Raw genomic sequence first — 72,089 nt, 5'->3', positions numbered from 1 at the left:
TTCTTCTTCTTCTTTCGCTCTCCAATCATTGTTGCTTATTACATGCATATAGTTTTTCCTATTGACTCCTGTTGTGCAGTTGGGAGGGAAGTCCAGAGGCCAAACGCGACTGCATCTATTATCGCTTACAATATTTTGTGACTCTAGCAGACTGTCTATTTGAGACGTGCTCATGAGACGGGTTCGATGCACCTGGGTCCTGCTCCGACTGCCTTTTTGCCCTGTCTTCATGGCTTTTATTGTACTGTTAGGGTGCATTCACACGATGTAACGCTTCGCTGATTCTTGCATGATAACTCGTGTAAGGAGCAGCGCTGAAAAATAAAATCCCATTGACTTCAAAGGGTTCTGTTTAACGTGCGTAATACATTGAAATCAATGGGTTAAAAAGCCTCCCATTGATTTCAATGTGTTACGCTGGGTTCACACTAGCGCCCGGACTCCGTTTTGATGCAGAGACAGAAACCTGTCAGACCGGGTCCGGCCGTGAGCGCCACTGAGCGTTTTATGCTCTCTGCCACTAAACTGTTTTTTTTCTTTTTTAAACCGGACACAGAGTACTGCATGTCCGACTCTGTGTCCAGTTTAAAAAAAACGGTTTTGCGGCGGAGAGCACAAAATGCTCACCGGCGCTCACGGATGGACATCTTTCAAACCCATTCAAATGAATGGGTATGAAAGATTCCTGCAGGTTTCCGTCTCCTGCCTCTGTTTTGTGCAGGAAACCTGTATGAACGGAGACCGGACGCAGATGTAAACGAGCCCTGACACGTGCTAAATGGAACCCATTGAAGTCAATTGGATTTTGTTTTGCAGCGATGATCCTTACACGAGTTATCATGCAAGAATCAGCGAGGCGTTACATCTATTGAATGCACCCCAACAGTGCAATAAAAGCCAAGAAGACAGGGCAAAAAGGCAGTCGTAGCAGGACCCAGGTGGATCAAACCAGTCTCATGAGTACATCTCAAATGGGCAGTCTGCCAGAGTACTGAAATTGAAATCTTTCACGAAAAAAACAGCATTTGGGAAATTTGTTAACCCTTTAAGCATTCACAAGAATTAAAACAATATGGAGGTGAAATTTGGACATTAATTTTTTTTTTTTCAATAATACATTTAATTAGCCCTAAAATTAACACATTCACAACAAGTTTAAGGGGAAAATGCGTCACATAGTTTGTTATGCAATTGAATACCCCACATGTGGGTGTAAACTGATGTTTGGGCACATGAGTGCCACTGGGTGTTTGAAAAGCAGATTTTGTGAGAATAGTTTTCAAGTGCCATGTCTCTTTTGCAGATGCCCTGGCGTACCAATACAATGGAAACATAAAAAGGGAAATTACACCCCTCACAAAATGTATGAATAGGTATTTTGGCCCCACAGCCATTTTACAGATTTTATTAACACTGAGATATGTAAATGAAAAATTACTAAAACATCACTTTATCCCCAAAGTCTTCATTTTCGAAAGAGGATAAAGGAGAAAATGCTCTTCAAAGTTTGTTACACAGTTACTCCTGAACATGGGAATACTCCATATGTGGTCGTAAACTGCTGTATGGGAACATGGCGGGGCTCAGATTGGAAAGAGGACTATTTGGGTTTCAGAGGGTAGATTTTACTGGAATAGTTTTCAGGGGCCATGTGTCGCCTTTGCAGAGCCCCTAAAGTACCAGTACAATGGAAATTCCCCAAGTGTAATCTCATTTTAGAAACTACACTCCTAAAGGAATTTTTCAAGGGGTGTTTTCATTTTGAGCCCAAGAGTGCTTCCCAAAAATTAATGTATATAGTCAAAATTGAAATTTTTAAAGAAATCTGCCATTTCAGTGTCCAATATGTTGTGCCCACTTTGGGCACACAGCAGGGCTCAGAAGGGAAGGAGAAATGCGATTTTTAGCTTTTGGATATAAATTAAGGTTAAGGCTCCACAGGATATCCCGCAGCAATAAAACGCTGCGGGAAAAACCCCGGCAGCAGCGCATTGCGATTCTTCCCGCAGCATTTTAAACAGAAAGTTTGTGGAGTTTTCCTCCGTGGAATTTCTGTTATAAATATACCTATGGGGAAACTGCTAGTGTTTCCGTAGGTATATGGAATGGTCCAGGTCTGGTTTGGAGTTTTAAGTTGCTAGTCCTTGAGGGATGACTTACTTGCAAGGCAGATAATGTAGTCAGGAGTAAGCCAGTGGTTGATGTACAAGATGAGTGTCAGTATTGGAGGAGAAGGCAAATACCGTAGTCAGGAGCAAGCTAGTGGTCAGTACACAAAATGAGCATCAGTGTTAGCAGAAGAGTCTAGCTAGATTACAGGCAGAGCTCAATAATTTCACAAGGCAGGAAGGGCAAGGATGGATTTATATAGGAAGTTCCATCAGAGAACAGGGTGGAGTAAACTAGAGAGGCGGAAACTGAAACTAGAGGCATCGGGAACTAGGCTTCAGATCAGCACAGGAACTGTCCAGGAAGATGAATAGCTCAGTTGGAAGAGCTGCAGCCTGGGACACTGAAGTCCCAGAGTTCATCTCATGACAGTATAATTGACATGCTGCAATTTCCAAAACTGCACCAGTTCCGGAAATTGTGGAGTGTCCGCACGGTGGGTTTTTCCCGCAATGTTGTCATGGAATTCAACAGAATCCCATCCACTTTGCCCGTACTGTAAAACGCTGCGATTTTTATCCACTGGGCTGATTTTTACCCACTGGCATTAAAGGGGCTCTATCATTGGGAAAAGTCATTTTTAACTAATCACATCCTTGCATAGGCTTTAGAAAGGCTATTCCACACCTACCTTTTGTATGTAAATCACTTCAGAATTTTTTGAATAAGTCAGTTTTTATATATGCTAATTAGCCTTCTCCGTGCATCGGAAGTCTCACCGTGCACTGTGTACAGTATACAGCACAGGCTGCTGCTACTGATGACTGCTCCTCCTTGCTCTCACACACAGCACACAGCAAGGAGAGGAGAGCTGACTGACTACTTCCATTGCACAGAGGAAGCTCATTAGCACATGAATAAAAACGGAATCATTCAAAAACTACTAAGGCAATTTACATACAAAGGGTATGTGTGGAATAGCCTTTCTAAAGGCTATGCAAGTATGCACTTAGCCAAAAATTACTTTTCCCAATGATAGAGCCCCTTTAACCACTTCCGGACCGCCCATAGACTATAAACGTCCGGGAAGTGGTTGCCTAGTTCTGACAGGACGTACCGTTACGTCCAATCAGAACACAGTAGCTGCATGGAGATCATGCAGCTAATGAAGCTGGCTGTAACTTCAGCCGGAGCTCCCAGAGAGATGGCAGGGAAGATTTATTCCCTTCCCTGCCATCTCGATCGATCGCTGTGTATACAGCGCTCAATTAGCGCTTTATATACAGCTATGGACGCTGCCATAATTCAGCTGCCCTCTGACCCGGCGGTCACGTGATCCACCGGGAGCAGCGTCTTCCAAAAGCTGTTGGGTCCTACAGGACCCCAGATCAGCTCAGTAAGCTGTATATATAGTGTGCAGAAGGCTGTATTCCTCCTGCATCTGGGGTTAAATGTAGCAGCCCCAGTTATAGGAGAAATCAGCCTCCAGTACAAAAAAAAGTGATCAGATGTCCCCAAAGGTCTCTTATCACCTTATGGGGACACAATCTGAAAAAAATAAAAATAAATAAATATAAATATATATATATATATATATATATATATATATATATATATATATATATAAAATAAAAAAAAGTTTAAGAAAAATGTAAATAAAATAATAATAAAAATTAATAATACGCTAATAAAACGCCATTATCAAAGGTTATAGCCCCACCCCAAACTATATTATAAAGTTTTTCAGTGACACTTTGTGTTATTAAATAAAAAAATAATAATAAATTGAAAACCAGACACAATTTCCCTCCTATTTTGTTTATATGTTCCCGGATATAAAAAAAATTAAAACACATTTGAAAATAAAAACAACATAAAAATAAAGCCCTATGTGTCCCCGAAAAAAGCCGCAAAAATTAGTTGACTGAGACATACGAGAAAAATGTTACAGCCCTCAAAACCGCACATACAAAATAAACCTAAAATGTATCTGGTGCTGGACCACAAATTGGCCCGGTACTGAAGTGGTTAAGCTGAATGAATGACAGCAAGCAGAGATCTAGTAGACTGTGAGGAATTGATATGTAATGTACATCCCTTATGACCAGATAAGTCAAGGGATGTGTAAAAAAAAAAATGAATAAAGTAAGATAGTGGACAAACAAAGCAGTTTTGCTAAAGCAATGTATTTAGGAAAAGTCTTACAATCACATTAAAAAGCAGTATAGATAGGATCCTTCTGATGGGACAACCCCTTTAAGAAAGGTTATTCATCCCCTACCTTTATATTTCGGCTTCATGCTACCATTCCGTTGATATACCTTTTTTTCCCAGTATGCAAATGAGTCTCCAGACAGCACAGTGGGTGTTCCCCCACGCTCAAACCACACATGGGGAGTCCCCTTGTGCTGCCTGAAGACTCTCCAGAAATGCCTCCATCTTCTACAGCCACGCTACTCCACCACTTCCTTCATGTAGTCTTCTACATTCGGAATCTAAATTCTGCACATATGCAGTCGTCTCTGCCATCGGGCAGAGCCGACTGTGTATATTTGTTCGGCCATTTTACTGTGGCCACTTACAGGTACAGTACGCTCATGCAAGCAGCCACAGTAAAATAGCCAAACAGACATGCACAGTTGGCTCTGCACAATGGCATAGCTGACTGTGCATGCGTGGAATTTAGATTCCGAACGCAGGCTTACCGGAAGAAAACTACACGAAGGACGCGGCGGAGACAGGCGGCTGTAGAAGATGGAGGCGTCACTGGAGAGCCTTCAGGGAGCGTTTCCTGTGCTGTCTGGAGACTCATTTGCATACCGGGAAAAACTGGTATATCAACGGCGCAGAACAGAAATATAAATGTAGGGGACGAATAGCCTTTCTTAAGGCTATTCCAATGTGATATTAACTGAAAAAGAGATTCTAATGACAGGGAGTCTGTCACCAGAACCCAGCATATCAACCCAAATACTGCAGTATCAGTGACAACTGACTGATGCACTCATTCACAAGGTGAAAAACATTGATTCAGGTTGATATGCTGGTTTTGGTGACAGACTCTCCTTAAGGCTAAGGTCCATTGTTGTGGAACAGCTGCTTTTTTTGTTGCAGTTTTTGTTGCGGCTTTTTTTTGAGCCAAAGCGAGAAATGGATTGCTGAGAAGGGTAAGTTCACACCTTGTTTATCCACCATATTCTGCCACGGGCTAGCTGCAATTTCTCTCAGTGTCCTGTTGTGATCTCTTTTTCCTATTGAAACAATGTAGGGCAGATTCTGGGCAGAATCTGTGGCAAATTCTTCCATGTGAACATACCCTAAGTGCTTCTTTTATATTTCCTATTCCTTCTGTAGCCACTTCTAGGTTTGGCTAAAAAAAAAAAAAAAAAAACTGCAATAAAAAAAAGCAGTGTTTCCACAATGTAGGGTCTTAGCCTAAGGGCCCGTGCACATGGAGTTAACGCGTGAGCATTTTAGCACAATACACCTGTATAGAATACACGTGTATAAATAACACTCCCATTGACTTCAATTAAATTTTTTACACATGTAAAAAACACGTCAAAATACGCACCACAAACCGTGCTGCGTATTTTGATGTGTTTTTTACACGTGTAAAAAATTTCATTTAAGTTAATGGGAGTGTTATTTTTACACGTGTATTCTATACACGTGTATTATGTGTCAGGGTCTGGGGTTGCTAGGTGGGGTGGCATAGACACACAAGTCCAGTTTCTTTAGTCCAAAACAAAGGTAGAGTTTATTTTCACTCAAAAAGGTAGTGCAGCAACAAAAGGAAACAATACAAAAATAAATACCTGCCCGGCTAGGCTCTAACTAAACAAAGAATAGATTACCTCACCTAGAATAACAGAAATTAAAAGCCAGTAGAATCATTCAGGACACAGCTCCAAAAATATGACCTCTCTGTCAGCTCTCCAGCCAAGCTCTGCCAAAGTGTTGCTGCTGGAGCTGACTTCTTAAGCCTCCTTGACGAGGAGACTCTCTGCAGCTGAGTCGCTGCCGGAACATCCTGGAGGACTGGACTGGAGGGGGGTGGAATGACAGGTCCCACTACCAATCCTACCTGTCATTCCTAAAAATCCATCCCAATACTGAACATTTACCAAAATGCTCAGCAGACGAAAGTTGTCTGCTGAGAACAAACATTCCTGGAGTTTTCTCATCTCACCCACCTGAGTAGTCTGGGTGAGATGTACACCCCCTCCATTACCTGACCTGCCATCGGCTTACATATCCCCCCCCCCCCTCTTCTCCAGACCGGAGGGCTGGGCATTTGTGGCCATCATACAATGCACCCTTGACAGGGCATCAGCGTTTCCCAATAATTTCCCTGGCCTGTGTTCTACATCAAACACAAAATTTTGCAGAGAAAGGAACCATCGGGTAACCCTAGCATTTCTGTCCTTATTGATTTTCATCCATGTAAGGGGAGCATGGTCAGTGATCAATTTAAACTTTCTCCCCAGGGGGTAATACCTCAGGGCATCCAGTGCCCACTTAATGACCAAACATTCCCTCTCTACAATGGTGTAATTTTTCTCAGTGGGGACAGCTTCCTGCTCAGGTACAATACTGGATGCTCCTCACCATTTACAACCTGGGACAGCACTGCTCCTAGACCTGCATTTGAGGCATCTGTCTACACCAGGAACTCCTTCCTAAAGTCAGGGGCTATCAGCACTGGCTGCTGGCATAGAGCTTGCTTTAACCTCTGGTGTTCAGTGAATCATCACTGACTTCCCACCTTTCATCAGGTCAGTGAGAGGAGCTGCAATAGAGGCAAAGAAAACCTCCGGTAGTAGCCAGCAATGCCAAGAAATGCCCTGACTTGCTTCTTGGTCAGTGGTCTTGGCCAGCTTTGTATTGCCTCCACCTTATTGATTTGGGGCTTTATTACCCCTTTGCCAATTACATAGCCCAGGTACTTGGCTTCCTCCAGCCCTAAAGCACATTTCTCAGGGTTGATAGTAAGGCTTGCCTCACTTATGGAGTCCAGTACTGCCCGCATCCTCCACCAATTGTCAGGGTCTGGGCTTGCTAGGTGGGGTGGCATAGACACAAAAGTCCAGATTCTTTAGTCCAAAACAAAGGTAGAGTTTATTTTCACTCAAAAAGGTAGTACAGAAACAAAGGAAACAATATAAAAATAAATACCTGCCCAGCTAGGCTCTAACTAAACATAGAATAGGTTACCTCACCTAGAATAACAGAACTCCAAAAGCCAGTAGAATCATTCAGGACACAGCTCCAAAAATATGAACTCTCTGTTGGTTCTCCAGCCAAGCTCTGCCAAAGTGTTGCTGCTGTCTCCTTTGACGAGGAGACTCTCTGCAGCTGAGTCGCTGCCGGAACATCCCCAAAGTGTGGACTGGAGGGGGGCGGAATGACAGGTCCCACTACCAATCCTACCTGTCATTCCTAAAAATCCAGCCCAGTACTGAGCATTTACCAAAATGCTCATTAGACGAAAGTTGTCTGCTGAGAACAAACATTCCTAGAGTTTTCTCATCTTACCTACTTGAGTAGTCTGGGTGAGATGTATACCCCCTCCATTACCTGACCAGCCATCGGCTTACATATGCTAAAATGCGCTCGCGTTAACTCCATGTGCACGGGCCCTAAAAGTACAGAGACTGAGCACTGGAGCCCACACAGTCATGGGGCAAACAGCTGACTCGCATCAGTCTCACCCCTGCAGAGGTGAGATTCAAATTTTTAACAACAGTTTCCATTGGAAAATAGAGTAGGATGGGGGATGCAAGGTGGTGCGTGAAGCACACTATGTCAACTCTTCAAGGGATGGAGGAGGATTGACATACCCCTTTTAGTATAATGTTACATCTGCAGGGGTCCAAGCGCCAGTAATTTTAACATACTAGGAGCCATGTTGCTCACCCACCGCATGATGTGCACTGCTGCAGTTCCTAATCCAACCACTATACATTGTATGGTGAGTGAGCAGCGCGACTTCCAGCATGTTAACATAACTGGGCTCTGTGCTGTCCGTTGAACAGCTGATATGCAGGGCCCCTAGTTGTCAGACTCCACAGATGCAATATTTATGGCCTATCCCAGTATTAGAAAGGTGGATAATTGCTTAAGCCCATGTTCATATGGTGGACACCTGCCTTAGAATCCGCTTCCCGCCATAACAGCACACGGCAGTGGAGATCTGAAGAAGAGCTTGCCTCACCTTTCCCATGGTGGTTAGGCCCAAAGGCTTTGTGGCTGAATCCGCAGCAGGATTTAACAGGAAATGTATTTTTTCAGGTTACTGCTTCAATCTATGTCTCCTATTGAAAATAATGGGAACCCGAAACAGGGTGGAGTCGCCTCGAAATAAGCACTAGATTCCTCCATGTGAACATACACTTATATTCTCCCCTAATGTTCCACATAGTTTAATGCCCCCTTCAAAGTACAATGGCCCAATCACTGACCCATATAGTATAGTATATCGGAGTGATGAAAGGAGACTAGTTATGTATTTATTATCTGTCAGCAGATGCCCATTTTTATTGTTTTACTAGCTTTTACCCGCGACTTCGTCTGCGTTGATTTGAGAATTGGGCGGACACAGACGTGTGAAACTGTAAAAGTGCTTTAAAAATTTTGGTGGGCTAGCAAATGTGATTTGATGTGTTATATTGTGTATGTTGTGATACAGACAATGTGATGTGTTATACAGCCTGTGTACAGGAGTATATATGTATCAGGCACTGTATATAGCAGTGATAGGAGATACATGTAATTATATAGTATATACAGCCTGTGTTCAGGAGTATATATGTATCAGGTACTGTATATAGCAGTGATAGGAGATACATGTAATATATAGTATATACAGCCTGTGTACAGGAGTATATATGTATCAGGTACTGTATATAGCAGTGATAGGAGATACATGTAATTATATAGTATATACAGCCTGTGTACAGGAGTATATATGTATCAGGTTCTGTATATAGCAGTGATAGGAGATACATGTAATATATAGTATATACAGCCTGTGTACAGGAGTATATATGTATCAGGTACTGTATATAGCAGTGATAGGAGATACATGTAATTATATAGTATATACAGCCTGTGTACAGGAGTATATATGCATCAGGCAATGTATATAGCAGTGATAGGAGATACATGTAATTATATAGTATATACAGCCTGTGTACAGGAGTATATATGTATCAGGTACTGTATATAGCAGTGATAGGTAATACATGTAATATATAGTATATACAGCCTGTGTACAGGAGTATATATGTCTCAGGCACTGTATATAGCAGTGATAGGAGATACATGTAATTATATAGTATATACAGCCTGTGTACAGGAGTATATATGTATCAGGTTCTGTATATAGCAGTGATAGGAGATACATGTAATATATAGTATATACAGCCTGTGTACAGGAGTATATATGTATCAGGTACTGTATATAGCAGTGATAGGAGATACATGTAATTATATAGTATATACAGCCTGTGTACAGGAGTATATATGTATCAGGTACTGTATATAGCAGTGATAGGTAATACATGTAATATATAGTATATACAGCCTGTGTACAGGAGTATATATGTATCAGGTACTGTATATAGCAGTGATAGGAGATACATGTAATTATATAGTATATACAGCCTGTGTACAGGAGTATATATGTATCAGGCAATGTATATAGCAGTGATAGGAGATACATGTAATTATATAGTATATACAGCCTGTGTACAGGAGTATATATGTATCAGGTACTGTATATAGCAGTGATAGGTAATACATGTAATATATAGTATATACAGCCTGTGTACAGGAGTATATATGTCTCAGGCACTGTATATAGCAGTGATAGGAGATACATGTAATTATATAGTATATACAGCCTGTGTACAGGAGTATATATGTATCAGGTTCTGTATATAGCAGTGATAGGAGATACATGTAATATATAGTATATACAGCCTGCGTACAGGAGTATATATGTATCAGGTACTGTATATAGCAGTGATAGGAGATACATGTAATTATATAGTATATACAGCCTGTGTACAGGAGTATATATGTATCAGGTACTGTATATAGCAGTGATAGGAGATACATGTAATTACAATGTGATGTGTTGTATTGTGGAAAGCTATATGTAAATGTGAGTGAGTAGAGTGAGGGCTACTCCTGAGGTGACAGTAAGGAGTGTGCAGGCAGGTTGAGGCAGGAAATGGCAGGCAGTGTGTGTGTGAGTCTATAGCTGGGGCTAGGAGTCCTGCTTTTGTGAGTCTCCTGCTAGGAAGCCATGTTGTTTAGTGGCACCAAAAGTAGCCTGTGACTCAAGCCTGAGGGAAAACTATGTTTGTGGAAAATTGCACGCAAATCCGTCCAGGCGTTTTAGCGTGATTGAGGAACAAACATCCAAACTCACAAACATCCAAACACACAAACTTTCACATTTATAATATTAGTAGGATGAAGTCTTGGTCAGGCATGCAAAGGGTCAGTAACAGTTGAGCAACGCAGTACAGAATTGTAATCCAAGAGAATAGTCACAAGGGAAGTCAGAGGTCAGTAATACAATAGTAGCAAAAAAAGAGGAGCTCAGTAGGGACAAAGTCTAAGGACAGGGTCACAATAGCCAACAAACCTGTGTTGCTGATGACCTGTATATAGGAAGCCCAGGAACAGCCCCAGACTTGCCTGGTAGACAGGCTGCCAATCACACAGACAAGGCTAAGATTAACTATTTGAAGAACAGAGGGAAACAAGGTAGAGGAGATGGATGTGGTGGAAATTCAATTGCAGAGAAGAAATAGGACAGTGTTCACACAGAGCAACAAAAAAAACTCTGAGCAAAGAAACTGAACACACCTCCTGCGCTGCAGCGTGCGAGCGGAGGGTGGCGCAGAAACTCAAATAGGCAGAGAAGTTACATTTTCTCCCATTACCTTTAAGGCTGTTTGTGTTTTGTTTCATTTGGTATAGTTTCTTTTATAGATAGCACTGAAACCTTTGGGTATTAAATTGTTAAATTTAAGGTTATTTTGTGTTTGCTCTATGAACCCATTAATTTTTTGAAGTGTATTTTGTGTCTGACGCATGTATATGATAGTGCGCTTTCCGCTGAGCCTGTCAGGTCAGTGGTGGTGCTTGGACTGTGTTGGTGTGCAATTCACGCTCAATTTGCAGCCTAAGTGAATGGAGTTGACAGCTGTACCCGCATCACATGCTAGGACGGCCCGTACATGACAAATTGGTGGGTGGCAAGTAGTGGGATAATTTTATTTTTTCTATTAATAGAGCATTAAGTGCAAAGATTAACCCTTTTACTTAGGGACTGATGTCACTCTTACAAGGAGTACACCAGCTCTACACAAACTACCTTAGGGCTTATTTTAAGACACACTTGCAAACAGTTTCCCAACCAGTTTTTTTTTCCTATCTTGTATTTGGCAAAGGCTGCTATCAGACATGGCAACCTTATACTGTAAGTAAACCAAGGAGCGTCTCATCCATCTCTGTGAGCAGAGAGACATCAAGACAGCTGACAAGGCCAAAGACCTGCTGATCTCTGCACTGGTAGAGCAGGACTCAGTGCAACATTCTAACGTGTTGGGGCGATATACCATTGCTACTCCAGCAGTTAACCCTGACCCAGAGGTAACTTCTCCTGGGGGGACAAGCAACCCTTGCCCTCTGGGGAAAATGGACTTTGCTTTGCATGTGACCTTGCAACAACTGGGCCCAAGTGACTCTACCATGTATCCACAGTTGATCTTGTAGCATCAACAAGCTAAGAGAGAAGTGGCAGAACGTCAGGTTGCAGCTTCAGAACACCAGGCGGAGAGAGAGTTCCAGTTAACAATGGCCCAACTGGAGAAAGGTAGCAGCTCTCACTAGTCCCAAATCCTGGAGGTTCATCCACGGAGAATTTTCCAGTTATAGGCAAGGATGGGGACTTTTTATTGCAGTGGTTTGAAAAAACCTGCTGGCAATACTATTTGCCCCATGAGCAGTGGGTACAATGTTTAACTCCAAGGTTAAAGAGGACCTTTCATGTCCTCCGGGCATATGCAATGTAATACATCGCTAGAAAGCTGACAGTGCGCTGTATTCAGCGTCATGGGTGGGTGGTAAAGAACGCCCCCTCTTACTGTACAAAGCAATAAACGCTGCTGTGAAGAAGGGCGTTTCTGACTGTCACAAACGCTCCTCTGACACTGAAGAACTACGATACTGACAATGATAGCTCTTCACCGGGGCCACAGAACGGGAAAGCCGATAGTGCGCTGAATTCAGTGCACTGCCAGCTATCTAGTGGCGTATTACACCGCATGTGCCCAGAGGACGTGAAAGGTCCTCTTTAATGGGCAAAGCCCTGGAAATATTTGCTGCTCTATTGCCTGAGTTGGACAATGAAGCCATTAAGAAGACCCTAATCAAAAAGTACAAACTCACCCCGGAGGTGTGCTGCAAAAAGTTCTGGAATATACAATGGGACCCCACAAGCAGCTATGTACACACATGGATAAAATTGTTGGTCCCCCTTGTTTAATGAAAGAAAAACCTACAATTGTCACAGAAATAACTTGAATCTGAGTTTACAAGACAAATCTAACGCAGATTCCGTGTCAAAATACGCCTGAAAAAAACTCTGTGTGAACATACCTTTATGTCATGGCGCTGAAGAACACCGGGACACTGTACATAGCGTCGTGATGTAAGTGTAGCAGCACTTGGCAGCCAGGACAGGAGCGTGGACAGGTGAGTAAAGATTATTGGCTGCTACTCTGTGTGGAGCTGGGCTAAAAAAAAAAAAAGGAGGGGGGGTTTATATACTGTCTGTGTGTGTGTGTGGGATGGGGGGGGGTATAAAAGGAGATCATGAACTGCTTTCTATAGTTCACCTCAGGAGAAAGGTTAGGTTCACCCCTGCTCAAGGGAGCAGTGAGGACTGTTCCCTTGAGCACTGCTGTGGATGTATTTGCAGATAATCTAAGTAATGATAGCAATGTTCAGAAGCTAGCTGACCCCTTTAAGGAACTGACTTTCACAACATCACATTGTTGGGCAAGTGCACAGACTCGCGAGTATCAAGGTGATGCAAGATACAATTAATTCTCTCACCACTGGAGGGCAGTGTAGATACAAGACATATAAGCACTGCGTCTCTCGAACCACCAGAGGGCAGTGTACAGACTCGGAATATACACTCACCGGCCACTTTATTATGTACACCATGCTAGTAACGGGTTGGACCCCCTTTTGCCTTCAGAACTGCCTCAATTCTTCGTGGCATAGATTCAACAAGGTGCTGGAAGCATTCCTCAGAGATTTTGGTCCATATTGACATGATGGCATCACACAGTTGCCGCAGATTTGTCAGCTGCACATCCATGATGCGAATCTCCCGTTCCACCACATCCCAAAGATGCTCTATTGGATTGAGATCTGGTGACTGTGGAGGCCATTGGAGTACAGTGAACTCATTGTCATGTTCAAGAAACCAGTCTGAGATGATTCCAGCTTTATGACATGGCGCATTATCCTGCTGAAAGTAGCCATCAGATGTTGGGTACATTGTGGCCATAAAGGGATGGACATGGTCAGCAACAATACTCAGGTAGGCTTTGGCGTTGCAACGATGCTCAATTGGTACCAAGGGGCCCAAAGAGTGCCAAGAAAATATTCCCCACACCATGACACCACCACCACCAGCCTGAACCGTTGATATAAGGCAGGATGGATCCATGCTTTCATGTTGTTGACGCCAAATTCTGACCCTACCATCCGAATGTCGCAGCAGAAATCGAGACTCATCAGACCAGGCAACGTTTTTCCAATCTTCAATTGTCCAATTTCGATGAGCTTGTGCAAATTGTAGCCTCAGTTTCCTGTTCTTAGCTGAAAGGAGTGGCACCCGGTGTGGTCTTCTGCTGCTGTAGCCCATCTGCCTCAAAGTTCGACGTACTGTGCGTTCAGAGATGCTCTACTGGCTACCTTGGTTGTAACGGGTGGCTATTTGAGTCACTGTTGCCTTTCTATCAGCTCGAACCAGTCTGGCCATTCTCCTCTGACCTCTGGCATCAACAACGCATTTCCGCCCACAGAACTGCCGCTCACTGGATGTTTTTTCTTTTTCGGACCATTCTCTGTAAACCCTAGAGATGGTTGTGCGTGAAAATCCCAGTAGATCAGCAGTTTCTGAAATACTCAGACCAGCCCTTCTGGCACCAACAACCATGCCACGTTCAAAGGCACTCAAATCACCTTTCTTCCCCATACTGATGCTCGGTTTGAACTGCAGGAGATTGTCTTGACCATGTCTACATGCCTAAATGCACTGAGTTGCCGCCATGTGATTGGCTGATTAGAAATTAAGTGTTAACGAGCAGTTGGACAGGTGTACCTAATAAAGTGGCCGTTGAGTGTATGCAGCTGTAGAAATGCTCCACTTCCCTGTGTCACCCGGAAGAAGCTATGAGCTGTCAGCTCGGGAGAAGAAGTGCCCATGTTCGGATACCTGGCAGCAGCTGCTTTGTGCCTGGCGGCAGTGCTAGTCATGCACACAGATCCCTGGTCCTTCACTGAGATCCCTGGGCTGAGCTCTCTCTTTCCAGAGAAGTGTGGGGTGAAGGCAGACAGGCTGCTTAGTAAGGACGAGCTGGCAAGCTACTATGGGGGGCAGGGAAGCCCTGGCTTGTATCTGGCTGTACTAGGGCAGGTGTTTGATGTACACAAGGGCATAAAGCACTATGGGCCTGGGGGCTCCTACAGCTTTTTTGCAGGTACAAATCTATACTAATGGTTGTTGCTGCCTTGTAAATGTCATTAGTGATAAGGGGAAGTCTACAAGGTATTACCGATACAGTATATGGGATTCTCATTATATTCCCACTTTACAATTGAGAATAGATTTCTATAAGGTTCTGTTCACATTGGTGTTGGTTCCAACAGGCTTCTTTTGTCCTGATAAGCAGAATTAGGCTCCGGTCAGTTACAGTGGGGATCTTCATTTACACATTATATGGTGTGAAGTCAGGATAGAAATCCAGACTGGTGATGCAAGAATCCCCCATACAGTTAAAGAGATCCCCCGGGTTTATTCATATAGCCTTATAGCCTCTCATGAAATATATGAGCGATAGGGGGCCAACACCCAACGCCTATCCAGTACACAATGCAGGGCCAGAAGAAGACCGCTGCTTCCGTTGTCTAGTTGCTGGGTGCCATTAAAGTCAGTGGGAGCTGAGCAGCAGTGAAGACATCTGGCGCTTTCTGCTTCTGACGTCCTATTGTGTACTGGACTGTTCCATATAGATGATTGGTTCGGGGACGGGTGTTTGCGCCCTAACGGATCCAGGCTTTGCAGGGCCCTGGGCAATTGACTGTGGCGGGGCACTACTTACAAAAACCCGACATGTAGGTTTTTTCTGTCCGCTTGAAAAGTCGGACATCTTTAGGACAGGCACGGAGTGTAAAACAATGCACCCGATGTCCATTTAAAGGGGCTCTATCAGCAAAATTATGCTAATAGAGCCCCACATATGCGTGAATAGCCTTTAAAAAGGCTATTCAGGCACCGTAAATGTTATATTAACCCCCGGTCCCATTTTTAAATAAAAGCATAAAAACATATATGCAAATCCTACCGAACGTGCACTGGGGGTGGTGATGCACGGTGCCGCGTCATCTTTGGGCACGCCTACCTCTTCTGTCTTCTTGGAGCGACGCTCTCTGGTCCCGTCTCTTCTGCCGGCTTCCTATTGGTCTTCTTCCGGCTTGAGGTCTTCAAATCTTGCGCCTGCGTAGTAGCGCTTCCCTCTGGATCGCTACTGCGCAGGCTCACTCGCCATTTTACTTAATTGCAGTTTGCGAGCATGCAGTACGATCATGTAGTTCAATGGGGACTGGCAAGTGAGCCTGCGCAGTAGTGCTCCGGAGGGGATTTGAAGACAAGAAGACAGAAGAAGACCAATAGGAAGCCGGCAGAAGACACGGAACCAGAGGGCGTAACTACAAGAAGACAGAACAGGCAGGCATGCCCGAAGATGACGTAGCAACGTGCATCCCCGCCCATGGTGCACATTCAGGTACGATTAGCATATATGTTTTAATGCTGTTATTTAAAAATGGAATGGGTTTAATATAACATTTACAGGGCCTTTGTAAAGGCTATTCATACATATGTGGGGCTGTATTAGCAGAATTTTGCTGATAGAGCCCCTTTAAATGAATGCAGAATGTCACGGACACAGCTAGTGTCCGCTGCTAATGTCCGTGCAAGATTTTGAACGACATTAGCAGCGGACACTGATGGTAGTGTGAACAACCCCTAAGATACTCCATGTGCCACATATTAATAGCAATTAACCCTATCATGTCCTTCACATTAACCCCCTGTATGCCTCACATAAGAGTTACTGATATGTGAGAGACATGGAGGCAATAATGAAGTATCTTCATGATTAGTACCCCCATTTATCTCACACATCAGTAACCCTTATGCTGAAGTACACAGGGGGTTAATGTGAGGGACATGATGGGGTTAGTTGCTATTAATATGAGGCACATGGAGTTACCAAAACTAAATGAATAACTCCAAATGCCTGACATTAATAGGTATAGTAACCCCCTCCCCCCTCCAGCCTGTACCTGCATGTTCTTTCTTTACTTTCACTTTGCTGAAGCTTCCTCTTCTCCCTCATGTGTGCAAGATGCAGGATGGCGGGGTCCATCTTCTGTATAGTGATAAGCTCCGCCTCCTGGGCTCTCCTCACCCTCTCATTGGTTGACAGAGGGCAGCCAGAGAAGGGGGGTGAGGAGGAGCTTCCTGAGAGCGCTGAGTGGAGCTTCCTCTATCAGTAGCTGCAGCTCCCTGTGCTGGCTGCTCTCTATTAGCCGATGCTGCAGGTACACAGTGTGCTTCACATATATACTAATAGGGAAAGTATATGCACACTGTGTACCTGCAGCATCGGCTAATAGAGAGCAGTCAGCGCAGAGAGCTGCAGTTACTGATAGAGGACCAACAGGGGTCCCCTGCAAGTGCTGGGGCCCTCGGCAATTGCCCTGCGGACCTACCCGACCTGCGTTTTGTTAGGTCCAGGCCCTGCCCCGGGGGCCTTGCTGGGCACGGGGCCCTGGGCGGTTGCCCGGCTCGCCCGGCCCTGGATCCGCTCCTGCTATCCCGGAAATATCGGAGTCAGTCTGACACCTGGCACCTCACCGATCAGCTGTTTGAAGAGACTGCAACATTTGGAGGAGCACTGTGGCCTCTTTACAGCACACCAAGCAGAGCTTCATAGACTGTATAGTGGCTTTGTTTGGTATTGCAGCTCAGCCCCATTCACTTGAATGGAACTGAGATGCACACAGGCAATATGATGAATTAATGTGATGTTAAGCAAAAATGGCAAACAATTGATCAGTGTGGGTTGTAGGTTTTGGACTACCACCAATTAGATATTGAAGACTGTTAAATATCTTGTATTTGCCGGTGAGACTTGTGTCCACTGTTAAATATCCGGACCTGGCCTTGTCCACGATAGGAAGAAGTCAGCTTGTTATAAATCAGTGTAGAGGTTTATTAATATCTTGAAGGAAAACACAGGAACAGGGAAAATGTCCAAATAACACAAATATCAGTCAATTGTCAATAGCTTACATCTTCAGAGAAGTTAAATCATCTGGATATCTTGTAGTTACAGCTTGGTTCATGCTTGTCATCTGGTTGGTGGACTTGGGATATTCACGACATCTTGTCCAGGATGACAGAGAGGGATGGCAGACAGACCTGCCATAGATTCCCCATGGATCCCCCTCATGGATGACGACCACGACGTGTGTGTCTGTCACTCATTTATATTCATGAGTGGGTGTTACCTTCCATGTTACAGCTATGTAGGGAGATTTCTAAAATGGTGTACTCTAACCGCACCCATGTACCCAAAATACAACAGATATGATGTCAGTAGAGTGTTAACCCCATGTCTGCTAGAGAATATTGTAAATATATAATATTTAACATTTCCCCCTTTTGAGAGTGAAATATCTGTTTGAACTCTCAAGATATACCATACAACAATATTCATACAATTAGATTATATCTTCTTTCTTCTTTGCTGGAACTTAATTTTCATTGATTGTCCATGTAACAATAATTTCATCAATTTGCAATACATTTTGACATTAGTAAACGTTATGGTATGTTATGGTAAACTGTGATCAAAGATGGAAACAATTTGATCCACTATCTAACCTACACCTGATGAAGGCTCTTCTTTCATCGTCTGGTCTTCTGGTCATCTCTTTTTCCGTCATAATAGAAGGCTTATTACCACAAATGTAGTTCTTGACTTAAAGTCCTTTAGATTTCCTCCGTGTTGTGCAGATATTATAACATTGTCCATTAAAGTTCATATTGAGAAGATATTGATATAACAACAAAGTCCATATGTTTCACTTCACCAAGACAGACTGTAGAGGAGTTTCCTTTGGTAATTCCCTTGACCTCCTGTCACTGTACAATCATGTGACACTTCTGGAGCAATACTGCAAAAGCAAGGCAAGTGTGAATTCTGACATCATCCCTGCTGCTTGTCAGTAAGGTTCAGTCCTGGAATCTCAGTCTCTTGGATACACAATATCTGTGTTCGAGTTTTATCATTCACAACCCTTTTGCTCACCAAACACCTTGAAGTCTTGAAATAGAAAGGATTCCACCAAACATTGATGAGGACGTCTTTATATCTGTCCAATCATCCGCTGATCAAAGGTTCCAACCTCCAGTAATAATTTTTAAACACAGTCCTTGGCATAAGCTTAAGCATATAGCATCATACCTTCAGATTTTGTCTTTTCCCGCATATCTTCTTCTTGTAACTGTTAAAGTCTTTTTATTAACATTTGATATCAAACTTTCTCATAATCTTGGACTTGATTGAAGATAAGTTTTCTTTCCCTAATAACTAAGCCAAATTAGGCAATTTACTAAACTATAATATCACAGTGTACCATACCATTCATTTATATATCATATTCAAACTATCAGATAATAGTACTTTGGATACAATAATCTATATAAACATCATATATCAACATATATATCTTTATATCTATATGTATGAATATATATGTGTACTTTACTTGTGATGACAAATTGCAACATAACTCTGAAATATAATGTGATTATTAATTACCATTCTATAGACAATCACTATATTTATTCTTTAGTTAGAACTTTTCACCAATTATACTAAACATATATTCCTATATGAGTGTGTTATCATACTTATCATACATTTTCTAAAGTTTAATCACTTTATTATCCTTTTTAATAAGAAATAATTTTATTTTGAGCATTCCTTTATTAATTATCATTGTGTTCCTTATCTGAGACACAATATTAACCCTTTATTCATAAAAACTTATGTGACTAAAGTTTCCTCTTAACACCTCGTCTCTTCACAGACTCCTGTGTCCTTTTTTAACCTTTCAGATACCTCCAATACCAAGAATAGAGACAACACTTGTGCCAACACACTCTTGTCTCTGTCTTAAACTTAACTGTATATATTCTTGTGTACTGGCTGTATGTGAACACCATATATATGAAATAAGTATATAAAACATAAACATTTCAAAATATGTCACATCCTATAATCAGAAGTTTGAAGAATAAACCAGAGACTATCTCTCTTGATATCCCATATCCTTTGATGATATTATACTTCTCCTTTCATGAAGATGATTAGCTTATCTCATTTGCATATAAGACATTTATGTTTACCCGATGTTGTTTTCCCAATGTTTGTGGATGTTGATGTGTGTAAGTGTATGCAAGTGTGTGCGTACATGTAAGAATACATAATCAATAATAATACAATAAATCAATACTGGCTATAGCTAACTAGATTTTCCACCATACCTAATATATTTATTATCCCATGATCCAATTACCCCAATAAACCTTTATCATTTGTCAGGTTTGAACAAATATATTGAAGATTATCTGTATCTTAGTCAAAAGCTTCTTCTTTTGCTACAAAATATTCACAAACTAAAATAACCTTCACCCTACTGCATCTGTCACCTTTCCTCAGCTCATGTGACTTAAACACTTGGTTTTCCTGTAGGTATAAACATATGAGGTTCCTTTTGATGGATTTCAAATATATTTGCTGATTTCCCAATTTAATATAGAGGATCACATAAGATAAAAAATAGAAAAAATAAACAATAGAAAAAGAAAATAGAAATAGACGTCTTTGCTGGATAGATGTCTCTTTTTCCTTGTTGGATGCATCCTGATTTTCTTAGGCCTATTTGTGATGTCACAGATCTGTTGTATACACGAGTCGACTCGACACATAACACTTAACACTTATACTGACCAGCCCATCAGGGTCACAGGTCACAGTGTGTTGCTGTCAATCAACTGACCACATGAACGAACACTTAATTCACAGTAAGAGCTCCATGCCTAGTTGCATGCCTTCATACACAATGGATTATAACTTGAAAATCCTAAAAACATGGACTTTACATGAAACTATTGAAAAACATGCTTAAGGTAAGTTATAACTTCTATCACTTATCATGCATTGTTATTAGTCACACCATGTTAATCTCTTTACTCATTAATAGTTAGACACTCCATGCATTCTTTTAGCTAGAAGAAAGAATGATGAATGAATGGACATCACTGATTGAACTGATCCATTTTTCCATATATGACATTTCTGATCTGAAAAATAGATAAACTTTAGCAAAAACCAAATTAATACAATATTGATTTTAACCAATGGAAAGTTTAATAACTTTATGGATTCCTAATACTATTTGATCATATATTGTACATATATTCATATACATGTCATATCTTCATATATTGTACATAACATGTTCCTCCTCTCTCTGCATCTAGAAAGTGGACTATGACGAAAATCTGTCACCACACATGAGACTCTCCTCCTGTGTGTATATATATATTATGATTATGATCCATAGTATTATTCACAATAGCATAATTAGGATTATTTATGAACATCATCACATAATCATGTGGATTATACCTGATCATTGGACTTCTCCTCATATAAAAGGGATTTCTCTTTATATAGCCAAATAGTACGTAAGTAAAACTCAGTAGACAGTCATTCCTTCAGAGATACTTTTAAATTCGACCCCTGACCTCCTTTCAGATATATATTTTTAAGTTAAACCCATGAACTTCCTGTCAACACGTCCATCCATAATAGCCTCGCCAGGTCATGAGAGAATGCCAAGCTTGCCCTTTTCCTAAGAATATAAGACAGCTCAAATTCCTCTTGGTTACTGGGAAGATCTGACATTTTGGAGACAACTGGTACATTCCCAGATACATTCTTTTGCAGATACTCAATAGATTTGGCTGGCTGCAATTCTTTAATTTCAGTTAATAATGGAATTTCAATTTGTGGATTTTCTTGCATGGCATATGGTTTATATGCAACATGTAATTTCCTACGTTTCTCATAGATTTTGTCACTTTCCCTCCTATAAATAGGGGACACTTTAACATGATTTGACAGATGCCTTTTAATAGGCTTTGCTTTTTGCTTTGGACATACTCGGTTTGCTTTTGCCATTTGTTTCTGATGTCTTCTGGCCATGTCCAATAAACTAGCAGCTTCAAATAAAGTCTTCTTATCTGACGCACTGGCAAGGGTGACTGCATCCAAAAATTTGAACTTTTTAACAAAACTTTTCACCATAGATGAAGAGTTCACCTTTTGAATGACAGTTTTGTATGTTCTCTCAAATTTAGACATGAATGCAAATGTACATTCTTTTCTGCCAATCTTTATCTCATTCAGTATGTCAGGTGTTGGCACGCTGTCACCTCTAGTGCACCAGATTAATTTCTTTAATCTCTCCACATCACTGTCTTTTAACCATTCATCTGACTCATTATCATAAGACATTTTTGCAGACAAACGTTCTGTAAAATCAATAGGAAGCCATAATTTAAACAGTTTATTTCTCTGTTCAATATTTAGATCAAATTTCTCTGCATGGCTTTCAAAAATTTCTGAGTTTCTACACACATGGATCTTTACATCATATGTGGGAATGGCTTTACTCAGATTGATCAAATATTCCTGAGATTTTAATTTCAATTTAGTTTCTTGTATCATTTGTTCTTCACCATCTATGGCCATTACTGCCACATGGTGCTCTTTATCAACATATTGAGATTTCTCATCTGTCTGAACAGATTTATGCATACTATTACTTAATTTCTTTTCTGTTACCATGTCATTAAAAATCTTTACCAAAGAAGCTATATTCCTAAATACCTGCTTCTCTTTTGTAGAACAAATTCTATTTTCAATCTTAGAATTTGCCTGCTCACATTGTGTATACAAATCTTGCCATATACTCGCTAAATTGTCACTAGACACAATTTTAAACTCAACGTTACATTTTTTAGACAATGACTCTAATTTTTCCATACTTTAAAAGTAAAATCTTTACTCACCACTGTAGAAAGCTTCACCTTTAGCTTGTCCTTGGAACAGTTGGTCCCTGTCATCAGAACGTCTCAGTACGTCTGGCACTTGTGGTCCTTCTGTGTTTCCTCACAGGCTTTCCTCACACAGGCTTCCGTATCATATAACACGTACAACAGTCATCTGTATCTCACCAATATAAGTTCTTTTTCGAAGTCTTCCTGAATCTTGCAATTCATACAACTTGCAAAATACTCCTCTCTTCCCCCTTAATTGCAAGTGAACGGAACAAGAAAAACAGGAAAAAAACGACCGTGCTTGGCTCGCCACTGTTATATATCTTGTATTTGCCGGTGAGACTTGTGTCCACTGTTAAATATCCGGACCTGGCCTTGTCCACGATAGGAAGAAGTCAGCTTGTTATAAATCAGTGTAGAGGTTTATTAATATCTTGAAGGAAAACACAGGAACAGGGAAAATGTCCAAATAACACAAATATCAGTCAATTGTCAATAGCTTACATCTTCAGAGAAGTTAAATCATCTGGATATCTTGTAGTTACAGCTTGGTTCATGCTTGTCATCTGGTTGGTGGACTTGGGATATTCACGACATCTTGTCCAGGATGACAGAGAGGGATGGCAGACAGACCTGCCATAGATTCCCCATGGATCCCCCTCATGGATGACGACCACGACGTGTGTGTCTGTCACTCATTTATATTCATGAGTGGGTGTTACCTTCCATGTTACAGCTATGTAGGGAGATTTCTAAAATGGTGTACTCTAACCGCACCCATGTACCCAAAATACAACAGATATGATGTCAGTAGAGTGTTAACCCCATGTCTGCTAGAGAATATTGTAAATATATAATATTTAACAAAGACCCTTTCCAAAGACAAGCCACAACGTACTTACACTTCAGAAAACTCCTTTCAGCATGTTAACATTTGGTTTGTGTATCACTTTAAAAACAAAACAAAAAAAACTTTAATTGAAATTCCCAGATAAAACTTTGGATGCCTGTTACCACCACTAGGATGTACTGTAGATTTATGTAGCTGCTATTGAATGCCCACATTGACTGCGACTAGTGGTTTGTACACCAATTTAAGTAAAATGGTGGTTTTTGCACTATGTATTGTGTTCTTTGGTTCCCACCAAAGCAAATTTTTCCTCATCCATAGAATAAGGGATAAGATATAGATCAGTAGGGGTCCAACCTCTGAGAACCTGTTCTGAATGGAGCTGTGCACACGCTCCCTGATCTTTGCCTCATTCAGTACAAGGAACTTTTCCGATTAGTGGGGGTCAGAGTGTTGGGATCTCCACTGGTTTTTAAGTTATGCCCTATCCTATAGATTTATAATGACTTGCTTTGGCTCACTGGTTAGCATGGTTGCCTTGCAGTGCTGGAGTCTCAGGTTTGCAACCAGCCAAGTACATCTGCAAGGAGTTTGTATGTTTTTCCTGTGTTTGCGTGGGTTTCCTCCTACACTACTGATAAGAAACTTTGGTTGTGAGTGCTATATGGACAGTGTCTGTAAAGCCTGCAGAATATGATAGCACTATATATGCAAAATAAATCCTAATAAAGGATTACATTGGAAAATGAATTTAAGTTGAAAACTTATTTGAGGACAAACTTTTTAATTATTGGTGGGATCTGACACTCCGGGAAACAGTCCGGGAAAACCTCTTTAACACAATTATATATTTGTTTCTTTTGTACAGCGAGAGATGCCTCCCGAGCCTATGTGACTGGTGACTTCACAAACGGTGGCCTAGTAGATGATGTGTCTGAACTGTCACCCACGCAGATGCTGCACCTCAATAACTGGCTGAGCTTTTATCAGAAGAATTATGCAGCAGTTGGTAGGTTTAGAGATGGGCAATGTCAAACTACTTGACCCTAATAAGGGATTCTGGTCCATATGGGTAGCTTTTGAAGACGGTACTGACGGGCTTTCTTTCTTTAAGGTAAACTCATTGGACACTTTTATGATGAAGATGGAAATCCTACAAAAGCTTTAGAGGATGCATTAGCTGTCATTGACATTGGGCTGAAGTTAAAAGAGCAGAGACTTGAAGAGAATAAGCAGTTCCCACCATGTAACTCAGAATTTAGCTCTGATGGCAGCAGAGTGTGGTGTTCCAAAAATAGGCAAGTGTCCGTCAATCTACATATAATCCAGGCCACTACATTAGATTTTCCCCATGTAATTCACTTGACCTCAGCCAATAAGTTATGTTTGTAGCATGGATTTTGCAAAAAAAAAAAACAACACAGAATTCATTTCAAGGTGCATTGCTTTGTTACAGGCAACATTTTGAGCTTGGCAATGTGTTCTGCTTTAGAATGACTTTTGTGATTTTGTGCTGGGAACAGGTGTAGTGCAAACTGCATGTTAGTCACCCTTAACCCACAGCGCTTTATAAATTACAGCACCGTGCATGTAAGTACCGTATTTTTCGGACTATAAGACGCACTAGGTTTTAGAGGAGGAAAATAGGGAAAAAAAAAAATTTAAGGAAAAAAAATTGGTGAAATATTTAATAACCTAATAATATAATATTTCACCAATGTAAATAGAACCGGGGGCTTTCGGACACAGGGATACCAAATGTGTATGTGTTTCACAGTAATGTTTTTGTTTTATATGTATTGTAGGGCTATGGGGGTGATTTGAACATATCTATCTAATCTATCCTATCTATCTATCTATCTATCTATCTATCTATCTGTCTGTCTGTCTGTCTGTCTATCTGTCTGTCTGTCTATCTGTCTGTCTATCTGTCTATCTATTCTATCTAATCTCATCCATGGATGGAAAGAGACACCCTGCAGTGAAGCTATGTAAGAAGAGAAAAAGGGGCGGGCCAAACGGGTGAAGGAGGTGTGGTTTTCTAAGCAAACTTGAAAACACACCTCTTTCTCCTGTCTGGCTCGTCCCTCCTTCACTGCCTCTCAGATCTTGCTTCTGCAATGAAGCCACACAGGCAGGGAAGTAGGGGCGGGCCAGACGGGTGAAGGAGGCGTGGTTTCAAGCTTGCTGAGAAAACCACGCCTCCTCCTCCCGTTTGGCCCGCCCCTCCTTCCCTGTCTGTGTGGTTTCATTGCCGGAGCCAGATCTGAGAGGCAGTGAAGGAGGGGCGGGCCAGACGGGTGAAAGAGGCGTGGTTTTCTCTGCAAGCTTGAAACCACGCTTCCTTCACCTGTCTGGCCCGCCCCTACTTCCCTGCCTCTCAGATCTCGCTCCTGCAAACACGCGACACAGACAGGGAAGGAGGGGCAGAGCAGGCAGGCACCGTGCTGCTCTTCTTTTCATTCGCACAGACGGGACACAGACGCTGCACACGCTGCATTCGGACTATAAGACGCACACACATTTTCCTCCCATATTGGGAGGAAAAAAAGGGTACTATTCCGTTATCGGGCCAGCAGCAGCGCATTTCAGCACCAGCTTTCGGGACAGCAGTTCAGTTCAGCAGCGGGAATTACAATGACATCCGAGGACTGCTGGCCCGATGCTTGTGCCCAGTAGCCAGTACATCAATGACCCCCCCTCCATCTCCTCCTCCTTCCAGTGCTGCCCCCCAGCTCTCCTTACATCTACCCCGTACCCTCTCCCCGCCACATGACTAAGCCGATGCTGGCCCGATGATAGAGGCCGTGCTTGTGTGTAGTAGGCAGTACATCGATCGATGCCCTCATCCTCCTCTTCCTTCCAGTGCTGCCCCCCAGCTCTTCTTACATCTGCCCCGTACCCTCTCCCTGTAATAGGCCTCACCGTAAATCTTGAGCAATGAATGCTACTAGATAGCCGCCGGACGCTGCAGAAAGTTTGTCCCTCCGGCTCGCTGTAGCTCACCGTTCCTATAGTCGGCGTGTTTCTTGTCAGGGCCTGGATTGAGCCCCGGTGTCTTTCCTTTCGGTCTCGGTACTAGCGCTGAGGTGAGGCCTAGTCGTGTGGCGGGGAGAGGGTACGGGGAAGATGTAAGGAGAGCTGGGGGGCAGCACTGGCAGGAGGAGAAGGATGGGGGAGGGGGGTCATCGATGTACTGGTTACTGGGCACAAGCATCGGGCCAGCAGTCCTCGGATGTCATTGTAATTCCCGCTGCTGAACTGCTGTCCCGAAAGCTGCTGCTGAACTGCGCTGCTGCTGGCCCGATAACGGAATAGTACCAAAAAAAGTGCGTCTTATAGTCCGAAAAATACGGTAAATCTCATACATATGCTAAGTAAATAAAAAAAAATCTTCAACGCAGTGACTTGTACTGAAGGCTTTAAACCCACAGCATGTCAGTCAATGCTGCAGGTTTTTCACCCAACTTTCAACCTTTGTAGTGCGGAGGTTGAAAGTCACAGGGGGACTGCAGAGAAATTTTCAGGGGACCCAGTGGAAGAAACTCATTTTGGACATTCAGTAGCATTTTCACTAAGGGGAAGTTCACACAGGGTTTTTTGGTCAGGAGTTTGAAGCCGTATCCGCCTCAAAATCCTGACCAAAAAGACGGCTCCCATTGAAATCAGTGGGAGTCGTTTGTTCCGGCTCCCGGAAAAAGCGAGATGCTCATTCTTTCAGGCGGATTCGCCTCGTGACATCCACCTGAAGACACTCCCTTCCAACTAGGCCCATTCATTTGGGCCTAATCCGGAGCAGTGTTCGCGACTTGATACCGGTGCACCAGCATCCAGTCACAGCTATCTGTATTTTGGTCCGGAACCTGAGGCGGCCTACACCTCAGGTTCTGGACCAAGAAACCCTGTGTGAACTTACCCTTAAATGGGTTTACAAGCCCCAAAACTGACTTTTTATACTACTGACTCAACCACAGGATCTGTTGGGGGTCTGACACCCATATCCCTCACGGATTATCTTATCTAGAAGCACCTTGGTGCCACAAGCTGCTTGTGGACAGGCAGTGTTTATAGCACCGTTCCTATTCAAGTCCACTGCATAGAAGTAGTTCTGGGAAATTGCAGCGCCACTCTTGTCACTTGCTGCACACTTTCCAGAAAACCTCTAACTTTCAGGGGGAAAAAAAAGTGTATTCTGGAATATATGTGTATTTGTAACAACTTTTCTAACGCCAGCTGCTATATTTGTCTTTGTAGTGGTGGAATACAGAGAGATTGGGTTGGTGTCCCCAGAAAATTGTATCTAGCTGGCTATGATGGATATCGCTGTGTGTGTGTCAGAACTACTGGGCCACCATCAGAAAATCCAGATTCTGAAGATCACAACAACCGTGGAGATCTAGAAAATCCTTCCCTAAAGGAATATAAAGACTGCAACCCTCTGTTTGACTGGTGCTTGCTCAAAGAATGAATGATACATCTAGAAGTTCCTGAAGATGGATTCTTCAGTGAAGAATTACACTACAAATTGCCTTGTCAGACTGTAAAGACCCCGGACATGTATTAACACAGTGGCAGTGTCTCTCCAGTCCAGTGTTTGCTAGGTTTATCAAGAGGATACATTTCCTCTTAAATCTGGTGGTGAAGGCCAAAATCTTAGTTCATCTACTGCAGTTTTTATTCTATTTCTATTCTATTCTCCTTTAGCCCGATTTGCTTCTTGGTTTCAGCATTTACACGACTGCTCCTTTTCATATGTTTGCCTGTAAGACCTCATGCACAGAAGCAGTTTGTAGGAAGTAGTACACTGGCATACTGTGCTACGTGCCACTGTATACATTCACCTTTCCAAAAACTAAAAGCGTACTTAATTTTATTTTTTTACACAACTTCTGATTTTCTGGCAGTTTGTGAGTCATGAAATTTGTAATATAATTTATTATGAAATGTTGGCTCTCCTGTAATTCTGAGCGGAAATCCACTTTCAGACCCTTGATGTACATGGGGCATGTTGGCGGCCTCTGCACTGCAATAACATATGCTGCATACAGGAGGAGGCTGGAAGGGGTTACTTCAAATGGCTGTATCTTGGGTTTGCTCTCAGTGTGGGACGGACTGACACAGGTACAGCTACTATGATGTGTATGGCACAGTGCCTACTATACAATGAACAGATCATTACACTCTCGAAAGTGTCGTGGCCCTTGATAAATGGGGGTACCACGAATCGAACTCCCACCGATCTGATAATCATGACCTAGACCAGTAATATCAAATTCCCATAAATTCTCTTTAAGGCCACACGTGGAAAACCTACATGTTGTTTTGTCACTCGTTTTGCAGTGTTTTTTTTTTAGCCAAGAACAGCTTCAAAAGGAATAGGAAATATAAAGGCAACAATTCTACGTCTCTCTCCACTTCTGGCTTTGGCAACGTGTGGCCTCAGTCAGTGCTTGTAGAAATAAGTGACGAGTATATAAGGAAGTATCCATGTATCACAATGATTATTTGACCCTGTTAACATGGTGGAGACTCAACATTAGTACGCAAATGCATACAATGCGCTTTCTGTCCACAAGAAAATGGCGCTCGGGCATGTGCAGTAGCGCTCAGAAAGGATCATTACTGTGCATGCCCAACATTTCAATGTACAGGAGCGATATGAGAGACACTGGAGGCGGTTACATAGAGAGAGGAGGAGGAATTTTCGGAGCTCAAGCAAAAGAGGGGGCGGTTTGAAGGAACGGCCAAGGAGCATGGACAGGCTCATTTACATGTCGGTTTTACCTGTATGTAATAAAAATGGGGGAGGGGGGCTTTGAAAAAACAATTAGCTGCACCTGAAGGCTATTCAGGCATATGAATATCTCAAATTCTAATGATAGAGCCCCTTTAAGTTAGATAAGTAAAGGTTAAGATTGTTGAGGGATTTATTGAGAAATCCCCCATCGCTGTCTATTGCCGCTCACGGTTTATTTCCATAATCTACAAATTGTTAAAAAACAAAAACAAAACATATATCATGTCCATATAGCATGGATATTTAATTTGTATAACAAATGATTAGGCTCAACATCTTTATCTTATGACATGTTAGTGTTTAAAGAATTTTAGAAGTAATACATGGGAAAACTTGCTTTTATAAGGAAATGAGAAACATTGTTTAAATGTCTGACAAATACAATTGAATTATCAGGAAAGGTAATGAGAAAATTAGAAAGGCCTTTGATTGTTGGTAGTGAGGATGTTGAAGCCAGTATTTCTTTATGATATGGGCGTACTAAATGAGGAAGGTGCTATAAAGGTTTCATTTGATAATGTTGGTTTTACAGCTTATAATTTAAGGCCACAATTTTATTGGCTTTCCTCAAAACTAAACCCTGTATTACAGAAAAAAAAATCCTCTTGTATATTCACCCACATTTTATGGGGACATACAGCACACATTTTACAGGCAGAAGATATTTTAAGATCATGTAAATGAGTGGTAGTCTGAAAAGCTCTTAAGGACCAAGAGGAAGAGACTGCGGATATGAGGCATTGATCTTCAGACCATACTATGAAGTCAGATCAGCGTTGTATCTTCCCAGACTAGTACAGATTTTCACTTGACTTAAAAAGGAATCCAGTTAGTATCTAGCAAAGCCTATACATGTACAATCAAATTGTTTATATTGGAATATATCATAATATGGTCCTTTGTCCATGATGAAGTGCAAACATCTGCAGCTCAGCCCAACAGCCTCTTATGCTGCCGTTCTTCACATAGCAAGAATATGCTGCCAAGTGTACTAAGACACTCCTCCCAGAGTCAAAACATCAAAGCATATGTTGCAAACTCGAACTGGTTTATTCAAGTCAAACTTGATAATGGGAATCTCCTTTGTTGAGCATTTATGACATAGGAGTCGTCCACAATGTCGGCTGTAGGAAGAGAGAAGAAAAATATGAACTTCACAGTAAGGCAAAAGCAGACATTAGCAATGGGAGAGTACAACCTCAATTTTTATGGTTTTGGTTAGGATTCTACTTATCTGTTCTTGGATACTATGAGAACAGTCACTGTATAATTGCTTTAAGAGAGTTTGTGTTATCATCATATATGAAAGTGATCCATCTTACCAGTGGTGCTTTCGGGTTGTAACGCCAAACTTGGCAGCACACTCATAGCAGTTAGAACCATCGCACCAGGGAGGCTCCTGAGTTAACATGTCTGGTAGAGGAAATCCATGCAAAATGTTAGACCAAATTATATATAAACTGATATTGTATTATTCATGTTAAGAATCAGGATAAGTTACCTAGAAGTCTAAAGAGAAGTTGTTTTGTAGCAACTTGATAGTTGAAGATGTTGATCCCTTGGTTGTTGTTTACTCCAAGCCTGGCACCAGCTTTCACAATGGCTCGACAGAGATTGGCATTTCCTTTCATGTAGGCCAAGAGAAGTACTAGAAAGAAAGGTCATTTCCTATTAATGGTCATAATGATAGATAAAGTGATAAACATGATGATGATGAAAAATAGACCAACCTGGAAAGGTTCACAAAAAACTATTAGCTCATGAAAATTTGCATTAGAAAATAATACAAAGACAAGCATTTTAGGAGCTTTGATGATGTCACCCCCTCCAAATGCTGAATTATCTGGAACCTGAAATTCTCCTAATTTCTGAAAGTGGTCATCCATGTAATACTACACACTACTGAGCACATCTTGTATGCTGGAAATGACTAGGGTGACAGTATAAAGAGACTAATCTGATGGTAAATATTCACCAATTGACTATAAAGTATGTGTACAAAGTGTAAACTTAGAACTCCAGGGTAGTTTTGCCACAGTTAAGCAAGCAGCCATCCCCATAAGAGTACTAAGACCCTAAGGCTCCCATCAAAGCAAAACGCACAAGTACTTTTTTGAGATTGCAGGTAGGAGCAGTAAAAATGTACTCACCTGTGTTTCCTTCTAAATCTGGTTTATCAAGTGGATATTCTGGCATACACTCCAGGAAGAGTTCAAAGATAGCAGCGGCATTTTCCTTTCCATACTGTCCCAAAATGTGCATTGGTGACTGGCCCCTGTCAAATTGGATATGTTATTTGGTAAGTATTTGGAGATATATTTTAAGACCCAATCTGGCCAAATGTATCAGCTCTTAGCCCTATAGTATAGGACATACTACTGTAAAAAGAACAATGCACTCACTAAATGCATCATTTACTTTATTCAGCCTCCAAACACCCCCCCCCCACACACCCTTTCCATCGACTGACCATGTTACGCTCTCACAGACTTACATAAAGCTCAGGTATTTTCAGTTGCTTTGGGAATTGGTAGTTCAGCCTGTTGGTGACATGACCAATTGGGACTATTCAGAGGCTGAATAAAGTAATTAATGCGTCCAATGAGTTTACATTAGCATGTCCTGTGATAAAGGATAAGACCTGATAAATTTTCCCGAATGTCATCCATTATAGCAGAAATAGCATAGATGACTCAGGAACATTATATTAATAGTCAAAATACTGCAGTATATTTTACTGCAAACACATGAGTTACAAGATGATGCACTTTCAACAAATCTTGCTATATGAAATTTAGTAATATGTTATCAGAGACAAATGCCTCTTTTTCCACTTATGGGGTTCCTTTCCTTCTTACCCTCTACCTATGAACCTACTCATTCTGAATTCTCTGCTACATCTGTCCTGGTCTCCCAAAAGGCACTCACAGAGAAAACCTATTTCTATCTTACTTGGGTAAGATCCACATCAATCCACATCAATACTGTTCATTACGTCTCTATAATCTGCTACAGTAGGTGAAATAATTGAACATGTCATCAATTTTCTAAGTAAGGGTCCCGTCCTGACAGCTCGTGTTAAACATATGAATAGTCTGGAATATCTGACTGCTACACTCAATAATACAGTAGAGGCCTTTTAGGCTATTTGGTCCTCACGGGAGGCTTACTGTTTCCTCTGTCGTCTTTGATCTCTGGTTCCTTTCTCTTCATCTTCTCCTCTTCTATCCCCCCTCTTCTTGTCCCCTGGGAATCTCCTTTGTTGAGCATTTATGACATAGGAGTCGTCCACAATGTCGGCTGTAGGAAGAGAGAAGAAAAATATGAACTTCACAGTAAGGCAAAAGCAGACATTAGCAATGGGAGAGTACAACCTCAATTTTTATGGTTTTGGTTAGGATTCTACTTATCTGTTCTTGGATACTATGAGAACGTTTGAGTCATCTCGGGTACTTTTCCCGCGACACTGCACTTGGTTCTTTGTTGATAACAGTGTCATTTAGTTTGCTATGCATGTTCTTGATTTTTTTCCTTTTGTTTATCTCTTTTGTTTGATATTTTGTATTGTATTGTATTTTAAAACTTTAAAAAAAATTACAGTTAAAAAAAAAAAAAGGCGAGTTATGTGTAATAAGGAGAAATGACAACCTGGGAAAAAGTAGCGAACACATGAAAAAAAAAAAAAGCCATGGAAAGTCATGAAACCATCTGAAATCTATAAGTATTTAGAAAGCAATCCTACCACTTAGTGACAAGTAATATCAGCTGTAGAAGAGCATTTCAAGTCTGCTCAACAACATTTGGACAAACCTGTGAAATTCTGGGATAATATAGTCTGGTCAGATGAGACCAAAAGTAAACTACAGTCCTATGAAAAAGTTTGGGCACCCCTATTAATCTTAATCATTTTTAGTTCTAAATATTTTGGTGTTTATAACAGCCATTTCAGTTTGATATATCTAATAACTGATGGACACAGTAATATTTCAGGATTGAAATGAGGTTTATTGTACTAACAGAAAATGTGCAATAAGCATTAAACCAAAATTTGAAGTATGGGCACCTCAACAGAAAAGTGACATTAATATTTAGTAGATCCTCCTTTTGCAAAGATAACAGCCTCTAGTCGCTTCCTGTAGCTTTTAATCAGTTCCTGGATCCTGGATAAAGGTATTTTGGACAAACAATTCAAGTTCAGTTAAGTTAGATGGTCACCAAGCATGGACAGCCCGCTTCAAATCATCCCACAGATGTTCAATGATATTCAGGTCTGGGGACTGGGATGGCCATTCCAGAACATTGTAATTGTTCCTCTGCATGAATGCCTGAGGATTTGGAGCGGTGTTTTGGATCATTGTCTTGCTGAAATATCCATCCCCGGCGTAACTTCAACTTCGTCACTGATTCTTGAACATTATTCTCAAGAATCTGCTGATACTGAGTGGAATCCATGCGACTCTCAACTTTAACAAGATTCCCGATGCCGGCATTGGCCACACAGCCCCAAAGCATGATGGAACCTCCACCAAATTTTACAGTGGGTAGCATGTGTTTTTCTTGGAATGCTGTTTCTTTTTGGACGCCATGCATAACGCCTTTTTTTATAAAAAAACAACTCAATTTTTGTTTCCAAAATGAAGCTGCCTTGTCCAAATGTGCTTTTTCATACCTCAGGCAACTCTATTTGTGGCGTACGTGCAGAAACGGCTTCTTTCTCATCACTCTCCCATACAGCTTCTATTTGTGCAAAGTGCGCTGTATAGTTGACCGAAGCACAGTGACACCATCTGCAGCAAGATGATGCTGCAGCTCTTTGGAGGTGGTCTGTGGATTGTCCTTGACTGTTCTCACCATTCTTCTTCTCTGCCTTTCTGATATTTTTCTTGGCCTGCCACTTCTGGGCTTAACAAGAACTGTCCCTGTGGTCTTCCATTTCCTTACTATGTTCCTCACAGTGGAAACTGACAGGTTAAATCTCTGAGACAACGTTTTGTATCCTTCCCCTGAACAACTATGTTGAACAATCTTTGTTTTCAGATCATTTGAGAGTTGTTTTGAGTAGCCCATGATGCCACTCTTCAGAGGAGATTCAAATAGGAGATCAACTTGCAATTGGCCACCTTAAATACCTTTTCTTATGATTGGATACACCTGGCTATGAAGTTCAAAGCTCACTGAGGTTACAAAACCAATTTTGTGCTTCAGTAAGTCAGTAAAAAGTAGTTAGGGGAATTCAAATCAATAAAATGATAAGGGTGCCCATACTTTTGCACTGGTCAAATTTTGGTTTAATGCATATTGCACATTTTCTGTTAGTACAATAAACCTCATTTCAATCCTGAAATATTACTGTGTCCATCAGTTATTAGATATATCAAACTGAAATGGCTGTTGCAAACACCAAAATATTTAGAACAAAAAATGATTAAGATTAATAGGGGTGCCCAAACTTTTTCATAGGACTGTATTTGGATGTTATAATAGACACCATGTTTGGAGGCCAAAGGGAATGGCATATCACGAAACGCAATAGCAGCAGTGAAGTTTGGAGTTGGGAACATCATGGTGTGGGGCTGTTTTTCAACATATGGCACTGGCAAACCTCATATAATTGAAGGAAGGATGAATGGGTAAATGTACTGAGACATTCTTGATAAAAACTTGCTGCCAACTACCAAGATGATGAAGATGAAACAAGGATGAACATTTCAGCTAGACAACGATCCCAAATGCACAGCCAAGGAAACTCTCAATTGGTTTCAGAGAAAGAAAATAAAGCTACTAGAATGGCCCAGCCAATCTCCTGACCTGAATCCAATAGAAAATCTATGGAAGGAACTAAAGCTCAGAGTTGATAGAAGGAGCTCACAGAGCCTTCAGGATATGAAGAGTTTTTGTGTGGAAGAATGGGCCAAAATTACACCTGAGCAACGTATGCCATTAGTTTCTCCATACAGGAGGCGTCTTGAATAGGGTTGAGCGATTGTGTTCAGAAAAGATCGAATTCCGGTCGGCGATCGAGAAAATTTCACGATCGCCATCGGAATTCCGAACACGATCTTTTTATGTGGGATCGAGATCGGTGATCTTTTCCCACAATGCTTTGCTTAGCCTTCACACTGAGTATACGCTGTATACTCAGTGTGAAGGCTCCGCTGCAGTTCCATAGGAATAAATGGAAGCAGCCGACACACAGCCTTAACACCCTGCGTGCCGGCTGCCTCCATTCATTGGAATGGGAGGCTAAACTAACATCTGTAGCAGCTACTTACCTCTAGAGATGGCTGCTCCAGTGCCCTCCTTCTTCTTGCTTCGGTGTCCCGCCTCCTAGGTTAGTGTTTAAAGCGCTAGGTAGGTGGGGCTTGTGACTTAGGAAAGTGTGGGCGGGTACAGGGCGGGGAGACGTGAAGTCTCCCCTCCCAGTACCCGCCCACACTCTCCTAACCTGGCAGGGAGGGGGCAGGGAGCAGCAGCGAAGCAAAGAAGAAGGCACCAGGCACGGTGATACGGTAATATACGGTAATTTACGGTAATATAAAATATGTTGATTTTTAATTTTTTGTTTTAACAAGATTACATTTAGTTACCTTATTTAAGTGAACAGACAAAAATGACCAGCAAACAGACTCCCAATAAGGATCTGATACAAAGGAACTGCGCTCCAACCGTAGATTTCAGAAGAACGGCTTTATTGTCAAGACATCAACTCAAACACAACGCGTTTCAGGCAAAACATGCCCTTCCTCAGGTGTAATGGTTCTATACCGTTGGGCCGAATGTGCATAAAATATCATTTTAACATTACGGATCACAGTCATTTTAACCAGACTTGGTCTGCCCCAATTGGGACGAAATACCCGAATATAGGGGTGAGCAGTATCTCAGTATCATTTATTTAATATGGACCCTATTGAATATCCAGTTTAATCTATCAAACCTGACCATTCATATTTTGAAAGTGTGAACAAAATAGTCGCTATTTACATCAAATAAGGCGCTGTTGCACAATTCCCCCATATATAGTCATTTGTGGTTAATGGGGACCAATGTACATCTACAGCACAAAAGTGTATGTGTATCATTAAGAATTGACCACAAAGACAAGGATATGGTCATAAATGCTCATTTATATAAACTCTTAGACAGTCCTGATATGCAACTTCCCCAGATGGTGGTAGTAGTTATTAGCAAATCAAGGAGAAACTGCTCACTATCCCTATCATGGCACACACTATAATCTGACTACCCAAAGTTAGAGACCAGTTACGGTTGCTCAGCTGTTAGTCTCTCTATATGGCAGGAACGCGTTTCAAATGGAGGACAAGCCGCCAGATTTCATCACAGGTAAGTATAGGGTGAATGGGACACTCAATTCTTTGCTAGGAGGATCAAAGTAATGATCCATCTGGCATAGTGTTCCCTGGCTGCAGACCAGGGGACACTATGAGGTTTATGTTCTCTGTCCATCACTGCACTCTGAAGACGCTCTCCACTTATTCTGCATGTCTGTGCCAACTAATGATACCGTCACCCCTGTCTACAGGAGCTAACAGTGACAACAATGCACGCAGGAAATGAACTACGAAAGCTAAATCTGTCTATATCTCATCTGTCCATTTCATAACTATTTATCTATTTTATCTCTCGGTCTGCAGGACACTGATATTGATGACCAGTCTGTAACTATCTGATCTCTGGTAGGTCCCACACCTAGCACCCCACTGATCACTTATTTGAAGACGATACAGAGATTGGATGAATGCTGTGGCCTCTTTACTACTTACCAAGCACAGCGCAGTACACTATTAAGCATCTGTGCATGGTATTGCAGCTCAGCCCCCTTCATTTAAACAAGACTGAGCTGCTAACAGACCACGTACCAGATGAATGTGAAGTCACCAGCTGCAACTAAGGAGTCAGACCCCCAACATTCTGATATTAATGACCTATCCAAATGATAAGTTACCTGTTTTCTGAAAAAAACCCTAAGGTTTTTATTTATGTACAATGCTATAGTCTTAGGGTATTGTTCACATGGATGTAATGGCTGTAGATTTTCCATCCAGTTGTGTGTAGGCGCGCAGAGGTTAATCCACAACATAATACATTTGCAGCAAAGTAGATAACATTTTAACAAATCTCACACATATGCCGCAGCAAAAAAATTAAATGCAGTACGGATGAAATATCTGCAGATTTATTTAATATTTGCCGATTTCACTACAAGTTTTCTTTAAAATGTACAACACATGGGGTCTATCAGAATATGTTAAACAACTCATATTTGTCAATATCAATGATTAATTTTCGGATATTTTGGAAATGGTTGAAGTTGATGTACATGGTATGACACTTTTTTCTGTGAAAGAACACATGCTAAACTGAAAGCCATTACAGTTTTAAGCCGATGGCTGGTCAGGTAATGGAGGGGGGTGTACATCTCACCCAGACTACTAAGGTGGGTGAGATGAGAAAACTCCAGAAAAAATGTTTCTCAGCAGATAACTATTGTCTCCTGAGGGTTATTTCAGAGTTCCGGTTACTGGACTGGATTTTTAGGAATGGCAGGTAGGTTGATAGTGGGACCTGTCATTCCACCCCCCTCCAGTCCACACTTTGGGGATGTTCCGGCAGCAACTCAGCTGCAGAGAGTCTGCTCATCAAGGGAGGCTTAAGAAGCCAGCTCCAGCAGCAGACTGGGGGCAGAGCTTGGCTGGAGAGCCAACAGAGAGAGGTCATATTTTTGGAGCTGTTTCCTGAATGATTCTACTGGCTTTTGGATTTCTGTTATTCTAGGTGAGGTAATCTATTCTATGTTTAGTTAGCGCCTAGCCGGGCAGGGATTTATTTTTGTATTGTTTCCTTTTGTTGCTGCACTACCTTTTTGAGTCAAAATAAACTCTACCTTTGTTTTGGACTAAAGAATCTGGACTTCTGTGTCTATGCCACCCCACCTAGCCACCCCAGACCCTGACAAGTATTACATGTCTACTATTGACTTCCATTGTAAAAATGGTAGACAAAATGGCCTAAGTTGTACGGCCGGGAAAATGTACATTGTAGCTGGTGTCCAAAGCAGCAGCTCATCCTGACATAGGTATAGAGATATACAGGACATATAGTGTTGCACTATACTGTAGTGTGAGGGGTTAAATAAAATATAGGAACTATTAAAGCAGAGTGGGCCCTAGTACCTCAGAATGATATGAGAGACTGATCAAGTCATACAGAAAACCATTACTTCATGCTAGTGCTGCTATTAGCAGTTCTGCAAGGTAATGTTTCATGTGGTGTACGTCGTATTTCACTCATGGCCTTTCCATTTTGGCTTCCCTTTTGTTAAATTAATAATGACGTTGCAATTTGTCTTGAGTTGTTACTTGTCTGAGGTAATATTTACCTGGGAAATGTTTTCGGGCCTGATATGTAAAGTCCTATATGCCATGACTGTGTACTATTCCTTCCTCTGCACTTATAGGTGATATCATTTGGAGCGCGGCCACAACAACAGCACTAAGACAAGCAGCTACAATCCACCTGGATACAAGTGGCATCGTGCCAGGTGACATCAAGGTTCACCTGTACGGAAATGACAATCTACAGAATGTATTAGCTCTACCAAAACTGGTTAGCATGCCAAACACAAAGGTTAAAGTACAGGGCAGGGTCCTGTACACAATTCGTGCCCACATACACTCAGTGTCATAAAATATTCATAGGAAACATTATGACTGCACACCAGTGTAAAGCTAAGTGTTCACCACTCATCTCATAGCACGACTCAGAAGCCCTGACCGACTTCTCTAAAGATGCGACCAGTCTCATAACCTCAGTTCCTTTTGTCTGTTCTCTTTCTGTAAAGTGAAATATTTTGGCAGGAAAAACCAAAATTAAATTTTCTACTTTATACCTCGATTTTGACCTATAGCCTGTAGAGGATCCCCTTTCTGACACAGCCATTTTCATTTTTCCATTACTTCCCATCCACTGAGGCCTAGTTTTTTTTTCATTTATCCAGAAGTGTAACTTTAAGTAATATTAAACACATAAGGCAGCAACATAGCTGGGAAAGTAGTTCTGTTAGTTTATAAAGTACATTTGTGGTGTAAAGGTTAGACAAATCTTAGACATACTACTTGGATTTGTCAAGCGTTTTAAATATATTTGTTAGTCATTAGGCCGTGTTCACACTTTCATTTATGACTGTTAGAGAACTACATTGCAGTAGATTCCAAAAATAGACCTGCATGTAGTACTATGATTTCCAGTAAAAGCATGGACACTGAAAGAACCTGATGGATCCTATTTTAAGTCAACGTCTGGCTGGCTCCATTGGTGTCAGTCACGTGACTGTCATGGCTTGAAATCTATTTTTCTGCTCATATGACAAAACAGAAAAAAAAATGGATTTCATTACATAGATACTGAAAATGGGAACCTCCAGGGTGATACACTACCGTACAGTTAGGAGTCATGTATTTTGTCAGGTTTCCAGCAACCTGTGAATCACACTACCCACTCATATTGTTTTTCACCATGATAAAAATATATTACACTTCATTCACAATTCCCCTAGCCTTCCACTACAATCCCCTTATCCTTCCCCACTCCTCACAAGTGCACTAGGTGAAGTTTATGTATATACCCCTGTAACCTAGCAGCAGAATATATGGTTTGTTGCTTCTCTTCAGAAGTGTTTCAGTTGTTAAAGGCCTAAAAGCAAACATAAGTATAGAGCAGACGTCTTACTAGTCAACAGACAAGGTCATGGCCACCAATGGGATCATGCGCACACTAGAACTCTATATTGTTCATACACAGGCTTCTAGTAAACTATTGGTGCAAGCCTGGATACATATGGAACCCAAGAGGATCCCATAAGATATCAGGAGTAGAACTATTACAACTCTGTACAAAACAATGCAGTAATATGGTCATGGAGATGAGCGCTAAAGCAAAATCAGCTGAATAATGTTCTTATATAAGCTACGCTAACACGTAAGATTTAGAAATCATCATATGACATATTTAGGAAATACTGAAGTGTTCAACGTACTAATTCACATATGCAAAAATTACCCTTGGGGTGCATTCAGATAAGAAAGAAAAATCCAGGTTTCCCAGCACAGGATACTCCACGCTTGTTGATTATATAAAACTTAGCTTTTATTTGTTGCCATCATACAACCGATAAAAAAAGGATTATGCCAACATGATGTTTAAACAGGAAGGGGTTTGTGCCCTTGCGCCTACGCATTTCGGAGGGTAACCTCCTTATTCATGGCATAAAAAGTATATTAAACAACATCCTTAAATAAGATAAAAACATGAGAAAAAAAAAAGACTCAACCCCTTCCGTTTTCATAATCACCGGGTTGTCAATCACTATAAATATATGCAAACAGCTGAAGAGAAGGTGGATTAACGTAAAGATATGTGAAAAACACAATAAACAACATTTGAGATTTATATAATGAATCTGTTGAGATTTTTAAGCATATTGTATTGGGTTATTATAAAAAGACAAACACACAAATATACAGTCTGAAAAATAAATTTCGTGACACAAGAAAGGATTACAGAGGCACGCGAAAAAATGTTAATATCATATCATAAAAAGTACCTTGGATCAAGACGGAGTATCAGGGTGACTCGAAATCCAAACATTTCTATTCACTCCCATTTCAACACTGTAAATATTGTTCATGAGACAGCAGTGGGAAAAATAGCAATGGGGGAGTGAGTGTGCGCAACTACGATTGTACAATTCCCTTAAGAAAGATGGCGTCTTTGGTGTTATACACATGCGCACTATAGTATTTGCGCATGCTCTCTAATACACCCAACTTTATCAGTCCCGTCATTGTGTCTTTATACTATGATTATGTTGGTTGCGCATGCTCACTTGATCGAGTGCCTATCCAAATGAAAATAGACACAGCACGTCATGAGATGCTGCATTGGCAGAGAAGAAAAAAAGAGAACTATTTAAAGGTAAGTTCTATACTTATGTTATTTAATATATATGTGACTAAGTTGGTGTTTTCCAAAATTTGTTATAGGAAAATGTCACATAATTAGATAAAGGTATACCATTTAATTATACAATAAATAAATAGTTCTCTTTTTTTTGCAATATGCTTAAAAATCTCAACAGATTCATTATATAAATCTCAAATGTTGTTTATTGTGTTTTTCACATATCTTTACGTTAATCCACCTTCTCTTCAGCTGTTTGCATATATTTATAGTGATTGACAACCCGGTGATTACGAAAACAGAAGGGGTTGAGTCTTTTTTTTTTTTTTCTCATGTTTTTATCTTATTTAAGGATGTTGTTTAATATACTTTTTATGCCATGAATAAGGAGGTTACCCTCCGAAACGCGTAGGCGCAAGGGCACAAACCCCTTCCTGTTTAAACATCATGTTGGCATAATCCTTTTTTATCGGTTGTATGATGGCAACAAATAAAAGCTAAGTTTTATATAATCAACAAGCGTGGAGTATCCTGTGCTGGGAAACCTGGATTTTTCTTTCTTAATGATTGCGTTCTTCCAACGGGGGAAGACATCCCGTGCACTTCTTAACTCCTGAGGATCCACTAAGCGATATTTCATACTGGGGCATGTAAGTGCGTTTCCTTGACTTTTTTAACTTTGCTGGTTTGGGCTGTTTTTGTGAAATATTTTGTATTGTGCATTCAGATATGCTTCAGTAGCATGCCACATAGACAAAAACATGGGTGTTTTTACCCCACACTGCTGCAATTTTTTTCAAGAGCCAATTTTGCCCAAAGTAATTACAGGTGAGACATGAACCTGTAACATTTTTAATGGGTTCCATAATACCCACTAGTTGAGAATCACTATAGATGTCCTAAAGCAAAGAGCCCTGACCAAATGTCATGTTACTGCTCATATTAAGTCGGCAAAAGCGTCACGGATTAACCAAACCAATTAAATATTTGACAGTATAACAGTAACAAAATGCAAAATTATTATTGTCCAAGCAAATATGGCAGCCCCGCGTAAACATTATACACAAACCTATCGATCCACCTACACCTAGGATACAGGTGCACAATGGGAAATAAATGACATGTATCTTACAGCGGCAGCACATGAAAGCTCTTCAGAGACAATGTTGACGGCTCCCCTTTAGTGTACAAATTGCCACAAATCTGCCGTATCAAAAGGCATCCAAAATAGAGAGGTTTTTGCAGTGGATTGTTTTAGTAATTGCTGTGGATTAGCCACAGCAGCGAATTAAAATCGTGGGGACACAGAGACACAGCCTGGTTTCGCACACTGCATTTTTTTTTTTTGCAAATCCACCACTGCCTCCATAACTAGATGCATCAAGAATACAAAGTATAGATCCTTTCTTGACATTTTCCTTTCCTTTTGAACCCCTTTCTTATGAAAAACTGTCAAAAAAAACTGTGTAGTGATATTATTATAGAGTGTGCTGATAGCAGACGCACCAGAATTATTAAGGGGTCAGCCAACATGGGAAGTCCCATGAACTAGAATATAAATGTATGCCAGTTAGGATTTGGCATAGATTCCATGTCTACCTCATGCCAGTTTTCATGCCCAATCGCTACAGTAATGACCGATAGCATTATTTCAGGTCATTACTGTAGTGATTGGGCTGTTTTGAAGCTCACTGCATCATTACAGCAATGACAGTGGCTCCTATGCACGTGGTTAAGTACGGTTACTACGTCCAACACACGGACGGGGCTCGGTTGTGTGAATGCACCTTAAACCAGATGGACTCACCTTTTTCCTTGCCCACGCTTTCCAAATTTCACAATAAAAAACCCACACACAGGAGTTAGAATTGATAAAGTGGTACATCTTTGGTGCAAATATAGGCCTTGTGCCAAAGATATTCAGCATCTATGCCAGTTTTCTAGTGTAGATGAAATTTTAAATTTGTCCCACTGTATGTAAAACCCACTCTTAAAGGGAACTTGTCACCATGAAAATGTTGTGTAACCTGCAGGCAGCATGTTAGGGGGCTTTCACACTTGTGCTCGGTCTCCGGTTTGTGCATTCCGCTGGGTTCTTGTCTTCAGCACCAGCGAAACTGGACAGCAGATGGAAACCCAGCGGTCAGTTTCAAAGCCCATTCACTTTAATGAATTTGTAAAGGTGACCGCCCATGTCCGGCTGCAGCTTGTCCGCCAGGAAACCGTTTTCTTTAGCCAGACACAAAATCTTGCATGTCCGACTTAAAAAAAATGGTTTCCCCGCGGACAGGCAGCAGGCAGATACGGGTAGTCACCTTTACAAATTCATTCAAGTGAATGGGTTTTGAAATTGACCGCCGGGTTTCCATCCCCTGTCCAGTTTCGCCGGTGCTGAAGCTGGAAACCCAACGGACTGCTCAACTGGACAAGTACGAACCACCCCTAAGTTGCCGTTTATCCATTTATAACGCTATCCTTTTATGCTTAGAAGGACAAATTGAGCACAGTGGGCGATCCTAACAGTGACAGCTGTCTGTATGTATATTCACTGCTAGGACCGCCCACTGGACTCTATTACTCCTAAGCATAAAAAGAACAAAGGAATAAATAAAAGTTGACCTGAATGTTTACCCACAAAACTACCTATCAATTTGCTTAGCACCTCCTGTTTGGTGCTCTGCTGGCATCATGTTACAGATGTGTCTGCAAATGGGGCACATACCAGCAAAGCTGAACTCAGCACACTGTCAGCTTTCCAGAGGTATATAACACCATCATTGTTAGAGGACACAAAACATACTCTTAAAACAGTACAGCTTAAATCAGAAAAATGGGAAAATGCCCCTACAGTTTTTTGACCCAAGACCATAATAGGGTATTGATTCTTGAGTCACCTGACCCTTCCGTTCTGATCTATATTCTATACTTCCCACTTCAAGGGTTGTCCAGGCTAAAATTTTATTTTTTAATTAGGCCGAGCGAGGTGAAAAAAATAAAAACAGAAACCCCACACGCACCTCTCCCCGATGCCTTTCAGCGCAGTCCAATCCTGAACTCCATTGTTTTCCTCCGGAAGAGTCCCCGCGCATAGGACCACTCTGGCCAATCAGCAGCCTCAGCAAAGGAAATGGGGTGTCATTACCTGTGACACCCCAGGTCCCTTAGTTAGGCTGCTGATTGGCCTCAGTTGTCACATGGTCGCTGAGGGCAATCAGCAGCCTTAGTGAAATGGACACAGGACATTACAGCCGGCGAGGACTTCCGTAAAAGAAGACAGCTGAACAGCAGGATCAGACCGCTCTGGGAGGACACTGGGAACAGGCTAGTATGTTTCTTTTTGTATCCCACAACCTTATTAAAAAATAAAATTTCAGCCTTGACAACCTTTTTAAGGACATTCCGCCATGAACATTAGACCACTGCAGCCAATTGTAACCTCAGTGATGTGGACAGGTCGGAGCTATAGCCAGTGATCGGTTGCAGCACATATCCATTTTGGAATGAAAGCTGCAACAGGAAGTATAGACACCAGAATCAGATCGGGAAGCGTCTTACAACATTCTATGCAGATTCTGAATCAAATTCAAATCTATGTCAGTCCCTAGCTGGTGTACATTTCCATTCTGGCGCAGGGACAGCTGACTGATTTGCCACAGCCTTTTCATAAATCTCTTGGCCCCTGCACCAGTTCAGCCCTTTATTAAGACTGTCGTATCCTGATGGCAGATACTGGATCTCAACATGCCCAATCTTTTTGTTGTGCTGGTAGATAAGTGTCATCAGAAGTGCCTGTCAATGTTTGTATGCGTTTCTGCGACGTGCATATACTTTCGGCTACATATACATGTTTATAGAGGAGACAATTGCCCACTGACAGCTCTAATGTATATAGCTAGCATAAAGGCTAGTTCACACAGTTACTTGTTCTGGATTTTGACGTGGGATGCCGCGTCAGAATCCGTACCAAAATGCGCCTGTAGCAGCTAGCCGCGACTGTCACGGATTACGACAGTCGCGGCTTTCCGCTCCGGACTAGGTCCAAATGAATGGGCCTAGTCCAGAAGGATTGTCTTAATGCAGGTGCTGCGGCGGTTTCCGTGTCAAGATAGGGCGGTTTTTTAACCTGGATTTTGACGCGGATTCCACGTCAAAATACGGACCAAATAACTAGGTGTGAACTAGCCCTAAGGCTTCATTCACCTGAATCATATGCATATAGCCTTACAGCTGAACGGCAAGTTTTGTGACTTTGCTTTTCTTCCCATAGAAGTTAAAGGGTTTTTCCAATAAACAGAATTGTCTACAAATTTAAATATAGTTAAGATTTAAATATTTTGCAAATATAAATAAAGATTTTACGGACTTTTAAAGAATTACCCGTCTCATCTTAGTGGTGACTTTTTTGGGGGCTGGATAGGCTACAACCTATGGCTACAACCTTGCACACAGGAAGTTTTCATGATCTGGCACTGTTCAGACACCCAGCCAGGACTTCCTTATTGTGGCCAGGTTGTCTTCTGCTAGAAGAGATGTCCACAATAAGGAAATCATGGCTGCGCTTCTGCCAAGTGCCAGGACATAGAAAGTTCCTGCATTATTGCATATCCAAGACATAAGGCTGTCATCACTGACATGGTTAGAGAGAATCATTAAAACTCTGCTCATTTATTTATTGGTAAAAAATATGCAAATCTAGTCTCCTGGATGGAATTAGGAGAACAGAGTGCACTCTGTACACCACCCTATAGAGGGCGGCATCCTTAACATCATGAATGACTCAGTTATAAAGTCTTTTAATCATAATGTGGATTTAATTGCTAAATCAGTATTTCTGTCCCAAAAGGAACAGATTCCCAACTATGGACAGCGCTGTTTCGGCCTATTGGGATGCAATGACTTACAAGTCATTCCTGCTCCGCTAGGGATTATGGGTAAAAAAATATGCAAATCTAGTCTCCTGGATGGAATTAGGAGAACAGAGTGCACTCTGTACACCACCCTATAGAGGGCGGCATCCTTAACATCATGAACGACTCAGTTATAAAGTCTTTTAATCATAATGTGGATTTAATTGCTAAATCAGTATTTCTGTCCCAAAAGGAACAGATTCCCAACTATGGACAGCGCTGTTTCGGCCTATTGGGATGCTTCCCGGGCCTGGTCCCGCCCCGCAGCCCGCCCAGCACTGACAGCTCAGTCCTGACACCTGTCACCAGCAGCCTGGCTATGGCTGCCACCTTTCCTACGAAGAGTAGCAGCCGGGTCAGTGGCGGCAATACCGGGGGTGCTGTGTGGTGCAGCTTCATGTAGTACATACACCGGGTACAGCAAGGAGAGGCAGCATTTACCTTATTTACATAGGCCATGCCCCAAATCCAGCTGGCCTTCTCTTATTACCTGTAGTGCTAGAACTTCTTCCCCACTGCCCTACCTGATCACACCCTCTGCCCCATATGCAGTACTGCTGTGTGTGAATTCACCCTACAGATTCTGTGTAATCGCTTATGATTATCTTAGGGCTCGTTCACACTGGGCAAGAGGGGGCGGATTCTGACGCTGAATCAACCTCAAAATTTGCCCCCTCACAATAGAGGTCTATGTAGACCGCTAGCGTCCTTTTTTCCGTGAGCGGTATGTTGCAGCTCACGGAAATCAGGACCAAAATACGTGGTCACTAGCCCCGTGTGAACTAGCCCTTAAAAGGGTTATCTGCTGCCTCTGAATTGTTGTCCTATCCATAACATTGGCAGGTGTCAATTGTTGGGTCTTCTGTAGATCAGCCATAGTTTAGTGGTTTTGACTACTTTAGCCGTGTCACCATTACTCACAAGGAGAGCTATTAACCCCTTAGTGACCAGCCTATTTTAGACCTTAATGACCAAGCCAAATTTTGGAAATTTGCCCTGTGTGACTTTATCAGTGAATAATTCTGTAACAGTATAGCGCATCCAAGTGATATTGTTTTTTCGTGACATGTTGTACTTTACTGAGAAGGTACAATTAGACTGATATAACTTGTGTAAATTTATTAAAAGAAATTTTTTCAATGTTTTCCATTTTCAGCTGCGATATCTCACATATGCACAATAATACAGGGCAAAAAAGTTAGTAGTTATATATTTCTAAATGTTCCTTTTGTGTTTCAAGCATATTTGAAATAATTTTAGCATATTTGAGTAATTTAGACAATTTAGAAGTTTATCAAGTTTATAAGCAAATTTTGGAAATTTTGAGTTTGTGATTTTTTCCTGTACCAAGCTATGTTTGCAGACAGGAATTAGTGGCATAATGATAGAGCTTCCCATTACCTGACCCAATTTGTAAAACTCGCCCCCTTCAGGTATTATTTGAGGGGTTTAGTGAGCATTTTGATCAAACAAATATTGTTTTGCAAGAATTATTACAAATGATGAAAAAAATTACATTTTTATTTTCTTCAAATATGTGTCATTTTAAAGCACAGTTTTTTTGCACACAACACATCGAAAAGAAGAAACACACCCCAAAATATATCACCCCACTTCTCCCGTGTTAAAAAATGTACACTTTGTGGCCTTAGTCCTATATACGCACGTACAGTAGGGCCTAAGAGGTAGGGAGGGCCAAATGGATTTCAGAACACAAATTTTGCTTGCAGATATTTTAGGCCCATTGCACATTCAAACAAGATTTGAGTTACCAAAGCAATTGAAACCCCCCATAAATGACCCCATTTTATAAACTAGACCCCTTAAGGTATTCATTGAGGGGTATAGTGAGTACTTTGACCCCATAAGTTTTTAGAAAATTTGTGTCAAACAAAAAAATGTCATTTTGTTACACAAAAGTGTCATTTTATAGGCAGTTTTTTTGCACTTAACACATGAAAATGAACAAAAACACTACAAAGTAGATTACTCCTCTTCTCCTGTGTTCAAAAATGTACACTTTGTGGCCTTAATTCTATGTACGGACGCCCGGTAGGGCCCAAAAAGAAGGGAGCACAAACTGGATTTCAAGACACAATTTTTGCTTCCAAATGTTTCAGGCCCATTGCGCATTCAAGCAAGATTTGAGTTACCAAAACAATTTAAAACCCCAATAAATGACACCATTTTATAAACTAGACCCCTTGAGGTATTCATTGAGGGGTATAGTGAGTATTTTGACCCCATAGGTTTTAAAAGAATTTGTGTCAAACAAAAAATTGTCATATTCTTTACACAAAAGAGTCATTTTAAAGGCAGTTTTTTGCACACAAGACATGAAAATAAAGAAAAACTCCCCAAAATAGATGACCCCATTTCTCCCGTATTCAAAAATGTACACTTTGTGGCCCTAATCCTATGTGCGGATGCACGGTAGGGCCCAAAAAGATGGGAGCACCAACTGGATTTCAAGACACAAATTTTGCTTGCAGATATTTCAGGCCCATTGCACATTCAAACAAGATTTACTTTACCAAAACAATTGAAAACCCCCATAAATGACCCCATTTTATAAACTAGACCCCTTAAGGTATTCATTGAGGGGTAATAGTGAGTAGTTTGACCCTATAGCCTTTTCACAGATTTTACTAACCTTGGGATGTGTAGGTTAAAAATTACTAAAATGTCCCTTTATCCCCAAAGTTTTCATTTTCACAAGGGGTTAAAAGAGAAAAAGCCCCCCACAGTTTGTTACACAAATTCTCTTGAACACGGCAATACCCCATATGTGGCCATAATCTGCTGTATGGGGACATGGTGGGGCTCAGAATGGAAAGCGGGCTATTTGGCTTTTGGAGGGCAGATTTTCCTGGAATAGTTTTCAGGTGCCATGTCGCATTAGCAGAGCCCCTAAAGTATCAATACAATGGAAACCCCTCAAAAGTGACCCCATTTTAAAAACTACACCCATCAAAGAATGTATCAAGGTGTATTATCACTCTGAGCCTAAAAATGCTTCCCAAAAATTAATGTATAAAATTAAAATTGAAATTTTGAAAGAAATCTGCCATTTCGGTCCCCCATACATTGCACCCACTTTGTGTTGTCAGAGACCTGCACTCCTAAAACTATTAAGGGGCCATCCCGAGGGTCAAAAAATTATATATGTGGGTGTAAACTGCTGCTTGGGAACACAGCAGGGCTCAGAAGGGAAGGAGCACTGTGCGTTTTAGCTTTTGGGGTACAGATTTAGAGGGACCCTCTGGGAACCATGATGTTTTTGCAGAGCCCTGGAGGTTCCAGTAAACTGGAATTCCCCAAGAAGTGACCCCATTTTGTAGGGGGAAATTTTAAGGTCTCTGCAAATGTGACATTGTGTCCAAACACCAACAATCTAAATCTGCACTCCAAAAGCACATATCGCTCCTTCACATTTGCGCCCTGCTGTGTACCCAAATGGCAGTGTATGCCGACATGTGACACTGGTGTACACCGGATAACGGACTTAAGGCCATATGTGGGTAGAATCGGCTGTTTGGGCACAGCCGGGCACAGAAGGGAAGGAGCGCTATTTTGTTTTTTGGCGCACAGTTTGGTTTTTGGACGTCACTTTTGCAAAGACCCTGAATTGCCAATAAAGTGGAATCTGCAGACATGTCACCCCATTTTGGACACTAGCCCACTGATGGGATTTATCAAGTGGCGTAGCGAGCGCTTTTAACCCTTGAGGGTTGCATTTATTTAGTTTCCAGAAATGAAATCGCAACTGACAATGAGAAGTTAAAAATGAAATTTTTCCAGAGATTCGCCATTTTAGTGTCCGATATGTTGTGCCCAACTTATGTCAGCAGAGATACACACTCCAAAAATTGTTAAGCGGGTATCCCGGGCACAACAGCTTTCAGAGCGTTCATCTCTGATACAAGTCGGGCACAACATATTACGCACTGAAATGACGGGTTCCTGGAAAAATTGGTATTTTCACTTCTCACAATCAGCTTCGTATTCATTTATGGATAATAAGTTATAGCAACACTTGGGGGTTAAAAATGCTCTCTGTACCCCTGGATAAATCCTTCAGGGGTGTAGTTTCCAAAATAAGGTCACATATCAGGGGATTCCACTTTACTGGCGTTTCAGCTCTGCAAAAGTGTCATGGCATCCAAAAACCAAACCGTCTGTGCTCCAAAAACCCAATAACCCTTCTTCCCTTCTGTGTCCGGCTGGGCTCTAATATCAGTTTATACCACATATGACATTACGTACATTATCCCGGGTACACCAGTGTCATACATGTGTCATACATGTGTCATAAACTGCAGTTTGGGCACACAGCAGGGCGCAGAAGGGAAGGAGCGCGATGAGGCTTTTGGAGTACAGATTCAGATGTTTGATATCTGGATGCCATGTCATGTTTATAGAGCCTGTAAGGAGTGACCCCATTTTGAAAACTGCACCCCTCAAAGAATTTATCGGGGGGTGTAGTGAGTATTAGTATCCCAGACGTGATTGCACAGCGGATGGCGAAGAAGAAATATATAAGCAGTGCGGAGGACATTGAAGACACCAAATTCCCTACTATGTCCCAGGAGCTCCTATGATTGGTTGAGTCACTTTGGGGGTCATTTCTGGTCTCTGTTCCCTCATAAGGTGTACATATGCGGTGTCCCCTGATATCCGCTTGCACATCTTATATATTCCCTTCCTGCCGCAGCCAGTTGTGTTCTAATGATTTGGCGATTTATGCGGGTTTTTGTCTTCACATTGCTGGATGCTATATTTTCTTAATTTTTCTGGTGACGTGGCCATATAAGGACTTGTTGTTTGCGGGATGAGGTGTATTTTGTAATGACACTATTTTTGGGTGCCTACAATCTATTGAGTACATTTTATTAACTCTTTTTTTGCTGGATTTAAAAAAATAAAATCAATTCTGGCATTGAGTTTTCCCTTTTAAATTTTTCGCCATGCAGCGTACAGTATAAGTAACATGTGTCCTTTATTCTGCGGGTCGGTACGGTTACGGCGATACCTCATTTATAGTATTTTTTTTATGCAATACTAATTCTGCAGAACAAAAACACATTTGGGGACATAAATCAGTGATTTTTGCATCGCCATCTTCTGAGAGGCGTAACATTTTTATTTTTCGGTTGACAGTGTTGATTGGGGGCTTATTTTTTGCAGGACAACCTGCGCTTTTTATTGGTACTATTGTGGGGTGTATATGACTTTTTGATCACTTTTTATAGCATATTTTCTAAGGTCAGATGGCGAAAAATCACTACTTCCGGCGGGTTTTTTCCTTTTTTCCCCGACGTTTACCGTATACATTAAATATTATTTCAGTTTTATTGTACAGATTGTTACGGACGCGGCGATACAAAATATGTATTGTTTTTATTAATTTTTAGGGGTTTTTTTTACATAACTCATTTTCTATAGAAAAAAGGAGATTTTGGGGCTTTATAACTTTATTCATTTTTTTCAAAAGCTTTATTTATTTATTTTTCACTTTTTTTCACTTTTTATTTCACTTTTTTATGTGTCCCTCTTAGGACACTTGATTCAGCAATGATTTCATTGCTGAATCAGTATTACAGGCTGGAGACACAGGCTGCACGTGTCTCCAGTCTGTAACAGGAAGCCAAGCGATGTAGACGCATCGCTTGGCTTCCTGAGTCTGGGGCAGGATCAACCAGGTAATGGGGGGGCTCAGGCAGTCTGGGGTCACTGGCCAGACCCCAGACTGCATGTTTTGTATATCGGCACCCCCGATCTCGCCGCGGGGGGGTGCCGATCTGACTGGCACCATCACGGAACCGCTTCAGTTCTGTGATCATGTTTGATCACGGAACTGAAGGGGTTAAAAAAAAACACATCGGAGACCCCTCCGATGGGGGGTTATGGAGAAGGGTCTTAGCTGTAAGATACAGCTAAGACTTGCTCAAATTACGTGGGCACTGACAGGGAATCCTTCCCTGACTGCCCGACGTAGTTTTCCTATAGGGCAGTCAGGAAGGACCTGTCAGTGCCGACGTAGATTCCCTATGGGCCGGTCGTTAAGGGGTTAAAGAAGTTCTATCATTAGAATTCCTTTTTCAGGTAATAGCACATCAGAATAGCCTTAAAGGGGTTGTCCCATCACAAGGATCCTATCTATACTGCTTGTTAATGTAGATGTAAGACTTTTCCTAAATACACTGCTTCAGCAAAACGGCTTTGTTTGTCCACTATCTTACTTTATTCAATTCTTTGTGGCCACAGCCCTGACTTAGCTGCTCATGAGTCAAGTGATGTATCTGCTGCTCTGAGGGGGGAGGGAGGAAGGGCTAAGTGCACAGGAGCGAGCCTGTGTATCTAGCTATTCCTGTGTCTACACCACGTGACCTAGCTTCCTGTTAGCAGATAGGGGAGAGGAGCTGCTTTCATTTCTTCTGTTCTCCCAGTTATCAGGCTAGCTAATTCAATTGTGTTCATTATGGCAGAGCAGCGCCGGACCTCCCATGAGGCGACCTGAAGCGACCGCTTCAGGCGGCGCTATGCCAGGGCCCCGGGGAGGGCGGCATTTTTGCTTACCTAAGCCAGTCCAGGACAAGCTGTCCTGGACTGGCTTAGCGTCACCGAGCAGTGGATTGGGGAGGCCTTGTGGACGCAGCGCTACTCCAGCGGCATCCCCTCACACTCAGGCAGAGAGAATGTCCTCTCCCTGCCTGCTCTCTGCCTGCTAACGCCGTTCCGCCACGCCCCCTCCGCTCAACCCCGCCCCCTTTGCTCCGCCCCCTCCTCCCGGGGGGAGGCGGCTTTCTGTCGTCTGCCTCGGGCGGCGAAAAAGGTAGGTTCACCCCTGTGGCAGAGACAGGCAGTCTCTGTATTGTGGGGGGCTAATAATACCTTATGAAAAATTGTGTATAGAGGTGGGGGCTGAGATGGTTTTATCTGTCCAGAGATAAGCAATTTGGAGACTTGCCAGACTGGTTATGTAAATACTATGCTCTGTGTATTGGGTGATGCTATCTTACAAGGGATGGGGACAGATCGTCTGGAACCACGGGCATTGTTAGGAAAGGATCAAAGACCAAAGACCCTTCCAAAGATAAAGGGACAAGAGAAGGGTAATTAAGCTAATTGTCTCCAACAAGGATGTCTATTGTCTTTAGAATACCATGAGATAGACATCTAGGATGTGTATTTGAGACATGTGCTGATGGCTGCCATTTTGATCGATACCATGCGACTACCATGAGGTCACTGACTCCATTTTAGAGTCCTCAGGGGGGTGTGACCTCTCTCCAGTTTCTTATCCAATAGATATGCATCAGGGCTATTGTTACAAACTTCTCCACCAATGGATGTATGCATATTATACTAGCCAATGCTGTTCTGTCTATGCCATGTGATATATACTTTGTTCTAGCCACCATTAAAGCAGAATCCATTTTGATACACTACCACCATGTGTCTCTGTTGATTCTCCAGGTCAAAGATGGCTGTAGCCGATCTTGGCCTGTTAATTAATTTTCCTTTACAGACAGCATATCTCTGGGGTATTATGATTCCCCCAACAGTATGTAACACAGAATGGAGTTGCTGCTGCCTGTACTTCATAGTCCAATATGGGTGGGCGGAGCTACACGTGAATTTGGGGGCGGAGCTAAACGACAGGTTGCATGTGAAACCCCGCCCACCAAATGATGCAAGAAACCAGGAAGAAAGATGATTTATAGAAGAAAGAAGAATACCCCTTTAAAGCACTGTCCACACCTAAACAAAAAACACTGCAGATTACTGATAGATGGTAAGCGGGTCCTGCCTAAATTCAATAGCAGTGAGCTTGAGACAAGATTAGGTGTGGTCGATATGTCATTAACCCCCTCACCCCTAGTAGATCTCCTAGTGGCTTGCAGGCGTTAAAATCAATAATTTGATATAACTATAATGTCCTAGGAGTCTCTAGTGAAAGCAAAAGTTGAAAGGGGGGGGCTACACAACAAAAATTATTTTAGAACAACACTGTGGTCACTGTTAACCCCCTGCCACATTTGAGTGTGTCTAAAAACCTATACAAAAGCTAATCCTGCACAAGATAAAGTCACAGATCAGCTTTTAGTGCAATCGTATCAATCACCTAACCCAAACCTGCTCCCCTCTCAGCACTAATCTGCGGCCTCTGATGTACAGTTACAGCTCTTCTTAGATAGATAGAATGAATACTAGACAGATAGAATTACTCACCTCTGATGAACAGTTATAGCAATCATAACTTGGAAACACGTAAGGTGTATACAGTGATCCCCATTGCTAACAGCAGGTTAGCATAGCCTTTGTCTAACATCTTTAGGGGGCATTCACACGGAGTAAAGTGGCGCTGATTCTGCCACGATAACTCGTGGCAAAATCAGTGCTGATAAAAAGACTCCTATTACCTTCAATGGGTTCCATTTAACACGCGGAACACATTGAAATCAATGGGTTAAAAAGCGTTAAACGGAACCCTTTCAAGTCAATGGGTGTCTTTTTATCAGTGCTGATTTTGTCGCGAGTTATCGTGGCAGAATCAGCGCCACTTTACTCTGTATGAATCCCCCCTTACATGCCATAGACATTATTTACTATCAGAGTTATCCATCCCTGACACTTTCAGCAGGGACCTGGCTATATCAGACGGACTCCTGATGGGGATTGTGCAGATACACTGACAGTGTCTGTAAGATCACCATTGAAGAATATATATTTGTTATGGAGCATCTACTGCCATGCCTCATGATGAATATATTTGTCATTTAGCAAGTAGGGGATAATGAGGTTACTGTGGAATCAAAGTAAAACATTGTTGCACTTATAATAAAGGAGATTACCTAGATGATATAATATGCCAATATCAGAAAAATGACAACAGAAGAGAAACAAACTACAGTGAAAGTATCCACTGGATACACTGGTAAACCCGACTGCATGTGATTGCTGTGAATTGTCAGACTGCCCTGGTATATGGGATTAGTGGTAACCACATACTGCCATAGTGTGTACGGGCATCCTGATAAGTTGTTTCATGTCTTTCTCATCAATCTATTGTTTATTTGAGATCAAGCATTATAACAAGCATTATACCGAAGATAGAGATGGAGCAGCTTCACGTTACGTACTGGAAGACCAACAAGAAACTATCCATACAAAAATGCTCTGCAAGGTATTCCAGTAACATTATACTGTACACTTACAATACTAACATGAGCAGTGTTATGAGGCTCCCTATCCTCTTCTATCTTCCCTAGCTTCGCTGCATCCTACATGCCTTGTATTCACACTATAGATCAGTTCAGATGAAGGTCTACACGACCAAAACGTCAACTATTGTGATCTATAAGTCTTTTTCATATTACTGCGATCCCTATGTCCAAAGGCACAACAAATGATGTACACGGTGTTGTAAATAAATTTATTTCCCTTTTTGGCAACAAAACCTGTGTTTGCGACAACATTTTTTGATTAATCATATTCTATACAAGTCCCTAATGACGAAAGTCGCACCTGCGAATTAGTGAAATGGCATGTGACTTTCAGAGGTGAGAACTAGTAAGTTCCACAAAGACGTTTACATGAGGTTTTGCTCTGAACACTTTAATACAGGACCCAGTGTACTTAGTTAACCTCTTTTCTGTAGTATGAATGAGTAGTGAGATTTATACCAGAACCTGACTTTGTAATAACAATTTTTCAGGTAAATGCCCTGTACAGTAAGGGTACATTCACATGGAGGGAAATGGTGCTGAATTTGGTGTGGAATTTGGGTCAGATTCAGCACTGAAAAAAAAGCCTCCTATTGATTTCAATGGGTTCCTAGCAGAAAAGGGAACCCATTGAAGTCAATGGGAGGCTTTTTTTTTCAGCGCTGAATCTGATGCGGATTCCACACCAAATTCAGCACCATTTTCCTCCGTGTAAATGCACCAAAAGGGCTTCTTCACAAGGAGTTTTTTGCAGGCAGATTTTACGTGGAATCCAACTCAAAATCCACCTGCAAAAAAAGGCTCCCATTCATTTGAATGGGACATTGTTTTTTCCCTGCTAGCGTTTTGTTTCCACTAGCAGGCCTAATCATGAGCGGAATGCTGCGACTGAATGCTGGTGCAAGGCATCGGCATCCCGTCGTGGCTAGCCGTGCAGAATTCACGCGACGGAATTTGGTTTTCGCTGTGTTAACATACCCTAAGCGTTCAACTGGTGTTATTCATTAAAATGAGTCTACCACTTCCACAAGTGTATTCAGCTGTCACCACTGTTACAGAGTACAATACAGTGAGAAACAATATATCCTTGTTATGAATGTAACTTTTGTAAAATTGGAGAGAAATAACTTTAGGCCCGGGGCCCCCTGTAGAATAAATACATCTGATGCGGACAGAAACCGCCTTGTTTTTGTAAATTGGAGCATGTCAATTATTCCTACGGAAACAATGGTAAAAACAACAACAGGTACATGCTGGGGTTACTAACTATTCTTATTAATGTCAGGCATTTGGGGTTATTAATTTAGTTTTAGTAACTCCATATGTCTCACATTAATAGCAATTAACTCCATCATGTCCCTCACATTAATTCCTGTGTGGCTCACATAAGGGTTACTGATATGTGAGACATATGGAGGTACTAATAAACGACCTATTAAGATATTTACTTAATTATTGCTTCCATATGTCTCACATATCAGTATCCCATATGTAAAGCACATGGGTTAATGTGAGGGACATGATGGGGTTAACTGCTATTAATATGAGGCACATGGAGTTGCTAACCTGTAATGCACATGACCACGATTTTTATCCACAACTGTGGATAAAAGTACAGACCTATACATTTCAATTGACCCATATATACAGCCATTTTTTTGTGGTTGTGTATCTGGGCCAAATTGAAGAGCTAAAAATTATGGAGCAGGTCCTATATCTGTCCTATACATACCCTATATCTGTCTGTATTTGTGGCCCTGTCAATTCATTTTGATGAGGTTTATTTCAACCAAAGCTAAAAATGGCTACAGAAGGAATGGGAAATATATAGGAAGCTTCTTATACGTCTACCTTCTGCTCAATGTACTCCTAACTTAAGCTCAGAAAAACGCAACAAAAAAAGCTGTGTTTCCACAATGTGGGGGCCTCAGCCTTAGGCTAAAGACCCACATTGCAGAAACAGCTTTTTTCGTTGCAGATTTTGCTGTGTTTTTCGAGCCGAAGACAGGAGTGGATTGATCAGAAGGGAGACATATAAGAAGCTTCCTATATATTTACCATTCCTTTTGTAGCCATTCTTGGCTTTGACGGAAAAAAAAAATGCAGCTAAATCTGCAACAAAAAAAGCTGCATTTTTGCAATGTGGTGCCTCAGCCTTAGTGTGATTCTATTGGGTGGTGACACTGTAACCAGATGCAATTATAGCCAAATCCAGTTCCTGGGTACCAGTGACCAGTCACTTTCGTGTAAGTATGACACCCATTAATTCCTGGCTGGGGTTTTGCTGTTACTGCACCGCCAAGAATTAAATGTCAGTTAAAAAAAAAAAAAAAAACCGGCCTCCTCCACCCCTTAATAGCCGGCCAACTCGCACCTTTTCCTCTCACCCATGACAGTTCTGTAATGGACAAGAGGAAATCCTAATACCGGCAAGATTTTTTCTTTAATGACTGTATAGAGAGTATAACTCTGTATACAGTATTAAAAATACCATAGGCATGTGATCATCTGACTTCTTCCAACTCATGACAGCATCATAAGGCGCTATCATAAATTTGAGGAAATCCACTTACCGGTGTAGTACACATGCCCATGATTAGACAGGTCCTACTACTGCTCCTACTTACCACCGTCAGCTGTGCAGGTCTTCTACTAGCTGGGTCCATTAGCGATGTCCAGTGGTGTCTTCCTTAGCTGTGTCCTCTTCCTTGAAGATGATTCTCTTCAGTCCAGTGCCAGTCTTCGGTATTTTTGAAGAAGATTCCTGTCTTCGGTCTGTCTGTCCGTCTTCTGCCAGGAGCTCAGGGGAAATTTGCTCTGGTGACACTAGAGCCGGTGTCTTGCAGAGGATTCATCAGGTGATGAATGAGAATCCTCTGAATTTGGCTTGATCTTTTGCTGGTATTCGTCTTTTCTTAGCCTCTGCTTTCTCCATTTTGGCCAAGTTGAAGCTTTTGGCGTCGCCACGAGGTACTGTTGGCTCTGGGATGTATGGTGGGGACATCCGGAGCGCTTCCACAGAGGCCCAATGAATATCCTCGAAGAACTGATGGCTTCGGATGTTGCCATTCACTCCTAAGCGCCTTGCAGGATCTTTCAGGAGGAGCTGAAAATGAGAAATAATATTATGAATATCTACAAATATCTTGCACACACACAAAAAAAATACAATCTCATTATTAATACAATGATGGTATGATGACCAGTGTGATGATATTTGTGCATAATACAGTGGTGGCATACTGACCTGTGTAATGATGTCTTCAGCGCCGGAGGGCATTGAGGTGTACTGTGTGGGATGGTATGTACACTCACTGGTAAGCATCATATTTAGGATGATGCCAAATGAATACCAGTCCACTCCGGCGCCATATTTCTCCTCTGCGAGCATCTCGGGAGCGATGAAGCCTTCAGTTCCAGCAAGTTCGGTGGCTGTGCAGTCTTCAAACATGTTCTCCAATGCGAGACCGAAATCCGTGATCTTTATGTGGCCCGACTCAGCCACCAAGATGTTCTCGGGCTTGAGGTCTCTGTGGATGACGCCTTTGTGATGTAGAAATTGGATTCCACAGACGAGCTCGGCAGCGTAGAATCTTGCACTGGGGATGTCAAGCCGCCCCTTCAGCTGCAGGAGTTGATCGAAGTCTCCGCAGCTCATATACTCCAGGCCTAGTAGAATAAGCATCTTCGTCTGAAATGCAAAGGCCGGATGGATGAGGAAGGGGCTCCCAGCTGCCAGCCGTAGGACTCTATGTTCAACCCACAAATCCTCCTCGTTGCTAGAAGACAGGAGGGATCTTTTGCTGATGATCTTCACAGCATACATGTGTTGGTTCGAAGCATCCTCAGCCAGAACGACTTTTCCAAAACTTCCTTGCCCGAGTATACGGTGGAATATCAATCTGTCTCTGATGTTACCGGAGATTGCACTTCTAGAGCAGGTTGGCCGGACGCCGCTGTCCTCTGTTAGAGGGGAGAATAATAGGAAAAATAAGAAGACAATTAAAACATGGCAATAGAAATTCTCTATTTATATCTCTGTTAATAATATTAGTGGAACCATCTTATTTTGATATCAAAACCTGGGGATTATACAGAGAAGCACTCTGTTACATTGACAATACTAAACTGTTAATGCAGATGGGCCCATGGGCATTTGAACCTCCAGTCTTTTGACCTACAACTCCACATAACCAGACAAATGTCATTTTTAACTGTATCTGTGTCCTCAAAACCTGGAGGTAAGGACATTATTGTACTATAAGGGAGTATTAGCTTGCTCAAAGGTATACCACTATTTTACTCTCCATGCGCATTATCCTACCTCCATGTACTACACCACTGTCCTCCCTCCATGTACCACACCGCTGCCCCCCCCCTCCATGTACCACATCGCTATCCTCCCTCTGTGTACCACACCACTTTCTTCTTTCCATGTACCACACCATAGTCCTCCCTCCATGAACCAAATCGCTGTCCTTCCTCCAGGTACCACACCACTGCCTTCCCTCCTTGTACCACACTACTCACTTTTCTCTTTCTACTATATCACTGTCCTCCTTCCATGTACCACACCGCTGTCCTCCCAACATGTACGACACCACAGTCCTCATTCCATGTATTACACCACTGTCTTCCCTCTCTGTACCACACCATAGTGCTCCCTCCATATACTACACCACTGTCCTCCCTCCATGTACCACAACGCTGTCCTCCCTCCTTGTACCACAACACCATTTTTAGCTTGGAAAATTCACTTCATCACTGAAAAAAGCACTGTATACCTGAAGCCACCACTAGAGGGAGCTCAGTCCATAGGATTTAATACAGCTGTCATAGAGCTCTATAGAAAGTGTAAAATTTCTGTGCCGTGAGCTCCCTCTCCTGGTGGCTAAAGGAAAACAATTTCATTCTGTTGGGAAGCTGGAGAAGGTGGCCTGTGCTATGTGTCAAACACATGACCCATAGCAGCTACCTAGTCCGTTTTTAGAACAAGGGGGTTAAATCCATCGAGAATAACAGTGAAGGCAGACACATTCCCTACTATAGTCATTTCAAAACAGAGTGTTGGTGATAGCTAAGTGCTGTATTTCCAGAATTCCTACTGAAATGAATGGAGTGTGGGTGAGTCTGCATGTAATGCTATATGCTCGATGGGAGTGAAACAACCCCCTTTTTTAGCATTGGGGGGGGGGTCTGACTGCAGTGATCAACAGTTTATGCTCTCTCCTATGGAAAGCAGATACACCTATACACACAGATATACCTATACATATACACAATTATACATAGAGACATGTATACAAATACACACAAATGCACACATGTACACACACACACACACACACACACATACACACACACACACAGCCATATACATACAGGCAAATCTTTATGTGACTCTTCTCATTCAGTAACGCTGGGTTCACACCTGCGTTCATGTCTCCGTTCTATGGTTTCCGTCTTCTGCATGGCAGAAGACGGAAACCATAGACCGGGTCCGGCCGTGAGCGACGGTGAGCGTTTTAGGCTCTCCGCCGCGAAACCGGATTTTTTTATCCGGACACAGAGTACTGCATGTCCGACTCTGTGTCCGTATTATAAAACCCGGTTTCGCGGCGGAGAGCGCAAAACGCTCACTGCCGCTCACGGCCGGACAGCTTTCTCACCCATTCAAATGAATGGGTGAGAAAGTCTCCTGCAGGCTTCCGTCTCCTGCATCTGTTTTATGCAGGAAACGGAAACCTGCAATAAGGACAGATGAACGCAGATGTGAACGAGCCCTAAGCAGTATTGTTACCTATTATCAAACAACTGTGGGTTTTATTTACATACATAACATTACTGTGTGTAAGTGATATTTTAAATAAAGTTAACAAAAAAACCCTGACAACTTTTACTAGATGATATTGTCATTTTGTCAATAAAGTTTACTATTAGAAATAAAAAAAAGCAAAGCATCCATAGAGGAGACATGGAGGAGATTGTGGAGCTGTTAGGCCACAGACATGGTGAGGTGTTGTAGTGATATATTGTGGATGTTCTGCCCCTCAAATTACTATTCGCCTGTGTCATACCTGGACAGCACTAACTGGATACCAGAGGTCACATGATGTGTCTGGTGGGTCATGACTGAGACTATGACTGATTTAAAGGGCCGTACACTCATAGGAGGCTTGTAAGTGAACATGAAGTTAACAAGAGGGCTGTTTAAACTATAGTTGCCAATCCACCCAGGAGATGGGCATGGTCAGACACAAGGGGGCATAGTTGGTGGGCATTCCTGGGTGTGTAAAGGTGTTGTCAGTTGATTTGTGGTTGGACCAGGGGGAGGGGCTAAAGTTTCCAACATAAAGGGGTTTCTAGGCCTATGATATTGAGCTTCACTTCCTCTTCTCAGAAAGTGACATCATATCTATGCTGCAGCTCAGTCCCATTCAAATGAGTAGGGCTCAGCAGTAGCATGGTTATGTGACCAACAGATATGATACCACTGCCTAAGAAGAGGAAGTGGAGATCAGTATCCTAGTCCTGGACAACCCCTTTTAGACACTTATTTGTCTTAATAAGTTATATGGGTGGGGTAACATGCACCTTGAAGGGGATGTCCAGGCCTATGATAGTGAGCTCCACTTTATCTTTTCAGGAAGTGACATCACACTCATGCTATAGCTCAGTCCCATTCAAATGAATAGAGCTCAGCGTCAGCATTGTCGTATGACGAACAGACGTGATGTAATTCATACCTCCCAACCGTCCCGATTTCCGCGGGACAGTCCCGATTTGGGTGACATGTCCCGCGGTCCCGGTTGGAGGGAGGTATGTCCCGATTTCAACTCAGATCTGCGTCCAGAGGACGCAGATCTGAGTTGAACACACATGCGGCTGAAGGAAGGAGCTGACACAGGTCAGCTCCTCGCTTCCCCGCTGCCCGCCTCTCTCCCTGACACACGCGGCTGAAGCTGCTCGCGTGCTCGCTTCGCCGCTGCGTCTCTCTCTCGCTGACACATGCGGCTGAAGCGAGGAGCTGACCTGTGTCAGCTCCTCGCTTCGCTGCTGCCGCCGGCTCCTGGCTTGTAGACGCGATGTACAAGCCAAGAGCCGGCGACAGCAGTGAAGCGAGGAGCTGACACAGGTCAGCTCCTCGCTTCAGCCGCATGTGTCAGCGAGAGAGAGAGAGAGACGCAGCGGCAAAGCGAGCACGCGAGCAGCTTCAGCCGCGTGTGTCAGGGAGAGAGGCGGGCAGCGGCGAAGCGAGGAGCTGACCTGTGTCAGCTCCTTCCTTCAGCCGCATGTGTCAGCGAGAGAGGCGGCGAGGGAGCGAAGGAGAAGTTAAGTTTAATGTGGAGGTGGAACGTGAATCTGGGGGCAGATGAAGGAGAGGACGGCATGACATTGGGGCAGAGATGGGGGACATGAATCTGGGGGCAGAGATGGAGAGGACATGAATCTGAGGGCAGAGATGGAGAGGACATGAATCTGAGGGCAGAGATGGGGGACATGAATCTGGGGGCAGAGATGGGGGACATGAATCTGGGGGCAGAGATGGAGAGGACATGAATTTGGGGGCAGAGATGGAGGGACATAAATCTGGGGGCAGAGATGGAGGGACATGAATCTGGGGGCAGAGATGGAGGGACATGAATCTGGGGGCAGAGATGTGGGACATGAATCTGGGGGCAGAGATGTGGGACATGAATCTGGGGGCAGAGATGTGGGGACATGAATCTGGGGGCAGAGATGGAGAGGACATGAATCTGGGGGCAGAGATGGAGGGACATGAATCTGGGGGCAGAGATGGGGGACATGAATCTGGGGGCAGAGATGGAGGGACAGGAATCTGGGGGCAGAGATGTGGGACATGAATCTGGGGGCAGAGATGGAGGGACATGAATCTGGGGGCAGAGATGTGGGACATGAATCTGGGGGCAGAGATGTGGGGACATGAATCTGGGGGCAGAGATGGAGGGACATGAATCTGGGGGCAGAGATGGAGGGACATGAATCTGGGGGCAGAGATGGAGGGGACATAAATCTGGGGGCAGAGATGGAGGGACATGAATCTGGGGGCAGAGATGGAGGGACATGAATCTGGGGGCAGAGATGGAGGGGACATGAATCTGGGGGCAGAGATGGAGGGACATGAATCTGGGGGCAGAGATGGAAGAGGGACATGAAACTGGGGGCAGATGAAGGGTGTATATGAAACTGGGGGAGAGATAGAGGGGGGACATATCATTTACGGGTGACTGTAGGAGGATTATACTGTGTGCGGGCACATGAAAAATTAACGAGTGGGCGGAGTCAACACAAAAGTGGGTGGGGCTAAAGCACATTTTGTCCCTCTTTCGGTTCTTCAAAAGTTGGGAGGTATGTGTAATTGCCTGAGAAGAGGAAGTGAAGATCACTATCCTAGTCCTGGACAACCCCTTTAAGATGAATGCTACCTCACCTATATAACTTATTAAGTCCAGGTATATGATATTGAGCTCCAGTTCCTCTTCTCAGGCAGTGACATCATAACCATTTGATACGTGACCCTGCAGCAGCTAAGCCACATTCATTTGAATGGGACTGAGCTGCAGCTTGGCCATGTGACCAAAGGACATGATGTCAATTCCCGAGAAGAGGAAGTTGGGCTCAGTATCATATACCTGGATAACCACTTTAAAATGTGAACAGACATCTAACATTACTATTAAGTTGCATGTACAGACAGCTGAAATTTCAGTCATATAAACCAGTCACTATAAGCATAACCATACAGTCAATAATATTAGTGAGTGATGCATCATGTGAACAGGCACTTAGTATCCTCCACTATATTGCATGCACTTACTGCTTGATTTCGGTAAAACAGAACAGCATGGATTATACGTACAATGACATGAGTACATGACGCATTGTGTGAACAAATACCGAGTGTCCTCGGCATGCAATGCCTTGTGTGAACAGCCGCTTAGAATACATACACAGGTAACGCAAAACTTCAATGAATTAAAACAGTCATTATAAGCATAAATATACATGGAGTAGCATCAATAAATAACTTGTCATGTGAACGCGCATCTAAAACCACCACAAAATTGCACACACTACTGCTATAGCTCAGTCCCATTCAAATGAATAGAGCTCAGCTTCAGCATTGTCATATGACCAACAGACATGATGTCATTGCCTGAGAAGAGGAAGTGAAGCTTACTATCCTAGTCCTGGACAACCCCTTTAAGATGAATGCTACCTCACCTATATAACTTATTAAGTCCAGGTATATGATATTGAGCTCCAGTTCCTCTTCTCAGGCAGTGACATCACAACCATTTGATATGTGACCCTGCAGTAGCTGAGAATGATTTATTTGAAAATATTAAAAAACATTGATACAACACAATACAAAAGACATAAACATATACATATAAGGGGACCAATGCTACCTGTCAAAGAACATACGTGGTAGTTGAAAAAATGTGTAAATATATGACAAAAATGTAGTCCAGCAATAAAGTATGGTGATAAATGATAGCCTTTAGCAGAGAAATCAACATAAGTGAGTGTTTATATGTAGTGAAAGGGGTTGTCCCATCACAAGGATCCTATCTATAATGCTTGTAAATGTGAATGTAAGACTTTTCCTAAATACATTGCTTCAGCAAAACTGCTTTGTTTGGCCACTATCTCACTTTATTCATTTTTTTGTGGCCACAGCCCTGACCTGAGTCAAGTGATGTGTCTGCCTGCTCTCAGGGGGGAGGGAGGAGGGGCTAAGTACACGGGAGCGAGCCTGGAGGGGGGGGGGTAGTTTACCCTTTGGGGGACAGGTGAAGCCAGCAACATCGCTATGCTTCTGCCCTGCAAGAAGCGATGCTGCTATTCCGGGGCGGGGGGGCGGAGGAGTGGAATAACAGCATCGCTTCTGCCGCTGCTGGCTTCATGCAGGGCAGAAGCATAGCGATGTTGCTGGCTTCACCTGTGCCGGCATCTAACTCCCCGGCATCCGCTGTAATAGGCGGATGCTGGGGACTGTTAGACGCCGGCACAGACACATCGCTATGCTTCTGCCCTGCATGAAGACAGCAGCGGCAGAAGCGATGCTGTTCCGCTCCGGGGTCACATATGCAAAGCCAAGCGGCGAGATGCCGCCGGCCCTGCGTGCAAGCTCATACACCAGTCTAGCCTTCACAATGCTAATACAGACCCGCAGGGTGTCGGGTCTGTATTCGCATTGTGAAGGGTAGACTGGTGTATGAGCGCGCACGCAGGGCCGGCGGCATCTCGCCGCTTGGCTTTGCAAATGTGACCCCGCCCACCAATGACGAAACAAAGCCGGAAGACAGAAGATTTTAGAGGAATGAAGACGGGTAAGTATGCGACGTGGGAATACCCCTTGAAGTCATAGTGGCAGATTTCATATGGGAGTTAATATAGCAAGCTCTGCATAAGGACACGTGTAAAAAATACTGTGGATGCTGGAAAACAGTGAAGTAAATGAAGTCAGATCATGAGGGATAGTACATATCGTGTTCCTATCGTGGTATGTACTATCCCTCATGATCTGATGTCATTTACTTCACTGTTTTCCAGCATCCACAGTATTTTTTACACTTGTCCTTATGCAGAGCTTGCTATACTAACTCCCATATGAAAGCTGTCACTATGACTTCACTACATATAAACACTCACTAATGTTGATTTCTCTGCTATAGGCTATCATTTATCACCATACTTTATTGCTGGACTACATTTTTGTCATATATTTACACATTTTTTCAACTACCACGTATGTTCTTTGACAGGTAGCATTGGTCCCCTTATATGTATATGTTTATGTCTTTTGTATTGTGTTGTATCAATGTTTTTTAATATTTTCAAATAAATCATTCTTTTACATATGATGATTCCATTGTCCATGTTCTCGATATATTTTTTTGAATTATCATTTAAAATTTGTTTGCCTTTAGTTGTTTTTTCGTATTTTTCCTGCAGTAGCTGAGCCACATTCATTTGAATGGGACTGAGCTGCAGCATGGCTATGTGACCAAAGGACATGATGCAATTCCTGAGAAGAGGAAGTGGGGCTCAGTAACATACACCTGGATAACCACTTTAAATTGTAGGCAAAAAAATATGGAGTCATTGAAATAAAGCATTATGTGAACAGACATCTAACATTCCTATTAAAGGGGCTCTATCAGCAAAATCATGCTGATAGAGCCCCACATATGCGTGCATAGCCTTTAAAAAGGCTATTCAGGCACCGGTAAAGTTATATTAAACTACCCCCCCCGTTTTAAAATAATAACCTAAAAAAGAATGTGCTCTACTTACGTAATGTGCACGCTGGGCGGGCATTCTGGGTGTGTCTTCATCTTCCTCCACGCCTCTTCTTCCTCTGATGTCCTCCGGTCCCGTCCTCCTCCGGCGCTTGCTCGCGGACACTGATAAAAAAAAAATTGCTTGGGCGCATGCGCAGTAGCACGCGGCTTCTACTACGGCTACTGCGCATGCGCCCAGGCTATCACTGTCCGTTCGCGAGCGCTGGAGGAAGATGAGACCGGAGGACATCGGAGGAAGAAGAGGCGTGGAGGAAGATGAAGACACACCCAGAATGCCCGCCCAGCGTGCACGTTCCGTAAGTAGAGCACATTCTTTTTTAGGTTATTATTTTAAAACGGGAGGGTAGTTTAATATAACTTTACCGGTGCCTGAATAGCCTTTTTAAAGGCTATGCACACATATGTGGGGCTCTATCAGCATGATTTTGCTGATAGAGCTCCTTTAAGTTGCATGTACAGACAGCTGAAATTTCAGTCATATAAACCAGTCCCTATAAGCATAACCATACAGTCAATAATATCAGTGAGTGATGCATCATGTGAACAGGCACTTAGTATCCTCCACTATATTGCATGCACTTACTGCTGGATTTCCATCAAAGTGACCAGCATGGATATATGTACAATGACATGAGTACATGACGCATTGTGTGAACAAATACCTAGTGTCCTCTACAGTCTGCATGCACAGAAAGGGAAAACTTCAACCAAATAAAATATTTATTATAAACAGAAAAATATACATGCAATGCCTTGTGTGAACAGGCGCTTAGAAGCTATACACAGGTAACGCAAAACTTCAATCAATTAAAACAGTCATAAATAGCATAAAAAACATAAATATACACGGAATAGCATCAATAAATAACTTGTCATGTGAACATGCACCTAAAACCACCACAAAATTGCATCAAACTAGCAAATAGGCCCAAAAGGCAGTTCATAATGTATCACAGATTAAAAAATGTTTTAGTCCTGGAAACCCCTATAAATGGAGTCTGTCCAGTCCAAAATGTCTCCAAACCAATATGCACTTGTCAGATAATTTGCATGGCCATGAGAAGATGATCATCTCTGCATCACTTTACTGGTTTGTGGACCATATTATAGGGCCCTTCTTGGCTCTGTTATTGTGTTTTGGAAATGATAGATTTTATTTCATGGTGAATGCCCTAGTACCCCTAGTATCTAAATAACCTGACCAAGGCAGAATGCCATGTTACTATCGCCAGTTAACTTAGACCCCAGGGTACATGCCCCGCTAGCACTCTCCCTCCTTACCCCCTAGTCACAGTACAGCTGTAAAGGTGAAGTGTAAATCTAGAATATTCTTACTTCTGGTTGTCTGGTTGCAATAGAACTGGAGAGGTGCTAACCTGATACTACCAAAATAGCCCTATAAATAAATTATATGTATGTATGTATATATATATATGTATGTATGTGTGTGTGTATGTATATATATATATGTATGTATGTATGTATGTATGTGTGCATGCACCTACCTGAGACTCTCTGGTCTTCGGGCCGGTCTTGGGGCTTCTGGACATCTTCACCGGCCTTCTGTGCTTCAGTTGAAGAGGTCTTCATAAATCTTCTCTTCTTGGCACATTTCCGGTGGGTATTCACATCTTCTTTCTCATCCTGAATGGTAGAAGACATCTTGGAGGAGCTGGGTGGGACGGTTCTTTTCCTCTTCTTAGATGTCTTCGTATCTTCATCCAGTAGGGTCAGGACGGTACATCGCTTCTTCTTTCCTTCCTTCCTGATGATGAAGTCCTTTTCTTCATCCTTCATGTCCTGCTCATCAGCCGATGAGGACAGGACAGCACGCCGTTTTTTTGGTGCTTTATCCATGACGCTCTGTACATCAGCCGATGAAACAGAGGTAGGTCTTCTTCTCTTCACTCTTCTTCTCCTCAAAACAATCGCCGCTTCCTCCAAATCCATGAAAAACGCTTTCGAAATAGTCAGTCGATCCTCCAACGTCGCCAATCAAATCCAACTGTCACTGTCACCTGCCAGTCACCGCTCATGCACATACATCAGAATGGCCGCACGGCTGGCACTGGTCAGGTGATCAGTAACTGACCATTACAGCTCAGCCATTGACTTATATTATACATTATACATGAACTGATATGTTCTAATACATTGTAATGGATTTCATTTTAATTCATAGCAATGTAAATGTGGCACAAACATCTGCCATATTTATGTAAGCTGTGTTCTGTGACATGTATGACAACTGTAATACAAATACATTACATGGGAAACATGTAATGGTTACGCTAAATACAATGCGGTGAGAAATGGCCAATATATTATCTAGCATGCACCATGGGGTGAAATTTGGTGGGATTTGCTCCACAATTTGCTTTGTGAAATATAATTCTATACACTATTGATTTATGAGCCCATTTTATCCCTTTTAGGGCTCATTCACACTACGTATACGGCAGCTTATTCTGAACGTAAAACACGTTCAGAATAAGCGGCGTATAAAGCAGTTCCATTCATTTCTATGAGGATCCGGCATACGAGCGCTCCCCATAGAAATGAATGGGCTGCTTTTTTCACTACGAGCGCTCCCATTGAAGTGAATGGGAAGAGCTGCGTGTACGGCTCGGCATGAGCTGCCGTATACGTAGTGTGAATGAGCCCTTACTGAGATTTGTGACACAACCAATAAAAGTTATATAAGTTGCTCCCCTCAGGAAACTGACCATTGTTTATAAGCAGAGCTGGGATAAGGGGTTGGAAATGTAGACGGCCATCCAGGATACTAGGGGGTGTAAACTCCTAAATGTAGGCCATACATAATTGATTGTGGGGGGCCAAGATATAGTGCATGGTATCAGAAGCAGAGGCTCCAGGCCCTCTATAGTGCTGGGAACCATTACTGCAGCTCATAGACATCAATAGGACATGAGCTATATGTAGTAAGGGCTCGTTCACACGGGCACAGAGGGGGAGGATTATGGTGTGGAATCCACGTCATAATCCGCCCCCTCACAATGGTGGTCTATGTAGACAGCTAGCGTTAGTTTTTCTGTTAGCAGTTTTTTGCCGCTAGCAGAAAAAAGAAGCGTCATGACCTTTCTTGAGGTGGATTCTGCCTCAGGAAGTCAATACAAGTGAATGGGAGGCAGAAACCGCAATGCGGTTTTTGGCGCAGTTTTTTAAGGTCCATTCACTGTCCCGGAGGGGAGAACCGCCTGGCGTTTTTTGAGGCGGTTTTACCAAAAAGCACTCCAAAAAACACCTCAGTGTCCAAAAATGGCTTCCTAATTCCTGAAGTGTTTTTTTTTCTGAACCAAATTACGCCACACAGTATTCACATGCGAACTAACCCTAACAGTGCCTGCTTCAGCTCCTTGCACTGTATAGTACAGGAACTAGACCTTAGCCCCTGACCAATAAGATACCGTATTTTTCGGACTATAAGACGCACTTTTTTTCCCCAAAATTTTTGGGGAAAAGAAGGGTGCGTCTTATAGTCTGAAGGTGGCGCCTGGCATCCGCTGTAATAGAGAGACGGAAGCCGGCAAGTGATAGACGCCATTACAGGTGCCGGGGCCTGAGACATCGCTGCGCTCCTCTGCCCTGCATGAAGCCAGCAGCGGCAGGGGCTCCTCCGTGCCCCTGCCGCTGGCTTCATGCAGGGCAGAGGATCGTAGCGATGTCTCAGGCCCCGACGTCTATCCCTCCCCGGCATCCGCCTCTCTAGTACAGCGGATGCCGGGTCAGTATCCGTGGCCCCTTCTCCCCCTGTGACGTTGCAGGCCGGCTCCTGCGCGGCGATATCGCAGGAGCCGACCTGTTCGGGTGACAGCCGGGAGCCTAATGAGGCTCCCAGGCCTGTCACTGCTATATATTAGTATTGCGGCTGGTCTCTATGACCAGCCGTAATACTAATAGACAGAATGTCCCATAGACGGCAATACAGTTGTATTGCCGTCTATGGGACTTGCGATCAAGTGACCGCAGGTTCAAGCCCCCGGGGGGGAATAAAATAGTAAAAAAAAAAAAAAAAAAAAGCTTTAAAAATATAACTAAATAACTAAAAATTACAGCTGGCCCCGCAAAAAAAACGCTCTATGCGTCCCCGTACAGCTGCAGGGTCACCTGTCAATGTGGCCTTGCAGCTGTTGAAAAACTACAACTCCCATATATTAAATATTTTACCAGTTTTTGCTTCAAAATTTTTTTTCCCTATTTTCCTCCTCTAAAACCTGGGTGCGTCTTATAGTCCGAAAAATACGGTATTTAAAAAATCTCTCTTCGGCTGGGGTCTCACATTGCGAAATCGCCGCAATTTTTAGTACTTGCAGAATGGAAGGGATTCTGACTAAAGTGGACACGGGGCACCCATTTTTATGGTTGTAGTGGTGGAACTCCAGCAGTCAGACACTTATCTCCTATCTCAGAGATAAGATGCATAGACGATGAATCAAGGTGAGAATTCTCAGGCAGTTCTCTTCCATGACTCTATGGGCAGTATTTCCATGACATACTGTCTATCCATGCAATTACAAAACTTCTTGAGGAGTGGGGATAGGGGCCATTTATCTAGAAGATCAGAACCAGTGAACTGATAATGGAACATGTCAAAGGGGAGGGAAAGATTGAAAAGGAAATGACAAACACTACAATGAACAGAAAGAGAATAGAAGGTTCCAGACAAAACCAGCAGTTTATGTATAATATCTATTACACCCCTATTCCCTGATGGGAGTACAAATAGCTAAGGAACCCCTCCCCAGATTTTGCCATGGGGCCCCACTGTAAATTATTATGCCCCATTTTCTGGGGTATTTCAAGCCATCAAAGATCACAGAAGAAACAGCGCACACTAGACCTTCCTGCAGTGCTATCATCAGGTATGAGCACATCAATGTAGCAGAGCTGAGCTGGTCATTTGGCACAATGTGCTGTGGTGTTCCCTTAGGTTCCTGAATAATAATAGCACAGCCATATCTGTATTTAGTGTAGCATTAACAGACACTATGAACACTCTCTCCTTAGACTCTGCTACATGTTTTCTGGGGCCACTCCGGGCTCAGGCGGTTCTGGACTGAGGTGCAGACGATTATCCAAGACATCATGGATTAGTTCCTGACTGACAATCCCGCTTGGATACTCCTTCATCGCCACAACATTTTCTTTGGCAGATACAAACCCTTCTCCTTAGACACCTCCTAAATACAACAAAGGCCTGTATTCCTGTGAGATGGAGATCCTCTGAGCCTTTCTGAGCATGTGTCACTTTATATGGGCCTCTGACGATTCCACAATGGTTTGATAGAGTGAATCAGATCTATCATGTGGAGAATCTTCTCCACATCTCCCCTGAGCGT

At 42.4% G+C, this 72,089-nt stretch overlaps 2 protein-coding genes across 2 annotated transcripts; one reads left to right on the top strand and one right to left on the bottom strand.

The window, feature by feature from the left end:
* The first annotated feature begins 14,594 nt into the window (after positions 1 to 14,594).
* Positions 14,595 to 28,274, top strand: LOC142193786 (neuferricin-like). Its single transcript, XM_075262790.1, has 4 exons — positions 14,595 to 14,909; positions 24,352 to 24,492; positions 24,598 to 24,781; positions 27,738 to 28,274. Exons 1-4 carry the CDS (start codon positions 14,633 to 14,635, stop codon positions 27,949 to 27,951), a joined length of 816 nt encoding a protein of 271 aa, XP_075118891.1. The 5' UTR covers positions 14,595 to 14,632; the 3' UTR covers positions 27,952 to 28,274.
* A 1,540-nt stretch (positions 28,275 to 29,814) lies between these two features.
* Positions 29,815 to 31,551, bottom strand: LOC142193785 (rabankyrin-5-like). Its single transcript, XM_075262789.1, has 4 exons — positions 31,431 to 31,551; positions 30,782 to 30,928; positions 30,603 to 30,693; positions 29,815 to 30,404 (listed from the first exon to the last, which is right to left on the bottom strand). Exons 1-4 carry the CDS (start codon positions 31,540 to 31,542, stop codon positions 30,272 to 30,274), a joined length of 483 nt encoding a protein of 160 aa, XP_075118890.1. The 5' UTR covers positions 31,543 to 31,551; the 3' UTR covers positions 29,815 to 30,271.
* Between the last annotated feature and the right edge of the window lie 40,538 nt (positions 31,552 to 72,089).

The sequence above is a fragment of the Leptodactylus fuscus genome, chromosome 2 (genome assembly GCF_031893055.1).
Source record: "Leptodactylus fuscus isolate aLepFus1 chromosome 2, aLepFus1.hap2, whole genome shotgun sequence".
Taxonomy (NCBI): domain Eukaryota; kingdom Metazoa; phylum Chordata; class Amphibia; order Anura; family Leptodactylidae; genus Leptodactylus; species Leptodactylus fuscus.
The sequence above is the reverse complement of the archived record's forward strand: the minus strand, read 5'-3'. Positions and strand labels throughout refer to the sequence as shown.

Coding starts and splice junctions, on each gene's coding strand:
- LOC142193786 (XM_075262790.1), top strand. CDS start 14,633: ATGTTCGGATACCTGGCAGCAGCTGCTTTGTGCCTGGCGGCAGTGCTA. Junction 24,493..24,597: donor GAAGAATTATGCAGCAGTTG/GTAGGTTTAGAG, acceptor TCTTTCTTTAAG/GTAAACTCATTGGACACTTT. Junction 24,782..27,737: donor GTGTGGTGTTCCAAAAATAG/GCAAGTGTCCGT, acceptor TTGTCTTTGTAG/TGGTGGAATACAGAGAGATT.
- LOC142193785 (XM_075262789.1), bottom strand. CDS start 31,542: ATGCACATTTTGGGACAGTATGGAAAGGAAAATGCCGCTGCTATCTTT. Junction 30,929..31,430: donor AGATTTAGAAGGAAACACAG/GTGAGTACATTT, acceptor CTTTCTTTCTAG/TACTTCTCTTGGCCTACATG. Junction 30,405..30,602: donor ACAACCCGAAAGCACCACTG/GTAAGATGGATC, acceptor CTCTTCCTACAG/CCGACATTGTGGACGACTCC.